Below are 72,089 nucleotides of genomic sequence, written 5' to 3'. Positions count from 1 at the left end.
TCGCCAAATCACCACCTCGGGCACCCAACACCACATGCTCAATCCCTATAAACTTGAGACCACTAGGGTCCGAATGTTGACATACCATAAAATGCCTAGAGACTGTATGCAGGTCTGACTTGCTTTTAATAGCCCTCACATGCTCCTGAATACGTAGCTTTAAAGCTCTCTTCGTCTTACCTATATAAAACTTTCCACAAGGGCATTCTAATAAGTAAATGACTGACGTCCTAAGGCAGTCAATACGATCACGAATCTTATATTCTCTCAAATGTGATGAATCATAGATTTACATACATTGCAGGTATTGCATTTAAAAGAACCTTTGCCTAATTGATCCAAGAATGTCACCTTATTATCCGTCACACCCTTCAGTAAGCTAGGTGCTAGCAGAGATTTTAGTTTTTTAGTTTTCTTAAAAACAATATCTGGTTTGGGCGGGACCACAGGGCCCAAAACTGGGTCCATACGGATTAATGTCCAATGTTTATTAAGGATAGATTTTACTTTCCTATCATCTTTACTAAATTCAGTAATAAATGGAACTACCTCCTTCCGCTCCTCCTTATTTTTATTCTTATATACCAGCATATCTTTTCTATCCACATTATTTGTTTTCACCAATGCATCTGACATCCGGATAGCCTCTTTCCTTAAATCTTTCTGCAAAGATAAGAGATTGTTCCCTGTATGTATTTTCATCTGAGCAGTTTCGTTTTAAACGGTTAAATTGTGACCTAGGGATATTATCTTTCCACTTCATAAGGTGACAGCTGTCATAATGCAAATAGCTGTTTATATCTACTTCTTTAATAAACGTTTTGGTTTGTATCTGAGTATCTTTACTTTCAAGAACCAGATCTAGATATTCTATAGTGGTGTCATTAATCTTATAGGTGAATTTCAGATTAAAATCATTTGTATTCAGATAGCATAAAAACTCTTCCAAAGGTTGAAGGGGACCATCCCAAATCAGAATAATATCGTCTATATATCGACGATGAAAGACAATATGCATAGAAAAACAATTATTTTCCCCATAGATGAACTCAGATTCCCATCTTCCCATCTAGGCTGTGGGCTGCCTATGGTGCCTTATAGCTATATATATATATATATATATATATATATATATATATATATATATATATAAAGGCACCTTAGACAGCTTACAGCTTGAAATGCTTGCCATCTTTATTACATAAAAAAGATACCCTTTTAACATTATCAAACTCTAAGACATGTCCCAAACAGCCATAGAGAAATTGAGGTGCTGGTGCTGCTCGTAGTGGAGATGCTGTACAACAGCTGCCCAAAGCAGCTAATGGGTGATGCCAGATTCACTGTCACAGAGATCAAGAAGAGGTGTGTAACTCAATTTATACTATATTTCATTGACTGTGTTTATCTGTCTGATATGTTTTCTAAGTTTTGTGTAAAAGGACCTGTGGTTGCGCCTTACCTGTGAACGCTATCCTCTTATTCTGTTCTCAGATACACTCGTTATAAAACTCACACTATGCACTTTTCCTTACACAATGTTGCCTTACTCAGTCTTTTGACCATACTAAATAACACTTAAGCTTCACCAAATTATTTATCCAATAACTACTGTATCTCAGCAGTACTTCACAGTATGTATTCGTTATAAATAACCAATACTCACAACATATGTATGTATTTAAATCAAAGTATTTTACTGTTAACACAGAAAAGCTTCCATTCACAGTTCACACATATATCATAACGTTGTTCAGCATAACATAGTATATCAATATACAATTAACCTTAGGTTCACCACTGTTATTTCTTACACTATCCTTGCTTTACATATGTATCCTTAATAAGAATCAGTATTTATAATATTGATTTAACTACCACAGATATCAGACAATAGCCTCATTTCGTTGAGTAGAAATATATAAGCTGCATAGTGAAATGTGTATTGAGTCCATCAACTATTATTTTTAGTAATGTTTGTAAAACAAGTTTAAGAAATCCTTTATAAACATATAGCAGTCACATTTTCATGCAGCATGTATATAAAAAGTTGTAAAAGTTTAATTCCAAATTAAATTGATTTAGATCATCAATTATAATATTTTTAGTACCACGGTTAAAACAGGACTATATGGTAGATTTATCAAACCTTCTAAAAAAGGAAAAGTGAAGCTGTTGCCGATAGCAAACAATCAGATTCTAGCTATTGTTTCTCTATTAAATTCTAGAAAATGCTAGCTAGAATCTGATTGGCTGCTATAGGCAATACCTCCACTTTTCCTTTTTAAAAGGGTTGTGAAATCTACTCCTATATGCATTATTTCTGTTTAATACTGATTTTAGATTGCAATTACAACTGAAGTATTGTTAAATCCTATAATCTTGCACACAGCATCCAATTCATACAGAAGGGCTCCACCAGACCAGACCAGTCAAGTCAATGAATAGTTTCAGAAGTCCAAAAGTTTGTTTAATGATCGCCCTGGTGGAAGCATGTGCGGAATTGTATGTGATCTGTTGCTCTATGGCTACATTTAATATAGACAGGAGGACCCTAAGTCAGAAAGGGAGTTCACTGTCTCTTAAAAGTAGAAGAAACACACTTTAAACAAATCAACCAACCTATGTGTGTGTATGAATGTTCTGTTAATACAGACACTTAGGACTAGATTTACTAAGCTGCAGGTTTGAAAAAGTGGGATGTTGCCTATAGCAACCAATCAGATTCTAGCTGTCATTTTGTAGAAAGGACTAAATAAATGAAAGCTGGAATCTGATTGGTTGCTATAGACAACATCCCCACTTTTTCAAACCCGCAGCTTAGTAAATCTAGCCCTTAGTCTCAGAAAAGTGGAGAATTACAGATGGTACAAATTATGTACAATATATTGGAAAAATACCATGATTCTCTAATGTTTAGCTGCATAATGAAAATGATCTTAAAAGACATGGGGGGTATATTTACTAAATGGTTTGAAAAAGTGGATATGTTGCCTATAGCAGTCAATCAGATTATAGCTGTAATTTTGTAGAATGTAACATAGTAACATAGTAACATAGTTGATGAGGTTGAAAAAAGACACCAGTCCATCAAGTTCAACCTATTTTGGATCTCCTGCGATCCTGCACTTATATTTGAAATTAATCCAGAGTAGGCAACCGCCCATCGGTTTCAATTTTGAAAATCCCCCCAGACTCAATATTGCAATCCAATTTTTACCCTATATCCACTACTATCCTTTATTTTAAATTAACGGTCGTATCCCTGGATACACCTTTCCGCTAAAAATTTGTCTAACCCTTTCTTAAACATATCTATTGAATCTGCCATCACAACCTTCCCTGGCAATGAATTCCATATCTTGACTGCCCTTACTGTAAAGAACCCCTTCCTTTGCTGGTTGTGGAATTTCCTCTCCTCTAACCTTAGGGGATGACCACGTGTCCTGTGTATGGTCCTTGGGGTAAAAAGTTCCCATGAAAGCTCTCTGTATTGACCCCTAATGTATTTGTACATAGTAATCATATCTCCCCTTAGACGCCTCTTTTCTAAAGTAAACATGCCTAAACTGGCTAACCTTTCCTCATAACTTAATGACTCCATACCCTTTATCAATTTTGTCGCCCTTCTCTGAACCCTTTCTAGTTACAAATTATCTTTTTTATAGAGTGGTGCCCAGAACTGTACTGCATATTCAAGATGAGGTCTTACCAACGATTTATACAGTGGCAAAATTACACTGTCTTCCCTTGCATCTATGCCCCTTTTTATGCATACCAATACTTTGTTTGCCCTTGCAGCTGCTGCTTGACATTGAGCACTATTGCTAAGTCTACTGTCTACGAGCACTCCCAAATCCTTTTCCATTATAGATTCTCCCAAATTAATTCCATTTAATTTATAGATTGAGTTGTTTTTGATCCCTGAATGCATAACCTTACATTTATCTGTGTTAAACCTCATATTCCATTTAGCCGCCCAATCCTCCAGTTTATTTAAGTCCCTCTGTAGAGAAGCTACATCTTGCTCTGATTTTATTACCGTACAGAGTTTAGTGTCATCTGCAAAAATAGAAACTTTACTCTCTAAACCATCACCAAGGTCATTAATAAATATATTAAAAAGGAGTGGTCCCAGCACGGAACCTTGAGGTACTCCACTTAAGACCTTTGACAAATTAGAAAATGTTCCATTTATCACAACACTCTGTTCCCTATTCTCTAACCAGTTTTCGATCCAAGTACAAATTTTGATTTCTAGACCCAGTTCCCTTATTTTGTAAACCAACCTCTTGTGTGGCACTGTATCAAAGGCCTTGTAGTAAATGTAGTAAATAATGATTGCGGAATCAGCTATATAACTGATATTACTTCCATTCTTGATCATGGCTTCATTACATGATTGAGTGAATGCTTGTTTGTGGGAGTTTGTGCTCACACAGAGCTTCTGTAGAGGTATGTAAATATTATTTCTTTTTTCTGTCTGTCTCTCTAGCAAGGTGAAAGATTATTACCAGCAGTAATGCTTCCACATTATTATAATAGCCTTGGGTATATTTTATCTTGCTGATGACATACCTACTTATTTTGTTTTTAATGTTTTAGCTAACATTATGCTGTTTTTTTCATTTCTTTTTAACCCCTTCGTGGATGATTTTCACTTTTTGGGTTGGTCACATTCCAACATCAATATCACTAATTTATTTGTGAAGTAGACACAAATATTATACATTATTATTTTAAGAAGACTTTGAGTTATAGGAAAATACCATTAGTTTTATTATACCTCCTGTAACTGCAAAAAAGTATTTTTTCTAAACACCACCGATAAATACTTTGTAGTATTTGCTTTGGCATCAATCTACCTTTCCAAAAAAGGGCAGCATTCTACACATAGTTTTTAGTTGTACTGTACTTAGCCTACATCAGACCATCCCTTCCTTCCCCTTTCTGCCTCTCTGGGCATAATCGCAAGTGCCATGTGTGCTTCTACCTTCTCCAATCCTTCGACTTCTGCTTCGTTCACCAATATTCTTCCTTCTCTAATCCCTTGCTTTTGGCTTCATCCATCTCTATTCTACCTTATACAATCCTTTGACTTCAGCTCGTATCTTATAACCAGTCATCTCAGGACTAAGTGGCTTGGCCGGATGTTGTGTGTCTCTGATAGCTACCCCAGCCAAGTGGTTCTTTCCTTGGAGCTACTCGCACCATTTCAATATGGTGTACTTTAGAATATTTGATAGCCAATGAAGTTTCATTGAGGAGAATATTTTGGTTGAATGGCAATCACTGCAATCAAAATATTCATCTTTTTCCAACTTTAGTAGAATCTTTAAAAATCTGGAACCAGATGAAATGTGTCTTTAACCTTAAAGAAATTTGAAACTGCCTGTGATGATACCAGGATGTTAGGGTAGGAACCCAGAAGAAAGTCCTGGTATCAAGGGGTTCAGGATCACACAGGCAAAGAAAAGGTGTGGATACAACGGTATCTTTATTACAGCTAACTGCAAACAATAGCTTATATATATATCAAACCATAATTCAAACAACACCCAGTGTTCACCAAACTTCAACCATCACCCAGTAACACCCCAGTGTTCAATAACCCCAAATTGTTTATAACGAAAATAGGTTTTCTTTACCAGTCCAAGTTATAGGGGAAGGATGATGTCCGTGATTAATAGAATAAGCCAGGCAGAGCAGACAAGTCTGCAAGTCCAGGAAAAGCTTGTAATCCAATAGCCACAATACTTCCAGGTAAATTCCTCCTCAGCACACGGGCAGCAGTCAAAACTCCAACGCCAGTAGCTTCTAGAAGCAAAAATCCCACACACAGAAATCTCTCCTGCAGGCCTTCTTAAAGGGACAACATTTCCCATGTGTGGAATCCCTCCCTGCAGGGTTATCCACAGGTCACAGATACTGGGATTGGCTGGCAGGTATTAGGGGGGTGGAGATGGGAGTGGAGAGCTGTCCTTCCCTCATGGCTTTCCCTCCTGCTGTTTTGGAGACTAGGAGTCTGAAACAGATCCAGGGGAAACAATAGCTGCTCCAACCAGTTGCTGATTGACTTATTCCTGGTTAAGTAAGAGAGCCTCCCTGTTTTAACCCCTTCCAGTCATTTGTGATGTCAGAGGGGCTCCAGCTAATCTCAGCTTCCTGTCTGTAAGAGGGGGGGGGGATGCCTTAGTCAGGAAACAGTACATCCACCATGTTGTAATCCGATATAATGTTCAGATGAATACATGTAACCCACCTGGCTTTATTTAAGAATAATATGGTCAACTTAAGTCCATCTCATAGGTTTTTATACACACTTAGATTATGTAACAAATGAGGTTAATAAATTAATGCAACCCAATGTTCACCTAAGCACAAGCAACTTTCATTCTAAGTGTTTAAAATGACAGATGGGGAAAATGATGGCTGTCAGACCCATCGCGTCACATATACCTCCCCCTTCTTAAATCGGGGCAGAGGGACTGGTCTCTTTAGCGGGACCAGGAGGGATGCCTCGGCCAGGTGGGTTTTGGGGTGCCTCTGTCCATTGTCCATTTTGACCAATCTCCTGGGGTGGACATATCCCTGGATCTGGTGGGCGTTTATTTAACAATCCACAATCTCTCAAAGTTCTCGCACTCTCCCATAATTTTAGTTCAGTCTTCCTCCCTGGGTGATGCAATCTCCCACCCACATAGAATAGGCAGAATATTAAAGCATCCAAATAAGTTTGATAATACCACTTGGAGTTTACCGCTTTATTCCCATCCAGCTGCATGTATCCATCTTTTTGCAAAGTTCCCCCCTCCCCCACATCAATCTCCACAGTGGGCACTAACACCTTCGCCTCTGGAACATCAGGGTAGTGAGTATCTCCCTCCTCCCCCACTTCCATAAGTGAAAGCTGCAAAAGCGTAGGTTCAGTTTGAGGATCCACGATATCCAATGAAGATGTTGGATCTGTAACTGCATCCTTGTTATCCCAGGTACTTCCAGCAAACTCCTGTATTGGGTCACTGGAGTCATTTTCCATGATTGGGTTGCACAGGGGTAATAACCTGGAGTGTCCAGCTAAATTGACTTGTAACAGCTGGGATCCCCACTTCTTTTTCCTGCTTCCTTTCTGTTTACTGGACAAAGGACAGGATAAGCAGGTTTTAACAGAACTTTTCCTGGGTGGCTTTTTGCCACTTTTATTTTTAGCCTGTGACATTCTGATCTCCTGCGAGTCTGTAGTTTGGAGATTAATAGGGCTCAATTGATGTTTCAGAAGTACTAAGCCAAGCATATTACTGTTTTCTCCATTTACCTCTTCAGCCTTCCCTTGTATGTCAGCAGTGTTAATTATCTTTGAAGAAGTACTTACAGTTCTGTTAATGTGCTTTCCTGGAGAAGGAAAATCTCCTGGGTGGTAATCCAGGAGTCCAGTTCCCTGATCATGTTCAGACACCTTTTGCACAGTTCCTGTAAGGACACCCCATTCTGTTCCACTCAGGGTACTTTTCAGAACTGTGAGGTCTTCTAAAGGAGAGGAATGTGACTCTCCAGAATCCTTAACAGGGCCACTTCCAATTATCACTTCTATTTCCTTCCCATTGTCCTTTGTTGTAGGGACTAACTGATTGTCACTCTTTGTGTTCTCCCTTTTGACCCCTGGCATAACAATTCCTTTTTCCTCTCCTTTTAATTCTGTCATATAATCTGTAATAATGATTTCTGCTGAGATCATATGTTGAGCAGGCTTATCTTTCTTTTCTGTTAGACACGGGTACAGCTGCACATCATTTGCATTGGAGAGCACACATGTGCTATCCTGCATTACTTCAATGGGTAACACGTTTTCAGACACAACAGGGGTGAATAACTGGCCTTTTCTGCAATTCTGGGCTGACTCATACACAGTCTCAGGTGCCAGTAGCTCTGGCAGATTATCACAAGATGCTACATGGTACTGGTACTTACATGGTAGTTCTTTTCCATCCAAGTCACCAAATAGGAGGATCTCTCCTAGTCCTTTCTGATTACTCAGAGGTACAACATCCTCACCAAACAGTTCTTCTCCAGCCTCCCCCAAGATGGTAGCTTGGGCAGCTGTGTATAATCCGGTGGGATTGACCTCCCCCTGTTGGTTACGGTGGTCAGCGGGAGCAGAAGAGCAGTTGTAGGTTATGATACTCTTCCTTAAACTGGAGGGCAAAAACATTTCTCGATAAGTGCTTGTCCCAAGGGTGCTGTCTTGGGAGTACCATTGATCACGCAGCATAAAATCACTGTCCTCTAAATCAGCAAAAGGAAACAGGTAGCACAAATTCTCGTGTGGCTTTGGACTAATACCCCTCAATGTTTCTGTTCTTTGGTTGGCCTCCCCCTGATTACCAGACTGAGAAACACCTTTTTTAGTATGTGACAAAAGAGATTGTAATTGGCGTTTCTCAGTATTTATTCGATAACACTGATCCTGCCACATTTCAGTGTCAGTGAGTCCTTGTAGCAATACCTGGTCCTCTGCTTCTTCAAAACTCTGTTGCAGACATTGCATTTGTTCCCAAAGGGGTATGTGCGGACCTAAAGTCAGTATCCATTTCCTATAGACACTAAAGGCATTGCTGGGATTCTCCTGATCCTTTAAAAGACGTTGGAGGATATCCTTATGCGTGCAGTACAGGTACGGTACACCTCTAATCTGACATTCTACAATCAATTCCTCCATGCTCATTGTTTCCAGTGGGTCTGTGTAATCCTCTAATGGGGATGATTCAAGGATTAAATTTGTGGGGGGCTCCTCAAACATCTCTCTAGGTTCCAGCAGCCTATTTTGGTCCTTGCTTCCATCTATCTTGGTTGCCAAGCACATATCATACAGGTACTGCTGATTATGGTTGTAACTAGGTTTTCCCCTGGCCAGATCCTGCATAGTACAAATAACTTCATTTGTAAAATCATCCCATCCTGGTTCATCCCGAAATTTCCAAGCACTTGCTTCCTCTTTCAACATTAGGAACAAATCCAACAGGTTCTCCAATTTCTCCTGTAGACTGGCTCCTTTCCATGTAATAATCTTTGGGCACTCCTCATCCCAATAATCAAAAATGTGCTGCATTGTGGTGGGGTGGTGCAACACATCCATATCCCCATCCTGCAGACACTCCCACAGTCCTTCATCCCAGTACACCTTTCTCCTGGTTGTACTGGACTGTATCATCCCTTCCTTTGGGAACTTTTGCAACAATGGGCTGTGATCTGCTCTCCTCTTTCCAGAGCTCACATCCATTTTACTTCCAGGGGTCACCTCACTGTGATTTCCCCTCCTTGAGACACGGTTCCATCTTCCGTTCTCCACTGGCGGGGTGCGCTTCCCCTTATCAAATTGGCACTTAGGCAGCATCTTCCCTTGCCTCTTGCTTTTGGCACTTGCAACTGTCTTTGGCAATCTGGACATTATAGCAACTGGTTAACTACTGAGTTATAAATTGAAGGTGGTGTTGGTAAGCTATTGCACCTTTACTTTGCAGAGCCTTGGGTGTATCACGATACAACCCCCTGCACTCTACCTGAACATCAGGACTGTGTGATCCCACTGCTTGCCACCATTTGTGATGATACCAGGATGTTAGGGTAGGAACCCAGAAGAAAGTCCTGGTATCAAGGGGTTCAGGATCACACAGGCAAAGAAAAGGTGTGGATACAACGGTATCTTTATTACAGCTAACTGCAAACAATAGCTTATATATATATCAAACCATAATTCAAACAACACCCAGTGTTCACCAAACTTCAACCATCACCCAGTAACACCCCAGTGTTCAATAACCCCAAATTGTTTATAACGAAAATAGGTTTTCTTTACCAGTCCAAGTTATAGGGGAAGGATGATGTTCGTGATTAATAGAATAAGCCAGGCAGAGCAGACAAGTCTGCAAGTCCAGGAAAAGCTTGTAATCCAATAGCCACAATACTTCCAGGTAAATTCCTCCTCAGCACACGGGCAGCAGTCAAAACTCCAACGCCAGTAGCTTCTAGAAGCAAAAATCCCACACACAGAAATCTCTCCTGCAGGCCTTCTTAAAGGGACAACATTTCCCATGTGTGGAATCCCTCCCTGCAGGGTTATCCACAGGTCACAGATACTGGGATTGGCTGGCAGGTATTAGGGGGGTGGAGATGGGAGTGGAGAGCTGTCCTTCCCTCATGGCTTTCCCTCCTGCTGTTTTGGAGACTAGGAGTCTGAAACAGATCCAGGGGAAACAATAGCTGCTCCAACCAGTTGCTGATTGACTTATTCCTGGTTAAGTAAGAGAGCCTCCCTGTTTTAACCCCTTCCAGTCATTTGTGATGTCAGAGGGGCTCCAGCTAATCTCAGCTTCCTGTCTGTAAGAGGGGGGGGATGCCTTAGTCAGGAAACAGTACATCCACCATGTTGTAATCCGATATAATGTTCAGATGAATACATGTAACCCACCTGGCTTTATTTAAGAATAATATGGTCAACTTAAGTCCATCTCATAGGTTTTTATACACACTTAGATTATGTAACAAATGAGGTTAATAAATTAATGCAACCCAATGTTCACCTAAGCACAAGCAACTTTCATTCTAAGTGTTTAAAATGACAGATGGGGAAAATGATGGCTGTCAGACCCATCGCGTCACACTGCCTATCACCATTATGGATTAATCCTACTATAAGTCATACATTTGCACTATCAATTACTACATTTTGGAGATCCAAGGGTGTCAACTGTGTTGAGGACCTCATTGAGAATGTCAGGTGATTATTTGGGAGAAGATGGTATGCCTTGTTGAGCTCCCAATATTATTTTATGAATTTCATTGATGGCACATTTGAATCCCTGGAAATCTGAACACTGATGTACAAACATGTCTCAGATAGTAATTTCCAAGGATGTCTATATAGAGGAGGTATAGGTCACATTTGGTGGTTGTATCCCATAAAACATTTGAATTCAGGTGATCAATATTTTAAAAGTTGTTCTCAATGGCGTTACTCCAGACTTTACATTGAATAAGGGAATATATTCGTTACGGTGGATGATCCCATTGTTAGACAAAAATACCACAAGATTAAGTAACATAAATTGTATGACTTTACAACAAATAGTTTCACATTGGAGACAACCTATTATATAAGTTGGAAGGCAGTTTTAATCAAATTGAAGTACATTTACAGTATTGAAAGACTAATTTTGATCGATTAATGTTCATATAATCAGTTTAATATGATTTTACCCTCTGGGAAATTAGTCACTTTGGTTCACACATTAACAATATATCTGATATTATTGGACAATATGAGATTTGTCCCTCTTCCTCTTTCCTATAACTTTTCTTAATTATTTGTAAAATAACTTCACCAAGTTTTATTGTCAGTTAAATGTTATTATTATTATTAAATATTATTATTATTATTATCCTTTATTTGTTAGGTGCCACAAGAGTTCTGCAGTGCCGTACACAACACAAACAGTAGACTAAACAAGGTGAAACATTACACACAGTAAACAAAAAATACTAAAACTTCAGAGACTCCAGGCAGGCTAATGCAGTAAAGATGGAGCAGAAGAACAGATATGGAGAAAAAAAGGGAAGAGGGCCCTGCTCAAATGAGCTTACATCCTAAGGGAGGGTAGACAGAACTCAGGCACAGTGAGCAAGCTGAAGTAAGGGGGAGAGAACAGGGGGGCTAGGAGGAGAGAGGGGGAGAACATGAGAGAACATGGGAGAAATGTTATCATAGGATATAAAGAGTATTGTTGATACATTGTTGCCATTTCTTTCATTGGTGATTTCAATAAAACAATTAAAGTATAGCAGTGCCAATGCACACTATTGAGTCAATGTATATCACCATATAATATCTTAATGTTAGTTAAAAATGTTCTCTTTCTGTAAGATGGTTTTCTTTTGGCACACTGCTTAGTTGTCAAAAACAATAATGTGTATTACCATATACAACTTGGTTATTTCTACAATGATATGGTATAAAAAGCCTGAGGATGGGAGGGGGAGACAGAATTTCCTTACTGTCATATTTCATTTCAGTACGTATCTCCCACTGATGGATATCCATCTTGTTAAGAATAAAGACATTTTCTGATTTAGCACCTAAAATTTCCTCCCGTTTGATATTTCCATGACAACCTAGACCTTCGAATTTTCTTCATGTACATGTTTTCATAATATACATGTAAATAAACGAAGGAAAGGAAAAATACATAATAGATACATAAAATACAGAAGTAGAATATTATCATCAGTTATAGTTTTTACTGTCAATGTCATACATCCAGAAAAGTTACCACTATTAGTAAGTAGAATTTAAATTGTTTTTTAAATCATCATTAGTAAAAATTGCTAGTAGAGAAAAAAATTATTTGTCTGGGTATGGGGAGGACTTTTTCATTGACTCAGGAAGATGAATGAAGGACCTAGGCTACATCTTTGGGGGCTTATTTGTTTTTAAAAAATTTTCCCAAATGCCCTCAATCTCCCAGTGGTAACTCCCCACTTCTAGCTCAGTCACTGTGGATGCAGTAGTAGTATGAATAGACTATAAGTATATAAGTAACTGCTGGATACAACAGAGAGGTAAGAGCTGTGCAGTACAGAACTGAGCTGATTTGGTGATTATTGTGCAATGTTGGATATTTTCTTTTACGCTTAGCAAGATATTGTAAATTATGTTATATTTTCAATGTATGCGTGTACGGCATGAATGCATGTGTTTATACTGTGTATATGTATATACACACACTTAAAAGGTAAAGTTGGCTTTTTGCAGTATCTATAGATATTTTTTAGCTCTTAGTCTCTGACTGGCCACCCCTGGCTTGGTGGTAAAGACAGTACATTTCCTACAATAGACATTTGTATATATCACAGTAATTTTAGTGACATTAGCATGGTATGTATTAGTTTTACTACTAATGCTTCATTAAACAAAATCAGGACATGCTTTCGATACAAATCTTGCTCAGACCTTAAAAGCCTCTCTTGCTAATCTTTAGTAGCAAATATTATAAAACACTTACAAAAATCTAATCCATCAAGCCATCAGTCTTTTGAGAGTCATATTTCAAAACTAATTGAATGAAAGACTTTTGGTAGCAAGGAATGGGATTGTCATGTGAAAATCAGGACAGATGGGAGCCCTGGCTGTGATGCTTGTCTGCTTTTCACATATTGGAATTCTTATATTTCAAGCCAGACTTTTAGACTAATTCACATGGGCACTAAGCATCTTCTTACTTTCCATAGTACATGTGCGTGCCCATTCCATCATGAAAATGGGAGAAGCCGTATTTACTTTCACTGATCTCTGACTTTCACCTTTGCTAATCCGTCAGAAAATGAGAACTTGTGGTCACATGCACATGTATGGCAAAATCAGTGGAAGTCACATAAGTGCAGATTTCTAAGTAGAATATGCCTCGCTGTTCCTTTATCCTGGATCTAGATGGAACTTTCCCACATAAAATTTGATTTATTTGATGCAATGGTGAGAAATTCTGTACATGAGTGTTACTAATTTAACTCATAACATGGCAGTGACAGACAGGAGGTGCAAATCTATGTGATCTAATGTGAGAAATGTTTTTTCTTTTTTTCTTTCCTAAACAATATTTATTGTGAATGGTTATAGTTCAACAATACAATAAAAATCAGTCTCTGGAATCACTCTCTGCTGCACATACATTTTAATGGACAAGTATTACTAAACTGAAAATAAAATATATTTATTGCACGGCTTAGAGTTTTTTTTCCTTTATTTCTTTGTTCGTTTCTATTGCTCTATAATTTAAGCAATATTTATTTATTGTGAATGGTTATAGTTCAACAATTCAAATGAATCAGCATCTGCAATCACACTCTCTGCTGTACATGCAATTTAATGTATTACTAAACTGAAAATAAAATATGATACTTGTTGCACCGTTTATAGTTTATTTCCTTTTTAATATCAATGGGCCTGATTCATTAAGGAAAGTACTTATTTATTTTACTTAAGTTTTCTCCTGGACAAAACCATGTTACAATGCAAGGGGTGCAATAAAAAGTATTTAACTTATGTGCAAAATAAAAACCTCATTTGCACACCTTGAATTGCAACATGGTTTTATACAGAAAACTGAAGTAAGAAAACTTACTCAATTTCTTGCTTAACTTCCTTAATGAATCAGGCCCAATATTCTTTAATTTTGAGGGATTGTAACATCATTTCTATTCTGAAAAAATATTTTAATATATATTTTCTGTGCTGTACAATTTTTTTTAACCAGCACGGTCACAGTTTAATTACCCCCCCCCCCCCCCACTTTAGCATAAAATTAACAAAAAACAAAACATTATCAGCCATTATAGGTCTTGCTATGATAACTAGCAGATAGTAGCCCTATGTTTTCCGATAGCTGGTCATAAGTGGTCAGAGAGAAGCTTTGAGATGGCATCAACATTACGCCTGGCTGTGACTCTCCTGTGTATTAATAATGCCAAAGGCATAAATGACTTAGACACTTGGCTGTGATGTAAGAGCAATGACTAAGTGGTAAACAGGACACATATAGAGGTGAGCCATGTTGCTGTGAAATTTTGCATTAATTGAGCCTGAGTCATTAAGGCACATATCTGGCTGTTTTATGAGTATCGTCTGGAACATCACTCTGCGCATGCTCACAACCGGACAATAAGTAACAGAATGCAACCACATCCAAGTCAGCTTCGAGCGCAAACAAAATTTACTACAAGCTATGATTTAGGGGCGTGAACGGGATGGAGAATGGGTGGATTTATTTAGACAATATACAGTAAGGGCATTCCCGTGCAGCCGCATCCAAGTCAAGCTCGAGCGAACACAGAAATACGTTGGTTTTCTGACGCATCTCTTGCACCAGCTATAGGGCTAGTCTAGGTCCTGTGTACTAGTGATGTCAGTATCATATGCATAGTATAAGATGTGTTTGCAATCAGGAGCAACTGTAAAAATGTCTGCTATGTACAGTAGACATTAAGTACACCCTAATAAATGTTTTTCAAAAAAAAAATTCTATGTATCATTATCATCATCATCACCATTTATTTATATAGCGTAACTAATTCCGCAGCGCTGTACAGAGAACTCATTCACATCAGTCCCGCGCAGGAAGGAGTTGCTGCTGCTGGATGTAAAAAGCTAAGTGTCTAATAGTCTGTCTGTGCGGCTGTGTGGCTAATAGTGTGACTGTGTGGCAAATAGTCTGTGGGGCTTATAGTGTGTCTGTGTGGAAAATAGTGTGTGTGGCTAATAGTGTGTCTGTGTGGCAAATAGTGTGTGTGGCTAATAGTGTGTCTGTGTGGAAAACAGTGTGCGTATGTGTTTGGCCATGTTCATATAGAGTGAGTGTGTGTGCGTGCATGCAGTATTTTAAATATAACGTGTGTGTGTGTGTGTGGGCATGCAGCATTTTAATATAATATGTGAGGGAAGGGAGGATCTTAATATAGTGTGGGAGGTAGGCTATTTAATGGTGGAGTGTAGGTGGGGGATAATTATTTAAGGTGAGGTGAAGGAACCTTTAATTTAATGCTGGGGTGGTTTAGGGCTATCAATTGAATATGGGGCTAATTTTGGGGAGGAGGGCTATTTATTAAATGTGAATATGAATTATTTATTGTTGGGGATGGTTGTGGAAATGGCTATATTTATTAAACTTTAGTGCTATTTAATTTATTGCTGGGACTTTTTGGAGGGAGGGAAATATGTTTTGAGTAAATTGGTATACTGTTAATTTAATGATGGGGCTTGTTGGAAATAGGTCTACTTATTAAATGTGAATATTATTATTGTGGGGACTGGAGGGAGGCCTAATTATAAAACGTGAGTGCTATTGTTTAACACCGGGGCTGGTTGGAGTTTTCTAAAGCTCATGTACCCATTTTTTTTTCAAAATAGGGCATCCATTATTCCAGGATCAAGACAAGAATGAACTGATCTAAAGAAACCAGCTTCTACAAGTGGTGAAAGTGGCCAAGACAGGTAAGAGAGAGCAGCATATTCTGCCAATTGTCCTGAATCTGGTGGGGCAGTCCTGAATTTGGGTGACTGTCTCCCTTAGTCAGGATTTGGTGCGACTGCAAGGACAGTTGGGAGGTATGTCCTGCTTCACAACGTACTGCTTTTGAAGACAGAGCTGTGTGCTAACAGTAGTGCCTGTGTATTTGTCTAAAATGATAACCAAGTTAGGGGCCCTGTAATCTTAAATACCTTGGGTCTTAATCCACCTCTGGTTAGGGGAAGGGAACTAATCGCTGCTCCCAGTTCCTGGACAGGATACAGACTGCAGAGCAAGCCTAGGAGCTCTAAGTAGCACAAGATTTGGTAATCTCGTCAGACAAAGAGCTTCCCTGCTCACTCTACAAGAAGTTTCCATCCTTATGGATGTCAGCAGCACCAGAAGCATAGATAAGTACAATGTGCTTGAGGTGTCATAATGTGCCTGGGGGGATGGCGTGATGTGGCTGGGAGGGCGTGATAAATGTAATGTATTATTATAATGTATGTATCAATGCCCCATGTTGGCCACACCCACAGCACAATGAGGTCACGCCATGTTTGGCACCGCGCTGCGTGGTGGCACATATTTTCTTTCCTGCTGGAACTGGGGTGGGCTTGTGTACTTTAAATGCAAGGGCTGATTTTTAGTCCCAGTCCGACCCTGTACGTATCCTGCAGTGTCTGGTCTAGTAGAGCAGAGTAAACCTACATCTATAGTCATCACAACATGTATCTTGAGAATCGTTCCTTGTTGACTTTGGGAGCATGTAGAGCCCCAGCTGAGCTCAGTATACGAGCCTTAATGACTCACTACCATTGAGTTTGCTGCAGAACCAGCTGTTTCATACAGGTTTGCGGTATTCGAGTTCTGCTTTTGTCACACTGTTCTGTGGAATGCCATTCCGCTCTCTATTTGTAAATTTATATTACGCACAATTTAAAGTCTATGAATAGAGCTGGGATTATTTTTTTTCTGCTGTGTAGTGTGATTGGGGTACGACTCCGAATGCTTAATGCCAAAATCCTCCTGCAAAAACTGTAAATAATTATGGTCAAATGCATAACGAAACAAATATTTCTTGGAAGAGTATGGAAAATTTAGCTCCTCTCTAAAAAAATACTTAAAACTTTTTTCCTCAGCGCTAGCAACAAAAAAATAATTCAATATCAGTTGTATAAACTCAGACTTAAAAGTCACAGTCAGTGCAGTATTACACTAACTTTGTAGCATATATAATTACCAGAAGTAGTTTTGTTTTGTTTTTTTAAATCCAACATAAATAACACAATCAGTGTTGGTTATAAAACAGAACATTCCAATGTCATTGATGATGATGAAAAAAATTGTTTTACTCCTCTCTGTGTTTGAGCAGAAGGGTTAATTAATCAGTTACACAGTGAACCTTGAATTAGCTTCAAATCCCTATTTGACACATGAACAGTGCAGGTCAATAATATAAATTGTACTCACAGTGGAAAAATGCAATGGGACCACCAGTTTCCTTTATGCTTTAGCATTCATGCTGCATTTAGTGAGAGACTGAAACATAGGGTGATAACTGCTAATTAGCATTTTATAGCCTTGGTTAAGAGATAATTTAAAGTCATCCCCTGTAGTTATTAATTTAGGTAGAGTGTAGTACCACATTAGCCAGTAGATTAGATCCAGGATCAGTTTTTAAACAGAAACTAATAAATATTGATATAAATGATTGTATTTAATGGTTAATTAGTTCCATAAATTCTGCAAGAATTCAAGACAAAACCACCTCTTCTTCAGGAAAAACCCTAACCCACATCACATAGGTATTAAACATATATGGGCAGCACAGTGGCTTAGTAGTTAGCACTAAGCCACTGTGGTGGTTAGCACTGCCTAAAGGAACAGGGGTGCTGTGAGGCAGAAGAGTTCAATTCTCCACTATGGCCTTATCTGTGTGGAGTTTGAATGCTCTCCTTGTGTTTGCGTGGGTTTCCTCCCACAATCCAAAAGCAATCTAGTAGGTTAATTGGCTGCTATCAAATTGACTCTAGTCTGTATGTGTGTGTATGTTAGGGAATTTAGACTGTAAGATCCAATGGAGCAGGAACTGATGTGACCGTGTTCTCTGTACAGAGCTGCAGAATTAATGGCGCTATATAAATGATGATGACGATGATGATAAATATATAAAGCTATAAATCATACTATTATTAACACTGAAAGTAGTAATGATCCAATATATGTGTTCTGAATTGTGTAATATGGTTGTGGGGTTTTTTCTAATGTAAAAGTTATTTGTGATTCAACTGTTTTGCTCTAGTAAAGGCTGCAAAACCATAATCTGAAATGAGAGGGAGACTAAAATTTAGCCATAAAGGTAATAACTGCACAGGCTTGTTGCTGAGCAGACGTTGTAGTTTTTTTTTTTATAGTTTAATGATTTAAAATGCATTTAAAATATATTTTTTAAAAATAAAGTTTCTTCCTACTTCACAGCTTCCCTCAATCTCACTTGATGTGCTTAGTCTCTAACTATAGTTACTAAACTAATCCCTCTTATTACACTACAATGCAGCATTGGTCCATGGATCTCATGTACTAACCTGACCATTGCTCAGCATAGACTGCCCCTGCCCCTACTGTGGAGTTCTGGATTCAGTCTGAAGCTGCATCACACAAAAATATTTAATAATGTAGCTGGAGGTAACCTCATTATGGACCTCATTTACCGTCGGACGCAAAGTCCGTGTAAGAAGTGTAGGAGTGGGAGTGTGGCGCAGCTTGGTAGGGTATTACGAGTGGCAAGCAACCCCAGTTGCATCACACTCTTAATACCCTATGGAGCTGCGAGCAGTTCCTGCAGCTAGCTAACGCTTGCGCCACCTAATTCCTGCCTCACAGCTTTAGCCCTGTTTTGACGTGTGTTGCGTCTGCACCTCCCTGCATGTATTTACATGGTCACGCCTTCACAAGTCCGTGTTCCTCACATTCTCTCGTAGTGAGTCGCAAGCTGTCGCAAGATGCAGGCGGATTTGGTGCTTTCTGTACATGCGTGATAGTGGTTTTTTGTTGGATGCACCTAAAACGGACTTTGCGTCCAACTCTAAATGAGGTCCTATGTCTTCTAAACCCTGCCTACTAATTGTAATACTTGCACCCCCAACTCTCAACACTACCAATTGGAAAATGTTGTCATCCTGAGTAGATTACAAAACATGATTTTTTTTATTTTGAAAAAATAGAGAAAAAGAATGCTGAAATATGGATGGTGTATGAAAAAGAGGGATTATCAATAAAACAAACCTCCCTGACCTGACACCTTATTACCTATAAAAATGTAATTAGAAGGTAGGGTGGAATTGGTGAGTACCCCATTGAGAATTGCTCCATTTTTCCCCTGCATTTCTTAGAGGTCTCCTAGGCCAGTGAGAAACCAAGTTATTTTTGAATAAAACCATTGCTTCACGCTCAATGGGATTCATGTAGATTTGGACACAATTTCCATCTAAAACATGGGTATTGGGCAGCATGGTGGCTTAGTGGTTAGCACTTTTGCCTTACAGCACTGTGGTCATGAGTTCAATTTCCGACCATGGCCTTATCTGTGTGGAGTTTGTATGTTCTACCCGTGTTTGCGTGGGTTTCCTCCGGGTGCTCCGGTTTCCTCCCACACTCCAAATACATACTGGTAGGTAATTGACTGCTAACAAATTGACCCTAGACTGTGTGTCTGTCTGTCTGTGTGTGTTAGGGAATTTAGACTGTAAGCCCCAATGGGGCAGGGACTGTGGAATTAGTGGCGCTATATAAATAAATGAATATGATGATATGTTGAGCCAGACGCGTCTAAGCTGAAAATCAACATTATCAGTTTGTGACTTACACCAGTGATCGAGCATCTGCAAGTTTCACATCTCCTAACAGACACATGTGAGTCTGAGCCTTAGGGCTAGATTTACTAAGCTGCGGGTTTGAAAAAGTGGGGATGTTGCCTATAGCAACCAATCAGATTCTAGCTATCATTTTGTAGAAGGTACTAAATAAATGAAAGCTAAAATCTGATTGGTTGCTATAGGAAACATCCCCACATTTTCAAACCCGCAGCTTAGTAAATCTAGCCCTATGTATGATTGATGTTAGATTCAACATTTCTAATCATTTTTAGTAGGGATGTGCACCGGCCACTTTTGGTGTCTCGTGTTTTGTGTTTTGGATTCGGATTTGCTTGAGGTTTTGGGTTCGGATTTGTTTCGCAAAACACCTGACGAAAGGTTTTGGTTCGGATTTAAGGTTTTGGATTCGGATTTATTTTGAAAAAAACATAAAAAGTGCTAAAAACCAGTTTTGTGGGGTTTTTTTTCACTCCTACGCTATTATTAACCTCAATAACATTCAATAACAATCATTTCCACTAATTTCCAGTCTATTCTGAACACCTCACAATATTGTTTTTAGGCCAAAAGGTTGCACAGAGGTAGCTTGAGCACATAATGCCAAAAAAAGAGGTACAAGATGGAATTGTTCTGGGCCCTCCCTCCCACCCCTCGCGAGATTCGACGCGAGACTTGGACGAAAGAGCCTCGTTTTCAATTTTTTGCCCGCCGGAAATATCCGAACAGTGCCCGGATCCCGTTCGGATCCGCACTGTTCGGGTGGGCTCGGATTAGCGGAATGTTATTAGTGTTATTTTATATAAACAAAATTGTATTTTAATTATAGTTTTCATTAAGAAGAGATGGAGACCTCCAGCTGAAATATTTATCATGTTAGGGGGGACTCAGCAGCAAAAGAGGCATCCCTGGTCCAATATATGATGGATGTGAGCAGATCAAGAAACACTTGCATGTAATTTTGTGACACCGTCTTTAACCAGGTATATTGTGCTACTGGCATGTTCATTGACCAATCATAAAAACTATTTCAATGCAGAGTTTCCATAAATTTTAATAACTTCAATCTTGGTGGTATCTTTGTTGAAAGAATAAGGACCAACACACTTTATTGCTTCTAACACTGGTCTGTTGCCTTGGAAAGGTCTTCGAAGGAAGAAGAACTGCACAGAAGTTCCTTCCAAAATGATAACATATATCCAATGTCTGAAGGACTGCTCCTATGAACAAAGGTTACTCAAACCTACTAAGTTCCTATGCAGTGACCCCCTGCACAGTCACTTCTCATTAATGAGGTGCAAACAATTCATCTATTTTGTGAACACTGTAAGTGGTTGTTGGTCAATGAATCTGTTTTGCAACTGATTTCATAGACTGGACATCCATAAGGGTAAATGAAATCTACACAGCCACATTGCTAGGAGTCCCATAACATATATTATAGGATACTGTTATTCTACAAGTCTAATAGAGTCGAAAGCAACCTGATACACCTAATGGTAGAATGGGTGACACTCTAACCTTCAAAAGGGCAGCATATTACCCTTTATCTCAGTAATAAGTTGAAACAATAAATTTAGGGACTTATTTATGATAACTTAGCAATATAAACAGGTTTCCAATGCTGCTTATCCATGAGATAGAAAACTTCCTATCCCTGCATTTTATCAAGAATAGTTTGTTGGGCAGCTGAGTGATGAGTTTTGAGTGATGCTCACCTCTCCAGCCAGACTGCCAGTGGAACTTAGCATGCCAGCCAAGGGTTCCCCTGTGCATGTGTGATCCAGCATTGCCCGGACTTGGACTTCCAGTGCCACTTTCGAATATTAAAAAAAAATTAGAAAAAGCAGTAAAAAAAAAAAAAAAGGGAAACCAGGTACTTAAAAAAAATAGGAAAAATACTTTATTATTATAATAAAGTATTTTTTTCTTGACTGACCAATCGTCATCCTGAGATTTGCCTGCTTTGCATGGCTAAGCCTTCCCTATAGGGACCCAGCGATAGCCACACTATGACAAAAGCTTTTCCCCAGTTAATAAATAGGCACCTTAATTAAAGAAAGAGACACCTATCTGCGATCAGAAGCTAAGGGGCCCAGTACTAATTAAACTGACAGGGCTCCTCCCTCCTCCCAGTGCCGTACATGTACCCCTCCCCCCATCGCTGTACATGCCCCCCTCCCCCATCACTGTAAATGTCCCCCTCACCTCATCACAGTACATGTCCCCCTCCCACCCCTCATCACAGTACATGCCCCCCTCCCACCCCTCATCACAGTACATGATTCCACTCCATCACAGGACATGTCCTCCTCCCTTATCATAGTACATGCCTCCCTCACCTCATCACAGTACATGCCCCCCTCCCACCCCTCATCACAGTACATGATTCCACTCCATCACAGTACATGTCCTCCTCCCTTATCAGAGTACATGCCTCCCTCACCTCATCACAGTACATGCCCCCCTCCCACCCCTCATCACAGTACATGATCCCACCCCATCACAGTACATGTCCTCCCTTATCAAAGTACATACTTCCCCCCTCCCTCATAACAGTACACCCTCCCTCATAAAAGTACATGCTCTGGGCCCCCTCTTCCCCATATAATTGCTCTAATTCATTTTACTTGCCTCCATTCAGTGATGACATTACCGCGCAGTGCACTCCCGGCCTATCAGTGTCTGGGAGTCGCCGAGATGCCTGACAGAAGACATGCGGCTGGACTAGGGAGCCCAGACAGAACAGGGGGTCCGGACAGACAAAGGGATCTGTTCAGGCTCCTCACAGCCGTACAGGCCGTGCCCCCCTGATGGCAGCTCTGCCTATCTGTAATATCATATCAGTAGGCATTTTAAAGTGTCACAGGCTATAACAAACAAATCTGACATAAAGCTAGACTGAGCTGGGGGCTGCAGATGAAGGATCAGAGAGTCGCATGAACTCCCAGGGCCACCTGTTTCCCTACCACTGGTCTAATACAAAGTATTCTGAGTAAAATAATTTGAGCAAGAAATGCCTGGCTAAAAAAACTGGAATAGATAGGAGCCCTAAACAATGCAGGGTCCTATGGCTCTGTGATAGGGAGCATGGAACTCAGTACTGGCAGAAGAGTAGAGGTTCACAGGTCCTTGGGGATAAAGAGAAAAAGGGATTTAAAACTAGTATTGTTAAAATCCAGTAAAATGGGAAAAAATATTTGACAAATCTAGACTGCGGCTGGGATCCTGGATATGAAAACAACATCATATTATTTCAAATGCTCAGTCTAGTTCAGTCACACCACAGTCCACTAGTTAACGGCTGTGCGAACAATGCCATTTAAAAATGCATTTATACAAATGTTAAGCTATTCCATTTGCCCCATGGAGTTTTAGTTATACAACAGCAATAATTAGAGTGTTTTGACAGGACTGATGATTTTTTATTAGATATTGGCCTTGAATTGTGTTTATTTGCTTTTAGTAACAAAGGATAAATGTGAAGATCTCAATGAAACAGATGTACGATAATTCTAGAATCATGTTTAAAATACAAGATTTAGTATTTTATTGAACTGTGATGAAAATAAAAACATGTTCAACTCTCAGAGAAGGAGACACTGCAAACAGTGTTTTGTAGAACATGTGTTTTAACCACGCTGGGTACTGCGTGGAAAAGGATTTTAATAAAATGGATAATTCTGTTCATAAGACTTTGTTCTTGGCAGTTTAATCCTCCCGGCAATTTGATTGCAGATGGGCACATAATCTGCCCACTGTAAATAAACGATTGGATTTCTTTATATATATATATATATATATATATATATAAAACATATATACATATATATATATATATAATTTTGAACTTATATGTGTATTGTAGAGAGAGAAATGCATTGATTTAAAGATGAACAGATAATACATTATTAATTAGAGGATAGACTGAATGTGGTAAAGTGAAAATGGATATATGCGGTATTGTAATTTATGTAGAGGCAAATGAGTGCAGACACATTTATCATAATTTGGTTTAACACAATGTATGGATCTCTTTCTTCCGGAACCTGATAACAAATGTACAGTACAGTAAATCATTTGGGTAATGCAATATTCAGTCTGCCTTTATGACTTAATAAATGGAACTTTGTTGAATGTCTTTTAACAAAGGATGCCAGATGTATACTTATAAACTCCAAGCTTTTGTATTTTTTTTATAATTAGAGGAAAATAATGACTCTATCTATCTATCTTATGTAAGTAGGGTTAAATGTACATTTCCCTTGGTAGCTGCAGTGTCTTGCTATGTACACGAGGCTTGTGTACAATCAATGGGATGTAACACAGCTTAGTAATTGGCCAGGTAAGACACTAGAGTCAGCACAAGCTATAAATATATTGAGTCATTTAGGTTTTGGCATTAAAATTATAAATGAAAATGTAAAATTGTAACTGTTCTAACAAACGCTTGTTATTTCTTGATATAATGTGTATCAGCTTACCCATGCTTTAAATAATATATTCAGGCATGGAAAACGACGTAGCAAAGCATTGGAACGTCATTGATTGAACTTTAATGAAGACCTCTGGATTATAGATGTTAACGTTGCAGAGCACTCCAGAAGGTACAGCACCCCCTGCGGTGCCCTCGGGCACTATATAAGGTGGTGCTGGTAACTGCTCATATGCCCACTTAATGTCAGTGCGCTCTCTCCTCACCTTACACAGGGCTGTGCAGTCAGGGACTTGTGGGAGGAGAGTGCCTGTCAAAATCAGCCCGAGCATTGACTGCCTCCTTTTACTGCGTCCCTGACTCGCAAGGACTTTAATTAGCAGCTTTTAGTGCAGGGATACAGATCAGCGCTGACTAGAGAAGACAGTCTGCTCTCTGCTGCTGGGAGCTCTCACTGCTCTCTTCCCTGTGACACAAGCGCGCATCTTCACGGTCTATATATCAACGTAATGCATCTTATCGCTGGGCTGACACATCCAGGAGGATGCGGACGTTGACCTGCACAGACTCACGGCAACGTATTATCTGACTTGGAAAAGCATAAAGGGAAAGACTGAAAAGAAACTTTTATTTCCAGTTCTACATAAGAGAAAAGAGAGCCGACTTTGTAAGTTTTATAGAGTCAATATTCTATGTTGTCCTAATTTACTGTAAGCTAGTTTATGGTTTAGCAAATGTCAGTCTAGCATCTTATTGTCAGCAGCAACGTACCAGATTTTAAACAGGGTTAGTGTGGGCTGCACCCATCTGTCTATACTAGCAGCTCTTTTGTAGGTTTTCCTAAATTGGGTCACCATTATTTTTTCATTACATAGACATAGAGTATTCATTTATGGATACTATTCTTTCACTATAGTCACTGCTGAGTAGTGTTGAAAATCAATGTTGCAATGTGAGAGCCATGCAGATAAATATGGCAAAATGTAAACTTATATTGATTGCTAGCCATTAGTTGTCTCTATTGAAGAGCTCTCTCTTTCTCTATTTTGTTAGATCTCTTCAAATCTTTATAATTTTAGATCTGTTAAAGCTAAACATTTAGTAATCTTATATTTTGGTTTTACATTGTAATAAAATGTACAATGCATTACAATTTTCACTGTCCATCACAATAATTCTTCATGACATGCAAATTAACAATGTACAGAAAATATTAGTTGTGCTATCAGTAATTTGCTGACAGTGTACTCAATCCCTAATGCTTCTTTAATGAGTTGTATCAAGTAAGTTCTGTTTAAACTGCCACAACACACATCATTTATTTTGCTGGCATATATAAATTTGTGAGAACATATGAATGGGAAATATCAATTTATTATGTTAGTGTGTCTTGCAAAATTAAACAGGATGTCATTAAACTGTGTAATTTATGTTTGTTAAAGAAAAATCCTAACTTTGCATACATGTATTGTCTTGTTATAATGTTTGTTGTACTCATTAGAACAGTGTTTCTCAAACCCAGTCCTCAGGACCACTAACTGTGCTTGGTTTCCAGGTGACAAATAGTGACAATTATTATACCACCTGTGGATCTGTTACAATGTATCAGTCAGTAATGAATACACCTGTGCTAAAGCAAGGAGATTAGGAAAACATGCACTGTTAGGGGTCCTGAGGACTAGGGTTAAGAAACCCTGCATTAGAATCTGTACTAATATGTAAAGCCTGCATTTGTCACTGTTACTATTCTGGTTTAGAAAGTGGTTGAATAGTCAACTAAAAGCTCTCCATAGAGAGCAATAGATACCTGTAAAATGTAAGAAAGTGTTGCAGATTTTTAAATAATTTATCAATCCAGGCTATCTGGCTATGCTCATAGAATACCAACTCTTTCAGTCTATTAGCTGTAACAATGGACTCACCATAAGTGAAAAGTGTTTCCAAGTTATAATAGTATTTTTATTATTTCTTAGCCCCTAGTTAACTCTTCTGTTATGAAAAGTTTTGCACACAGACAGTTTCAACACATTTTCCGTCTGTTTAGAGAGGTACACTTTTTTGGAAACCGTAGAAGCAATGAGGGTGTGGCTCTATACAAATAAATGGAAGCGTGACCAATGCATGCTGCCATGCCAGATGAAACAGAGGGTTCCATAGACTTACCATTATATGTATTGTGTGTGTGCATTTTTGTTAAATTGATATGTACTCATCTTTGAGTTGCTGTGGCTAAATTGTACAAAGGCTGCTCCATTACTTTCACAATCTCTCTTAATCTTCACTGCATTTGCAAATTCAGTTTTGATTACAATCAGGGAAAATAGTGCCTGGCTTTGAATGTCGCACACACAAACTGGGCGACACTGAGATTTAGACTTGAGCTAGAATGCACCGCTTTCGCAACTTTTACGTAAAGCCCACCGTCAGCAGCTCAATATGATTGCCTTCGAACTGGATTTAAACTTTAAATGAGACCCAGTGAACTGATAGTTTTGTCCACAGCGCAGGGAGTGTGCTGCAGGAGAAATAACCGGATGAGACCTTTCAGATGTTCAAGACTCTTGTAGTAATCCAGTGGGACAGCACACAGATTTCTAGTCAATACAATTGAGACTAATACATGGAGTACTTGACGAGGACCCTTGGGCTTATTTACTGGCATTGCATACTGGTGCAAAATTTGCATTAAGCCGTAGCAACCAGGCACTTGTTACACTGTCAAACTTCAGTTGACAGATAAAAGCTAATTGCTGATTGGCTGCTGTGAGTGTAGTTTCTTCACTTAAATACAGTATGTGTGAATGATGTCTCCTACATGTAATGAGAACAAAACCCAAAGCTATATTTTTACACCATTTAAAGCTTCATGCACTGTATGATAAAGCTGGAAAGCTTACATTTTACTTGCCTTACATGTACATCCATTAAGTAGCACTAGACACTATTAGATATATAAATTGCATTACAATTCCATTAGATATTAGTTTATTAGGTTAACAATTAGGACATCAGCAACTGGTATATTCTCTCAGAACAGATTTTACAGAAAATACTTGTTTTAGGCTATTGTAAAAAGTGTTTATTGCTAAATAATGTGAACATTGTATTGTAAAAATACTGTACCAGTTAGTGAATTAACATTTTTATTCACATTTAATGGATTGTTAACCGTTCACATGGTTCTCTGCAAAGTATGAAAAATTAGACTATTCTCTCATTCGTAGTTCTGTAAGTAGGAATTTACGCAACAGTTAATGGACCTCATTTAGAGTCGGACGCAAAGACCGTTTTAGGCGCATCCAACAAAAAACACTATCGTGCACATGCAGAAAGCACCAAATCCGCCTGCATCTTGGACACTTGCGCCTAAAACAGACTTTGCGTCCGACTCTAAATGAGGTCCAATATGTTTTCTACAATTGTGCAAGGACACAATAAAACACATTATATGTGGATCAAAACCACTCATATTCACTTAGCATAATAATGTACATAGATAGAAGATGGATTGTAAAATATGTCTTTCCATGCCCATTGTCAAGCTATAAATCCTTGAAAAAACTGCTAAAATCATTTAATTGAAAAGGAAATGTACAATAAGTTATATGATTGGGTCTATGTCTTGGTACATCACCACCTAGAACACCTTAATCAATAGTTCTCAAGGTTTCTTACATTTCAACCTTTGTGTTAATCACTCTGTCCCACACACACACTCTAAACAGATAGAAAACATGTTTTAAAGAGATAAAGCAATGCGGCTTAATGGAAGCAGCTTAGAAACGAAGGTGATTGTTGTTATGGGGAGATGACAATATATATTGGAAAATGGATTTTTCTGCCATAAGTGTCCATGAACAATATTACATAGTGTTGTATGGGAAAATGCAGTTCTAGAGAAAATGTGCTTCAACAACTGGTTTACTACTTCACTATTGGCAACACAAAGTATCAATGTATTTCATATTTTCTTCCAGCTGTGCAGCCTCTTTAATAATTAAACCAATAAGAGGCACTGTGTCTATTTTATGTTCAAATTTGTGAGTTGAGAATTCAGTTGCTATATTAGAAGATAAAGATATGTTGTGTTATTTTAAACATGTACATAACATCAATGTTATTTATCACTCATTCCAAGAAGGCTGCAGTGCCAAAAGGAACTCAGATATTTTCTCTTAGGCTTTTAATCATATGACATAAACTGGGCTGGATTGACTTGGGTCTGAAAGAGTTGCAGCACAATAGGCTCCTTTATTTTTACGGAATGTCAAGGAAATGGAGGGACATAAAGATACAACAATTTAGGCAGGATATAAAAACGAGGGGTTTTGGAGTAAAAGTTGTACCCATGGAGGTGTTGATGGCAACATAACTAATTGAATTTAGAAAAGGATTGAATGCCAGCAGGGTACTGTTTTGGGATTTTTGAAGTAACTGGTTCATGATTCATGTTTCTGCTGTGTCTTCTTGTTCCAACTGTGCCGTACCACCGGTAGCTGCACAGAAATGCCATTTGGCAATTGACTGCTAACAATAGCCACCCGCACTGTCCCCGCCAGGTGTGTTCTGCTACCCCCTGTATCATGTGTTCTCCACACCTTTTAGATTGTAGCCTCATTTGGGCATGTCCATCTTTACCTTCTCTTTTATGTAATTATATGCATTTTGTGCCATGTCATGATTCCCTCAATGTACACCGCTGTATAATGTGTTGGCGCTTTATAACTAAAAATAATAATGATGCCTTTCTTGTGAGATATTTGTAGATAATTAGCAAATCTGTGGAAGAGGGTGGTTTCCTTAAGGTGTAAGTTTTCGCCAGCTCATGTGTGTTGGAGGAAAATAACAATTCTTCCTTAGCCAATAATGTCAACCTGACTAAGGCGGGGTTTCCCAAATCCAGTCCTCAGAGCCCTAACAGTGCATGTTTTCCATATCTCTTTGCTGGAGCACAGGTGTATTCATTACTGACTGACACATTTTAAAAGGTCCACAGGTGGTCCTAATTATTCCACTTGTGAAAACCTGCACTGTTAAGAGCGCCTGAGGGCTGGATTTCAGAAACCCTGGACTAACCACGCAAACACAGGGCAAACATGTAAAATCCACACAGCTAGGGCCCTGGCTCGAAATTAACCCATGACCGAGGGGCGCACGCAGGATTTTTAGGGGGGCTTTCCCTCCACCCAAAAAACAAAACAAAAAAAACCCAGAGAGAGCTGCGCATGCGCAGAAGCTCCGTTTCGGCAGCACTGTACTATACAGAAGCCGCAGCTTCGGTGTTGCTATGTGGGGCACTTCGTTAGCGGAGGGGAGGGCTTTCTGAGACCCTGAAACCCCACCTGCGTGCGCCCCTGTGACCCCACCGCTGTGAGGCTCCAATGCTATCCCTTTTGCCACCTTGCTGCCCAAATTGGCTTTTCAAGATTTTCAAAACCAAGCCCATGTGGCCTGGACAGAACCTGATGCCTTGTTAAAACATGTAAAAATCTTACATATGTAGAAGTTTTCCTTGAGACTCTGAGTAAAAGTATTCTTTTGGGACTCTATAATAAAATACTGACAGTTAAAATGGAACAAATTTGTTCTGTATGTTAGCTAAATATGGCAAAGAATGGAACTAAATGAATAATGATATAGGTGAAAACAGAAGTTACCATGTGGTACATAGTAATTAGAGATGGGCGGGTCCGGTTCTCCGAGAACCGAACCCACCCGAACTTTGGGTATCCGAGTACCGAGCTGAGCAGCTCGGTACTCTCCCGCCCATTCCGAATCCAAATCGAGGCCGAACGTCATTGTGACGTCGTCGGATCTCGGGACTCGGTTCTCGCGATACTTCAACTTTATAAATACACGCCTCCACAGCAATCCATCGCCATTTGACAGAGGGAGAGAGCAGGGTGTAGTCATAGGCTAATTAGAGCAGGGACAGAGAATACCATATTGTTCTTGCAATTGCTCTAACCAAAATCGCTAGTGCAGAGAGGAGGATAGAGGTTTATTATTTTTTCTTCATATTTGGCACTCCCCAGCGCTTTTGGGGTGTCCCCCATAATTGTGCATTAATATTTCTGGCTGTCAAAAGTCATATCTGTCAGCAGTATCTACTAAATAATTTGTAGCACACCTCAGTGTTTTTGGGGTGTCCTCCCTAATTGTGCATTAATATTTCTGGCTGTCAAAAGTCATATCTGTCAGCAGTATCTACTCAATAATTTTTAGCACTCCTCAGTGTTTTTGGGGTGTCCTCCCTAATTGTGCATTAATATTTCTGGCTGTCAAAAGTCATATCTGTCAGCAGTATCTACTAAATAATTTGTAGCACACCTCAGTGTTTTTGGGGTGTCCTCCCTAATTGTGCATTAATATTTCTGGCTGTCAAAAGTCATATCTGTCAGCAGTATCTACTCAATAATTTTTAGCACTCCTCAGTGTTTTTGGGGTGTCCTCCCTAATTGTGCATTAATATTTCTGGCTGTCAAAAGTCATATCTGTCAGCAGTATCTACTCAATAATTTTTAGCACTCCTCAGTGTTTTTGGGGTGTCCTCCCTAATTGTGCATTAATATTTCTGGCTGTCAAAAGTCATATCTGTCAGCAGTATCTACTCAATAATTTTTAGCACTCCTCAGTGTTTTTGGGGTGTCCTCCCTAATTGTGCATTAATATTTCTGGCTGTCAAAAGTCATATCTGTCAGCAGTATCTACTCAATAATTTTTAGCACTCCTCAGTGTTTTTGGGGTGTCCTCCCTAATTGTGCATTAATATTTCTGGCTGTCAAAAGTCATATCTGTCAGCAGTATCTACTCAATAATTTTTAGCACTCCTCAGTGTTTTTGGGGTGTCCTCCCTAATTGTGCATTAATATTTCTGGCTGTCAAAAGTCATATCTGTCAGCAGTATCTACTCAATAATTTTTAGCACTCCCCAGTGGTTTGCGCTCAGAATGGATTCAAAGCAGTCCACATATGATCTAAATGAGCAACCAGGTTCTGTCACCAGTCCTGATGTTAGTGTTCCCAGTACGTCATCTGGCCAAGGCGATGTCAAACAACAGAGTGTTTTCAAATTAGTGCAAAAAACAAAAACCAAAAAAAAATTTACTGTATTGAAGCGAAAAAGAAGTGTAACTGAGCAAAAGTTAAGTGACGATAAAAAAAAAATTGCAAGCATGCCATTCTACACACGCAGTGGCAAAGAGAGAATGAGGCCTTCACCTTTGGCTATTAGTGGCAGATCCCAAAAAGTTACCCAGGCTACAATTGGTGCACAACTACTGTTACGCGTCAAAGCTGAGCTGCAAGATACCAGTGAGGCATTACAGGAGAATATTTGCTCTGATTCACAAATGACGACAATCCCTGTGGAGAGTCCATCCAACAGTGGGATGTCTAATCGTGAGCATTCTGCTGATGTGTGCCTTAATAGCCCGAGTGTAGCCGGTGATACCCAAATTGAGGATGCCACTTTGGAATTAGAAGAGGATGAGGGGGAGATTTGTGTAGGCGACGAGGGCGCTAATGAGGATGTTGATGAGGATGAGGTTGTTTGTGTAAGTCCTGCACCAGTGGCAGCAGTTCTGGCACGTGACAAGAAAAAGGCCATTGTCATGCCTGGGCATAAAACAAAAAAATCCACTTCTTATGTGTGGAATTATTTCTACCCAAATCCAGACAACAATTGTATAGCCATTTGTAGTGTATGTGAAGCCACAGTCAGTCGAGGGAGGGACCTTAACCATCTTGGAACCTCGTCTATGTTACGCCATTTAACGAGAGTTCATGGCAAAGTGTTGGGAAAAGCTGAAAGTTCTTCCCAAAAGAATACAAGCACTCCCTCATCAGCTAAGACCCTCCGCTCACCGACATACCGACGGCTACAAAATACACCCACCACACCATCCTCATCAATATCCTCAGTAGCGCTCGGAGTTAGCCCGGCATCCCACTTAAGGCTGGATGACTCCGGCACTATTATTGATTCCTCTGAAGAAAGCGTTAGTCCTGCTGCTGCTGTTGCTGCTGCTGGGGGTGAATCGTCATCCCAGAGGCAGGTGAATAAAATGAGCAGTCCTACATTTCAGCAATTAACTGTGAAACAATCATTTGCGAGGGGAAGCAAATATGACAGCAGTCACCCAGTCGCCAAGCGAATCACAGACGCCATGGCTGCAATGTTAGTGTTAGATCTGCGTCCAATCTCCACAATAAACGCAGCTGGTTTTTCACAGTTAATTGAGGTTTTGTGTCCGCGTTACAGAATTCCATCGCGACACCATTTCTCCCGTAAAGCTATTCCACAACTATACCAAAAAGTGTGTAAAAATGTAGAGATTGCGCTGAAAAATGCCATTCTGCCCACTGTTCACTTAACCACAGATATGTGGACAAGTGGAAGTGGCCAAACCAAAGACTATATGACTGTGACAGCCCACTGGGTTGGTCATTCACCTTCACCAGCAGGAACAGCAGCAGCATGTACACCACTACGTAACATTTGTCACAGGCAGGCCACTCTTTGTATCACCGGCTTCACTAACAGGCATACGGCTGACAATTTGTTACGCAAACTGAGAGATGTGATTGATGCATGGCTTATACCACTCGGACTCTCCCCAGGGTATGTCATTTCAGATAACGCCAACAATATAGTGCGAGCATTACAGCTGGGTGATTTCCAACATATTCCCTGTTTTGCTCACACCATCAACTTGGTGGTGCAGAGCTTCCTACGAAATAACCGTGAGGTGCAGGAGATGCTTTCGGTGGCCCGTAAAATTTCAGGCCATTTCAGGCATTCAGCCACAGCATGTAGGAGATTACAGCAGCTCCAAGAGCAGTTTAACTTGCCCTGCCACCAACTTAAGCAAGAGGTGGTAACTCGGTGGAATTCCACCCTGTACATGCTTCAGAGGATGGAGGAACAGCGCAAAGCCATCCAAGCATATTGCACAAGTCATGACATTGGGAAAGGAGGGGGGATGTATTTCACTCTTGCACAGTGGGGAATCCTTTCAGTGCTGTGCAAGGTGCTGAAACCATTTGAAGTTGTGACATGTGAGGTCAGTGCAGACTCTGCTAGTTTGAGCCAAGTCATTCCTTTAATTAGACTATTGGAAAAGCAGCTTGAGAAAATGAAGGAGGAGCTGAAAGCAAGCAATTCAGCAAAGTATGTTGGCCTTGTCGATCAAGTACTTAATTCGCTTCACAATGATCCTCGAGTTATTAAGATCTTGAACTCGGATCAGTACGTTTTGGCCACTGTGCTTGATCCAAGGTTTAAAACCTACATTGAGTCTTTACTTGTAAATGAGCGAGATGTGAACTTTTGCAAGGAGCTATTGCTCAGCAAGTTGGCCGCTGAACTGGGCCTCGGCTTGACGACGTGTCCTCCTTCACTTTCTCAAGCTGTTGCTCGTAAAAAATTAAATTTCCAAAAAAGAAGCAGGGAAGACACAGGGGGCAGACGAGAACAATTTAACATCTGGGCTGGTTTGAAGGATTTTTCAAAAAAATGTGTCACTTTGCCCATAACTCCATCCAATATGAGTATAAACATGCAAAGGATGGTGGAGGATTACTTTCAAGAGGTAGTTGATATGGAAATGTCAGACAGTCCCTTTCCTTACTGGGAAGAAAAGCATGCCATTTGGAAACCCATGTACAAACTTGCTTTGCAATACCTAAGCTGCCCACCCTCCAGTGTGTACTCTGAACGAGTGTTCAGCACAGCAGGGAACTTAGTCAGTGATCGCCGTAGAAGGTTACTTCCCAAAAATGTGGAGAAAATGATGTTTATAAAAATGAACTACATCTTCCACGAGGAAGGCCTTCACCATCCAAGACATCCAAGCACTGACTGTTCTCTAATGGCGGATTCAAGCGGCGATGAATTGATAGTCTGTGATGATGACGTACACACTGATGAGGGTGAGGATGAAGCTGAAGATGATGCCGATAACATCTTTTTAAAACTTTCTATGTAAGTGTAGGGTGCAATCTACCCCCAAAGAGGAAAGGGACTTGTGGCATTTCCATATCACATACCATCTTGAAAGGCTGCTGTTAGGGCAATTTATCCTTAAGGGTAGGGTGTCATAGACAGAGTGACCCTAAACTGGCTTTGTCCATTTTTCATAATATTGTACAGTCTATAATGGCTGAATTTTTTAGTATTTTATACAAGTGGAGGGGGGCCTAGAGAGACAGAAACCAAACTGGCTTTCTCCATGTCAATTAATATTGTACAGTCTATAATGGCTGAATTTTTTGGTATTTTATACAAGTGGAGGGGGGCCTAGAGAGACAGAGTGACCCCAAACTGTCTTTCTCCATGTCAATTAATATTGTACAGTCTATAATGGCTGAATTTTTTAGTATTTTATACAAGTGGAGGGGGGCCTAGAGAGACAGAGTGACCCCAAACTGTCTTTCTCCATGTCAATTAATATTGTACAGTCTATAATGGCTGAATTTTTTAGTATTTTATACAAGTGGAGGGGGGCCTAGAGAGACAGAAACCAAACTGGCTTTCTCCATGTCAATTAATATTGTACAGTCTATAATGGCTGAATATTTTGGTATTTTATACAAGTGGAGGGGGGCCTTGAGAGACAGAAACCAAACTGGCTTTTTCCATTTCTTTACATATTTAACTATAAGTGTAGGGTGTAATATACATTCAAAGACGATGGCTGCATTGCCAATATGCATAGATGGAGAGGAAGACAATCTGTTTTGTGTGTAGAATAGGCCTACCAACGAAGAATTAAACTGTTTTTTTGGATGATTTATTACCTCAACAATTAGATTACTTGTCTCTAAAACAGTTGGAGCACTAAATTGGGTTAATTTAGGCCCAAAAACATGGATTTTCCCAAAAAATAGCAAAACAAAACCAAACAAAACCAAAACCAAAACACGCAATGGCGGTTTTGCAAAACCAAAACCAAAACCAAAACACGACGGTAATCCAGATCCAAAACCGAATCCAAAACCAAAACACGGGGGTCAGTGACCATCTCTAATAGTAATACAATCAATAGAGCATTGGCTTGGTATGTGATGCCAAAGACATTCACTTAGACTGTCTTCAGCCCTAAACACCACTATGTCTTGGATCAGAATTATTGTACCTTCTTACTGTAATGTAATGTAATTATAGGACTAAAGACTTCTTCGTGATTGCATGAGAGGCTAGAGTGCAATGTGAATGGGCTCATTATAATTTTATCATGTCCAACTGTATTATTGACTGCAAGAAAATAACTCCTGGCTATTGAAGAAGGTGCTATGTGAGCACCAAAACAGATGTTGGGTATTACGGCACGCATGTCTTGATAAGTATTGCTGCTTCACTACTTCTACAATCTCTTCTGAGTAGAGAAAGTGTTTTTACCTGGTTTTTCTACCATAAGAACTAGGTTATATTGGTATTTTGTACATTGATTATTACTAGTAACATTAAAATGGAAGTAGTGCCTCCAGTAGATATCAAGCTTTAAAATAAGAGCTTGTCCTTATATTAATCATGCACAAAATGCACATTGCAGACTTAGGGGTTAATGTATCAAGCTGCGAGTTTCTTGCGGGTTTAAAAAGACGAGATGTTGCCTATAGCAGCCAATCAGATTCTAGCTATCATTTGTACATTCTACAAAATGAATCTGGTTGGTTGCTATAGGCAACATATCCAATATTCAAACCCATTGGAAACTCGCAGCTTGATAAATTTACCTCTTAGAGTTAATGGTTCACTCAGAGGACTAGAGTCTCTTCTTAAGTTAATTTGTTCCCACCATGCTGCCAGTGCATTAACATTGGTAGAGGGCAGGCTTTTGCTGAGCTGACATTTATGAATATTGACAAGATCTGGTGTCAGTAAGTTGCAGAATGTGACTCCAATGACAGCCTCATGTTACAGTGATGTGACAATGACCGTTGCTTTTGGTTGCCTGATAATGATCCTACTGGTACATAATGATGTTGGGGGGCACACGCGCAGAATGTGAGGCCAGGATTACAGTGGACTGCATGTTATACTGAACTGCTAAAACAAATGCTGACAGTAAGTTAGACTTAAGACAAGGTGCCGATTTCAATTAAAATCAATAAATAAATATCGCCTTTATTTCCTATGTCCTACAACTGCATCATACCTTTGGCAGTGTAGATATACTTGGTTCATCTACACATATATGTATATATACACACATATGTATGTGTATATATATAATATATATATATATATATATATATATATATATATATATATATATATATATATATTAGTGATGAGCGCACTCGGATTTCCTGAATCTGAGCCCACCCGAACGTTGCCGATCTGAGTCGGATCCGAGACAGATCCGGGTATTGGCGCCAAATGAAAACTTGAAAGCGAGGCTCCGAGTCATAATCCCGTTGTCGGATCTCGCGATACTCGGAACCTATAAATTCTCCGCTCGTTGCCGCCATCTTCACTCGGGCATTGATCAGGGTAGAGGAAGGGTGTGTTAGGTGGTCCTCTGTTCTGGTAGATCTCGTGCTGTGCTGTGCTGTGTTCTGTTCTACAGTATCAGTCCAGTCGTGCTGTGTCCTGTGGTCTGTGCATCTAAGGGCATAGTTATTTCCCCATTATTCCCCAGTGTTTAAAAAAAAGTTATAAAAAAAATACAAAAAACTAATTACATTTTTTTTTAATTACAACAAAATTTGCCAAACCAATCCTGCAGTATAAGCCCATTGGTACTGCAATATTACCAAGGTCACACATTCTGCAGTATCTTGTGCTACATATAACGGAGAGCAAAAATTTGGAGGATAAAGTAGGGAAAGATCAAGACCCACTTCCTCCTAATGCTGAAGCTGCTGCCAGTAGTCATGACATAGACGATGAAATGCCATCAACGTCGTCTTCCAAGCCCGATGCCCAATCTCCTAGTACAGGGCATGTAAAATCCAAAAAGCCCAAGTTCTCAAAAAAAAGCAAAAAGAGAAACTTAAAATCATCTGAGGAGAAACGTAAAGTTGGCAATATGCCATTTACGACACGTAGTGGCAAGGAACGGCTTAGGCCCTGGCCCGTGTTCATGACTAGTGGTCCATCTTAGCCCTCCTCCTCCTACCCCCCCTACAAAAAATTGAAGAGAGTTATGCTGTCAGCAACAAAACAGCAAACAACTCTGCCTTCTAAAGAGAAATTATCACAAATCCCCAAGGCGAGTCCAAGAGTGTTGGTGGTTGTCAAGCCTGACCTTCCCATCACTGTACGGGAAGAGGTGGCTCGGGAGGAGGCTATTGATGATGTAGCTGGCGCTGTGGAGGAACTTGATGATGAGGATGGTGATGTGGTTATTGTAAATGAGGCACCAGGTGGGGGAAACAGCTGATGTCCATGGGATGAAAAAGCCCATCGTCATGCCTGGTCAGAAGACCAAAAAATGCACCTCTTCGGTCTGGAGTTATTTTTATCCAAATCCGGACAACCAATGTATGGCCATATGTAGCTTATGCAGGGGTAAGGATCTTGCCCACCTAGGTACATCCTCCCTTATACGTCACCTGAATAACCTTCATAGTTCAGTGGTTAGTTGAGGAACTGGGGCTAGGACAGTCATCGGTACAGGGACACCTAAATCCCGTGGTCCAGTTGGATACACACCAGCAACACCCTCCTCGTCAACTTCCTCCACGATCTCCATCAGATTGAGTCCTGCAGCCCAAGTCAGCAGCCAGACTGAGTCCTCTCCAATACGGGATTCATCTGAGGAATCCTGCAGCGGTACGCCTACTACTGCCACTGCTGCTGTTGCTGCTGTTAGTCGGTCATCTTCCCAGAGGGGAAGTTGTAAGACCGCTATGTCTTTCACAAAATAATTGAGCGTCCAACAGTCGTTTGCCATGACCACAAAATACGATAGTAGTCACCCTATTGCAAAGCATATAACTGCGGCTGTAACTGCAATGTTGGTGTTAGACGTGCGCCCGGTGTCCGCCATCAGTGGAGTGGGATTTAGAGGGTTGATGGAGGTATTGTGGCCCCGGTAACAAATTTAGTACTGGGGCCACCCCACTACACAGTCTAGAATTTTTTTTTTGGAAATTCAGAGCCGTGGAGGGTTTTTTATTAATTATATTGTGACCACTCCTCTATGCAGTCCAGGTACATTTTTTGGTGCGATTAAGACCAGTTGATGGTTTTCTTATTATATTGTGGGGACCACTCCACTATGCAGTCCAGAAAGATACCTCGTTGCAACGTTTTGGACTAATAACTAAATTGTGAGGTGTTCAGAATACACTGTAAATTAGTGGAAATGCTTGTTAATGAATGTTATTGAGGTTAATAATAGCGAAGGAGTGAAAATAAGCCCAAAAACTTGATTTTTGAACTTTTTATGCTTTTTTCAAAAAAAATCCAAAACTTTAAATCCGAACCAAAACCTTTCGGCAGGTGTTTTGCCAAACAAATCCGAACCCAAAACATCGCGAAAATCCGAATCCAAAACACGAGACACCAAAAGTCGCCCACCCACACAAACCCAAAACATCGCGAAAATCCGAATCCAAAACACGAGACACCAAAAGTCGCACACCCACACACTTGTATAAAGTAGCGATTCCTCTCTTTCAAGTGAGCGTTTGTGGTCCTAATATATCCTTAGACAAAAAAAAAGATAACAAGGAAATATTTTTCTCCTGGTCTCCTCAGTAAGTCTTATTCACGTTTTAATTTGGATATTGCTGCCCCTTTTATCTTGTTGTAAGTCGATATGTGGGCACATTAATGTGATATTTTCCCTGGGTCAGCTGGTAAGTGTAAGGAGCACTAACTGGCTCCAACCCTGTATAGCTTTCTTTCTTAACAAATACATACCACTAATCCATGTTTACATAATGAATGCCTGTTTCTGCTTGTGTAGCCATACTTAACCATACTTAAATAATAACATTCAAACTAGGGTTTCAGCAAATCTTTCAGAGTGGATAAGACTCATTACTAACCATACTTGCCTACTTTCGGTAGACGACGTCCGGGAGAGGGGCGTGACTAATGGGCGGAAGGGGTCGGGGCGCCTCGAATCGCGTCACAATGACGTGATTTTCTGTGAATCACGTCATTTTAACAAGGTAATTTCGGGATGCGGGAGAAATGCCAGCTCTCCTGGGAGTCTGGGAGACCGACCCAAATTTCGGGAGTCTCCCGGACTTTCCGGGAGAGTTGGCACGTATGTTACTAATGTGGCATTTAGGTGAAACATTTACACTGAATCACATCAATCATCCACTAGCTTGTTTCTGTCTACCACAAGTTAGAGACGTAGGGGCTCATACAAAGTTGGCCACACATCCATTTACTTAGTGTAAAATACTCGAATAGTGCACATGCACAAAAAAAAGTGTACGCCTATGACTGTAAACAGATTTGGTACTTGCGCCCCTTACACTTGAAAAGAGGAACAGGTGAGGGTAGGGTCATGCAAACCGTGAATGAGCACAGCAATGGTGTGTTTACATAATTTAGAACTGAGACAGACCCACACAGAAAAACGGGTGATTATCTGAGGACTGGTGCAAATAGGCCCTGATGATAACAACAGTCACCAGCACAAACAAACAAACAGAAAAGAACAGTAATTCTATTGGGAAAGTCAAAGAGGATAAAACTTAATAATCTTGATTTGAAAATTTTAAAATGTTATTTGCAAATTCAATTTATGTAATATAAAAATAAAATAGTGTAGAAAGAAACACAAAAATAAAAGTTGTTTGTGATATTAAATGTTAGATGTCCAGACTTTTGGTATCAATAAGGTCAACTATTAAACAGCAATTATTTTAACTAGAGAAACCAGGCAGTAACTGCCTTAAATTAAACTGAAGTGTATTGACTAAATTACTTTATTAACAGAATTCAATAACTTTTTTATAAATTACATGTAGTAGTTTTAACAACGCAGTATAATGAATAAATAACTATATTATCAATCCCTATATTAAAGGAACTAAAGCATTTCTTTATGCACTACAATATATGTATAACTTCTTCCATTGAAGTTACATTGCTGGGCATGGTCCCCGCAAGACGCGCTGATATATGTGACTGCAAATAACTGTCATAGTTTCCGGACCACCCAGCTGTTGGCATGTTCCAGGTCACCCAGCAGGTGCAAAGGGAGAGTTCACTAACTCAGTTTCAAGGGCAGCCAGCAGGTGCACAGGTGTATTGCCAACTGTCACATTTTCCAGAGGACAATGGTAATGCATAGTTGTAAATGGTGGGAGGACGTTATGCGAAATAACTCTGAAACGATGCAACGGATGACAGCATCAATATTTTTCTGCAAATCTACAGACCAAGACCTTTAATTTAGCATATGTGCCCTGCTCATACAATGGCATCATATAAATAAATCACTCATAAAATTTATAATTATGCTATTCATATACAGATTTCAAAAGTAATAGTAGCCAGATAGGGAGAGGTGACCAAGGTATCTGCATGTGACTGATGATATAGATAGTAATTTATTCATTGTTTTATGCATTATGAAACATAGCATTAGATTGATAAAGTGATCTAAGACTGTATTTAATAAGTGTAGGTGAATTAATAAAATCAATTTGCAGCATTGTTTAGCCATTTCAAACTTAGCCACTTATTTTTATCTGTGTTAACTTTACCTTTGGAACTTAGTTTATATTTTCTAAATTATCCTTATATAGTAACTACTGTCTCCATAATTTTTTTTTTTCAAATACAAAATTGTGCTTGGATAGTCTTCTAAACCATTAGATAGAATCTCCAAGTAACTTTTGTTTACATTAATTTAAAGAAGGTATACATTTCATTTTTCTACTTTACTTTATGGGAAAAAAATCCAGCACTCTGTTATACAGTATGCATCAAAAATAAACATGATTGATTTAGAGTGGCTAACCTCCATGGATTTTTAATAAAGTATTTTGTGCACTGTGTTTGTGTGTTTATTTTAATGTATTTTTCTACAGACATGCTACAGGTCCCAGTAAGTCCTGGATGCCAGGGCATTATGGTGTTTTTCGTTTTTCAAGTGCCGGCATGCTCTGGCAACCATGGGTAGGGTGGCATTGGAGATTCTACAAGTGCCACCCTACCATGGGTAGTGTAGGCCAGTGTTTGGTTGGACTTGTAGTGCTCCAGCAAAAAAAAACAATACAGATGTAACCATTTAAACTTTATTACCCCATACTTGCCACTCTGGGGGTGCTTGGGATGAGCCCTTGGGCTTTCTGCACATGGCTGTTTTCTTCTAGATAAAGCACATTTTTTTATTTATTTTTCAGAATTTTTGCAGCATGGGGCTGAATTCTACAGTATCATGACATTAAGACAGGGGGACGCAGTGCATGTTACCTTGTTATATTTTCACCAGCCCAGCCTGTCAAAGCCTAGTGCTGGTAGCATTTTGTCAGGGGGCCACATGCTGTACACCCCTCCCTCCATCCCCAAAGTTGCTACTACCAGCCTAGTCTATGAGCACTAGTGCTGGTAGAACTTTTTGGGCAGGGCAGACTGTTTTTAATTATTAATTTATTATTTTATTTTTCAACATTAAAATGGCAGTCCTCATCGTTTTGATGTTGATGGCTGGTATCACTACCATATAATTATACACTTAGAATATGATGCACTCAAAGCATTTTATACGCTTTAGACATATCTTCATGCAGCATTTAATGTTGTATGCATTTCTGTATACACATGGAAATGCATCTTTGTTTTGTACGCATTTTTCATATGCGTTATTTTACATGAAATGCGTCCAGTTGTACATTAGTGGCCACAAAGATGTTAGGATTCAAACCAACCAGCAATCTAAAGTTATGTACATTAATAAATTACGGACAGCTTTAGAATTGGCACATTACTGAAACATGAATCTTTAATGATATACAAATAGAGCAGGTTTAATTGGCGAAGTGGTATTCTCCAACACCATTCACATGGCATGTTCAGTGAGCCGCCTCCATTCCGTTGCGTCAAGCTTACTTACAGTATGTATGTACAAGGATGGAACTAGTTATTCTCAAACCAGTACATATTCTTCAGAGCAAGTAATAGAAAAAAAAAAAGTCTGTTTGTGGTATGTTAAGAAAATACATGTTTGGTCAAGCCAAGCAAGTCTTCTGCCATTTCACAGAATAATTTGGTTACAAAGAGCAGTGTTTCACTGAAGACACCAAATCATTGTAATATATGCAGATAAACTGGGGCTCCTGCCCATCTATATTGCTCAACACTTCATCATCATCCTCACCATTTATTTATATAGCGCCACTGATTCCGCTGTACAGAGAACTCATTCACATCAGTCCCTACCCCATTGGAGCTTAGTCTAAATTCCCTAACATGCACACACAGACAGAGAGAAAGACTAGGGTCAATTTTGATAGCAGCTAATTAACCTACTAGTATGTTTTTGGAGTGTGGGAGGAAACCGGAGTACCCGGAGGGTAACCCACACACACGAGGAGAACATACAAACTCCACACAGATAAGGCCATGGTTGGGAATTGAACTCATGACCACAGCGCTGTGAGGCAGAAGTGCTAACCGCTAGGCCACCGTGCTGCCCATACACTTGTAGAAATACAATGTACAATGTAAATAAACTGAACTTACAGGAATTATTTTCATTTTAAATACCTAGTTTTATGCATATCTCTGGTTGATCTCCTTGAGGATTTGAGGTTGAGGATTTTTATCACCCATACTAATTATGACATAGATGCAATGACATTTTGTATCTTGAGATATATGTAATGCATAATTGCGCAAAGGTGGGATCTTAGGATTGTCTTTCTATAACATTTAAAATAATTTTATCCTTGAGACTATATATTGAGACTATATATAAATCTCTGTGAGGGAATGTGCTCACTGGTGTGTGAGAAATACAAGCTTTGTCAATAATGGAGTTGAGAAACTCTCTCGTGCCAAGCACTTATCTATCTATGTTTATTACTGAAAGAATTGTTCAGTGTCTCTCAGGGTGGACTAGTAGGTAAGGACAATAAAGAGAGAACCTATGCTGTAGTCTTTTTATATATTTAGTCACTTGTAGGTTAGTGCGAAAATCCTGTCTGTTGTTCACAGGCTAGCCAACAAGCAGTGATGTATATACAATATTCCACATTAAGCTGGACACACATGTGTGATTCCATTAATTAATTTTCTTATTTAAACCATTTTGCCTTGAAATGAATGTGAAGAGCTCCACTAACCTTCATATATCGCAGAGTACAGTCATGGCCAAAAGTTTTGAGAATGACACAAGTATTGGTTTTCACAAAGTTTGCTGTTTCAGTGTTTTTAGACCTGTTTGTCAGATGTTGCTATGGTATACTGAAGTACAATTACAAGCATTTCATAAGTGTCAAAGGCTTTTATTGACAATTACATAAAGGTTATGCAAAGAGTCAATATTTACAGTGTTGATCCTTCTTTTTGAAGACCTCTGCAATTCGCCCTGACATGCTGTCAATCAACTTCTAGGCCACATACTGACTGATGGCTGCCCATTCTTGACTAATCAATGCTTGGAGTTTGTCAGAATTTGTGGGTTTTTGTTTGTCCACCCACCTCTTGAGGATTGACCACAAGTTCTCAATGGGATTAAGGTCTGGGGAGTTTCCTGACCATGGACCCAAAATTTCAATGTTTTGATCTCATAGCTACTTATCACTTTTGTCTTGCAAGGTGCTCCATCATGCTGGAAAAGGCATTGTTCGTCACCAAACTCATATTGGATGTTTGAGAGAAGTTGCTCTTGGAGGATGTTTTGGTACCATTCTTTATTAATTTCTGCGTTCTTAGGCAAAATTGTGAGTGAGCCCAATCCCTTGGCTGAGAAGCAATCCCATACATGAATGGTCTCCGGATGCTTTACTGTTGGCATGACACAGGACTGATGGTAGTGCTCACCTTTCCTTCTCCGGACAAGTGTTTTTTCCAGATGCCCCAAACAATCTGAAAGGAAAATGACAGAGAAAATGACTTTACTCCAGCCCTCAGCAGTTCAATCCCTGTACCTTTTGCAGAATATCAGTCTGTCCCTGATGTTTTTTCTGGAGAGAAGTGGTTTCTTTGCTGGTCTTCTTGACACCAGGCCATCCTCCAAAAGTCTTCACCTCACTGTGCGTGCAGATGCACTCACACTTGACTGCTGCCATTCCTGTGCAAGCTCTGCACTGGTGGTGCCCCGATCCCACAGCTGAATCAACTTTAGGAGACGATCCTGGCAGTTGCTGAACGTTTTTGGGCGCCCTGAAGCCTTCATCACAATTATTGGACCTATCTCCATGAAGTTCTTGATGATCCGATAAATGGTTGATTTAGGTGCAATCTTACTAGCAGCAATATTCTTGCATGTGAAGCCCTTTTTGTGCAAAGCAATGATGACTGAATGTGTTTCCTTGTAGTTAACTATGGTTAACAGAGGAAGAACAATTATTTCAAGCACCACCCTCCTTTAAAGCTTCCAGTCTGTTATTCTAACTCAATCAGTATGACAGAGTGATCTCCAGCCATGTCCTCATCAACACTCTCACCTGTGTTAATGAGAGAATCACTGAGCTGATGTCAGCTGGTCCAATTGTGGCAAGGCTGAAATGCAGTGGAAATGTTGTTTTTGGGATAAAGTTCATTGTCATGGCAAATAGGTACTTTAAAATTAATTGAAATTCATTTGGTCACTCTTCATGACATTCTGGAGTATATGCAAATTGCCATCATAAAATCTGAAGCAGCAGACTTTGTGAAAAATAATATTTGTGTCATTCTCAAAACTTTTGGCCTTGACTGCATATCTACAACCAAAAGGAAAATGAACTAAGTTTTTCTTAAAAACAAATCTCCTATAGGGGTATTTTTACTTTTGGAGAAGGTGTTTTGTGCTTCTTAATTCTTTTTCTTTTTAGTGCGAACATATTACAGATTGATACACAACAATTTTTGCTAGGTAGCAGCACTGATCCTACCCCAGGTATAAAATTGGTGGTTACTTTTATTTGAATTTCTCTTTAATCATTTTAATATTTTCAATTGTGTTTTAATTACTTCTGTAAGACTAGTTGGCACCCATAGATATCCTTCTATTGGGTATATTTTCAGTATATCTACAACTCACTTGGATTGTAATTGTTTTCCTCTGAAAATGAAGTTTGCCAATTACTTTGGTTTCAATGTTTTAGAACAGGGGTGGCCAACCAGTCAGAAACCAAGAGCCAAAAATGATATATAGGTACTGCAAAGAGCCAAGTTTACCTATTATGTGTGTGCTTCTAAATATAGTATTTTCTACAAAGATAGTGCAGCCTGCAAAGTTCCTATAATACCCTATTCATACTGCACAAAATCCCGGGTTTTTGCCAGGGCGAGCTCAAACGACCCAGGTCTTGGTGCAGTATAAATGGTACAAGTCAAAAATCCCGGGTCTAAAAACCCGGGTCTTCAACCCGGGATTTATCGAGGGGTAATTCCCGGGTCGGACCCGGGTTGCCTGCACTATGAATGGTGCAACACAGGTTTTTCAACACGGGTTGCACAGAAAACAAGCTGATTGGCTGTCTGCCTGTCTCTGGAGGATGATGTCATCGGTGGGAGCCCGTGGAAGTTTCGAGAAGGAGTTTAGGTGAAATGGTGGATTGTGAACCAGTCACCTTTCAATGACATCACCATTTTTCAGCCAATGAAAACTGCTCTGGTGATGACTCCCACAAATTGCCAGGGCACAGACTTGTGCAGTATGAATGGGGTCAACCCGGGAAATTCCCAGGTCCGAGGTGCAGTATGAATGGTGTTTCTGAGCTGGGACGCTCCGAGCCCAGGCAAAAACCCGGCTTGAAAAACCCGGGATATTGCCGGGGCGGCAGTATGAAAGTGGTATAAGTTATCTATGTAAGTATTTATCTAAATATGAATGCAGTTATGGTTTGTGGGCTCTGATTGGAGGAGAACTGGACATATTTAGCTAAGCCTCACATAAAAGTGCTACTGATGAATTTTAAATGCAGGAAGCGTCTGGCCCCGTTAATCTACAGCTGTGTATACACTACAGAAAGTTACTGCAGATGCTATTTCTGTAACGGTTTTACCAGCGACTGAACGTCCTGAGGAGCATGCAGATTTATGTGTACACACCTGCACAATTTACCTTCAGATCTGAGCTCTTCATCTGTTATAACCATCGGCTGAAAAGATCATGCACACTCTTTAGAGATCTGCCTACACTGCTGGTCGTGACTGCGTACACACTTCAGAATTTGCCCAACCTCTATTAAAGTAATTCTATCGTTTTAAAATAAGCATTGCCCAATCAATTGTATGTGTGTCCAAAGCACAAAGTGATTTATTTTAGCAGATGTAAATAGTCAACAAATCAATACATTATTATATCATGATAAAGTACAGCACAGCCGATACCAAAAGATAATACATACCAAATGCAATTGCTTGCGCACGCTGCGCACCCACGGGACCCGATGGACAATATTCTGTTTAGAATATTGTGTCAGAGTTGACTGAGGCCCCAGTGAGATGCAGCTAATATATATACAGTCAGTGTTTCATTGTGAACAATAGAGATGACGTAGATTGTTTCTATAGGTCCAGACGTTGGGTGGGTCCAGACAGGTAATAGGTTGATTCAATCTAAGGAATCCATAGGTGGGGGTCTTCTCTCCAGGGGGGTCTGCTCCTTTTCATAGCCAGTATCATACAAAGGTTTACTCTCTAATATCAATAACTAAAGTATGCAATGTGCGATCTCTTCGCCGACTGCACCGGACAGCTGCTGATGATTAGGGCTTCAATATGATATCAGGCATGACACCTTTCCTATTACCTAAACCTTTAATAACACTACAATGTACATATATTCACTATATATATATATATATATATATTGTCACTCACCAGACTGTGAGTGCTTCTTCCCGTGTGTTTAGGAACCGTGGCCGTCCACCATCCTGAGGGTCTGCGCATGCGCAGCCCTTTCAAAACCTTCAGTACCTGTCCCTTTAGTTAATTGGCTGATCAGGCAACACTCCCTATTTATAGCACCTGAGTTCCATACCTCGTTGCCTGATCTTGGAGTCTCATTCCCCATGAGCATCTGAAGGTGTTCCTGTGTTTCCTCGTGTATTCAGCGCTGCTGATTCCTGTGGTTTCCAGACCACTTCTACTCCTGTGGTTTCCAGACCACTTCAACTCTCCTGTGTTTTATCGTGACTGTTAGCTGATTCCTATCCGCTGCCTCCGTGCACTACAGTCCTCAGACCACTTCAACTCTCCTGTGTTTCATCGTGACTGTTAGCTGATTCCTATCCGCTGCCTCCGTGCACTACAGTCCTCAGACCACTTCAACTCTCCTGTGTTTCATCGTGACTGTTAGCTGATTCCTATCCGCTGCCTCCGTGCACTACAGTCTTCAGACCACTTCAACTCTCCTGTGTTTCATAGTGACTGTTAGCTGATTCCTATCCGCTGCCTCCGTGCACTACAGTCCTCAGACCACTTCAACTCTCCTGTGTTTCATCGTGACTGTTAGCTGATTCCTATCCGCTGCCTCCGTGCGCTACAGTCTTCAGCTCATCTCAACTCTCCTGTGTTTCCTCGAGACTGCTACAACTGATTCCTATCCGCTGCCTCCGTGCTCAACAGTTCCAGCTCAGCTCTACTCTCCCGTGTTTCATCGTGGCTGCACCTGCTGGTTGCTATCCGCTACCTCCGTGTACCTGCAGAGTCCTGCTGGCTGCTACTCCTCAGTTCTACTCGTGTCTGCAGCAGCTGATCCGCTCTCCGTGCTTCTCAGTGTTCCTGCTGGTGTCTACTCGCCAGTCTGCATCGGATCTGCGCCTCACTGCTTTCATCTCGTCTAGACCATCGCTACTCTTCAGGGTCCTCCAGGAGTCCAGTTCTACATACTACTGCTTCCTGAGTATTTGTTCCCCTGCTGGTCTACCTACCTGTGCGCTGCACCTACTTGATTACCGCTTCACCCTCCAGGGACTTCGCATCCTGCCGGCCTCCAGCCATTCAGGTATCTCTGCACTCCTGTCTGACAGCCTGCTCCTGAACCACGGTATGCATACTTCTCATTGACTGTGCTGGTGTATTGCATATCTTGCTGGACTGAGTTGTTCTCCTCTGGAGCTTACTATCCGCTGAGACTTTTGCCATCATTGACTGTTATCTTTTGCCCGGATAGTTTCTATGACTTTGTATTATTGCAGTGCTGTTCAGTCATTACTATATTGTGCATGTCATCTCTATCATCTGCTGTCTCCTGTTCCGTGATCACCCCGCTACCAGAGTACCATATTACCACCTATACTGCTCTGGTAAGCTTATCACCTGGTGATCCCTGGGTAAAGACTCCTAGTGCCCGTGACATATATATATATATATATATATATATATATATTATATACTAATAATAAACCGAATACTATCTGCTCCTGAATTACAGTGTAACAGAACCAATATGAATTGTATAAATAACTAAATGTTGTAATGCGAGAGTGTACGTGTGTATTTTACCGTGCGATCGCATCACGCCACGTGTTACGTGGCGTACGCTTCGCAATATGCACGGCAAACCAATATTAAACCAATATACTTTCGTTCATCCAATTATACGACTTTGACACCTCGTTCCATCGTTGATAGTGATTTTTTTTCTAGTCCGTTTATAAAATCAAATCAAATGATACAATGTGCTTTGGTACGATAAAACATGATTGTGGGAGCGTACACACTAATGCGGTATCGGACCTCCGTCATTTATCATGTAATTGGCACGATAATTGCCTGAAAAAAATTGCAATTTGTAGTGTAGAAAGACATACAGTATTAGTTTCCTTTATACAAAGCAGGTTAAGAAATTTGTGTTGAGCATCAGAGGATGTCAAGGGCTTTGGATGGAGAAGTGCTTTCCTTTCTAGGATAAATTGTTACTTGATGAAATGTAAATGATATGTTGAACACCAATTCTGAGCTACAATTAGGTATTTTTATTAGTCTAATTTGGTTCTGAGCAGGGGCGGACCCAGACATTTGCCCTACCCGGGGTAATTTTAGGTGGGGGCGATTTAGGCCCTGTCCCCTTTCTGTGTTCTAAGGCTGCCGGCGGCTGCACAGTATGTGCAGGTCCGTTCAGTTGTGTTTAAAACACAACCAGAGCAGCCGGGCAGCACACTGTCACTGCTGAACGGACCTGCACAGTGTGCAGCTGTCGGCAGCAAGCCCCTGGTAGGGGGGGCGATCGCCTTTCCCCCCCCCCCCCCCCCTGGATCCGCCACTGGTTCTGAGTATGAAATTAGTTTATAAATTACAGTTACCCTGTCTATTAGTTGCAGAAAGGAGTTGTCATTCTTTTATTTACTACCACAAGTTAAAGCAGGGAGACAATGAAAGCTCCAGATCTCACTATTCCCACAAGTAATTGTAAAGTCAAACCAATTACGAGATGTAGATGGTATTTGAGAAGTCAGAGATTCATGTTTTAGCAATATCATTTTTCTCCTGTTCAAATACTGAAAATACTTTGTGGAAGAAGCACTTTTTGCACCCTTTCACATCTGACTAACAGAGTGCCTTTTACTCCAGCACCACAGGATGGCTTGATAAATATATAGATTGGCAGCACATTATGATTTTTATTAAGATTGTAAAAATGGTTATTTAAAGAAAAAAAAAAATGATCTCTAAAAAAAAAATTCTAAACAGAAAAGCACTTTGTTTTACACATTATCCCCATTTTTAATATTTATACATGAGTTCGCACTAAGGTGCCTTACAAATCTATGATAATAATAATAATAATAATAAAATTTCATGTGGCTATTGTCTAATTGACAGAAGTGGGGTTAATAAAAAAAGAGTATTTAGATAAATCATGTTCATGTTGATTTCAAACTTTTCTTCCAACAAATTCATTTTTATTATTATTATCGTTGATTTGTAAGGCGTCACAATGTGTCGTAGAGCTGGAAAACAGGACATACATAAACCTGATTCATGATTTTTTTTATTAGATCAGGGGCAAACGCAGGATTTGTAGAGGGGGGTTTCACACCATACCACCAGTGGGCGTGACCAGCTGACCAGCATGCATGGGGGCGTGGCTATAATATTAGTGCTTTGCTGCTCTCCAACTCTTCCTATCCCTATAATATAGATAGGTAATGTGGCATGCACTACTGTTAGGTGCACACAGCTCTCCCTTTTCAAGCAGAGCCATGTGAAGCGGGGTCAGGGTCCAGCCACCTCAATTATACAGTGCCCCAGGCTTGGAGGGGGGTTTCCAGTCACTAGGAAACCCCCCTTGGTTTGCCTATGTAGATTGTCAATTTAACTGTAGTTAGAAACTATTTAAGGTATGATTTTGGCAGTGGAAACACCTCTTTAATTTTGACCTATAATCTTTCTAACATTTGGATGCATGATATCGCTGAAGGTGCTGTAATTCATCAGGAATTAAGTTGGTATAATTATTTAACATGATGTACCTAGTAAACCACACATGCTAGGCTGCTCACATTATATACCTATATTGATCCACTTTTCTGTAGTAAAAATGATATTATATTTAGTACATTTAATTTAATGTACACTAATGCTAATTGGTCACTTTTGCATCAAAGCTATTTAAGTAGCCTGTGAGTAATTGTTGTTGTTTTTCTAAGGATCGTTACCATTTATATATGTGATATTTTCATTTCACCTTTAGCTAAGACGTACCATTCTGGAATAGTGCTTGACACTGCTACTGTAAAACATCTGTTCCCAACTTACAGTTTTTTTTCATTTTACTCTCCATTTTTATGCAAGGAAACTTGTTTCTAGTGTCTCCAGCTCAAATATTAATAATATCAATGCCCACCCACTCTCTTCAATTTCACCATTTATATTTCTGTTCAGCCTACTTATAGTATAGTCAGCATTTATGCAAGAATATATTTCTTTTTCTTTAACAGTATACTGTGTGCTTACAATTAAATATCTAAAGATCAGTAGTTTCTTTTAACCTGCACTATCATCAGTTATTTCTATAGCGCCACTAATTCCGCAGCGCTGTACAGAGAACTCATTCTCATCACTCCTTGCCCCATTGGAGCTTACAGTCTAAATTCCCTACAATATATATATATATATATATATATATATATATATATATATATATATATATATATACATACACACACACACACACACACACACACACACACACACACACACACACACACACACACACACACACACACACACACACACACACACAGTCTAGGGTCAATTTTGTTAGCAGCCAAATAACCTACTAGTATGTTTTTGGAGTGTGGGAGGAAACCGGAGTACCTGGAGGAAACCCACGCAAACACGGGGAGAACATACAAACTCCATACAGATAAGGCCATGGTCGGGAATTGAACTCATGACCCCAGTGCTGTGAGGCAGAAGTGCTAACCACCTAGCCATTTAGCAGATTAAAAAACCTACTGAAATTATCTCTTAATTTGCTGCAAAAACAATTGAGCCTATCACATGCACACAGCGACTAGCTATTTAAGTATCCAATAAGCGTTTTTTTATCTGATAAGAAAAATACTCAAGAAACTCTCGTGAAAATGCTGCAAAAAAATTTGGAGCTTTTTTATAATGGAAGAGGAAAGGTGTCAGGTCTGCTATTTACGCAAGAAAACAAAATCACAGCGCTAGAAATACATAATAGGTGTAGCAATGAAAAAGTTCAAAGACCAAGGCAGAAATAAAACACCAACAGTTTAATCACAAACATATAATTGGATCCAATATAAAATGAGGAGTTATTACTCTTAAAAATAAAAAATGACTCATGTATCAGATGGGACCAATCATAGAGACAAATTAGCACGGAATATCGCACTAACTCTTCATAATAAGTGTCCACAGTAACAAATGTATCCGGGAACAAAAAATGGAGGTTATAAGCACTGAAGGTATCCGGATAGAATTAGCCTAGTATAAAGTCCAGCATTGCTTGGAAAGAGTATATAGACCAACAGTACTCACGGTCCTCTTCTATGCTGTTAAAATCACGGCTCTCCGGAATGGATTCTCCTACAGCTATCCGCTGCTAGTGATGGCAGTGCCCCACAAGTGAATCCTCCTAGCGGTGTTTATCCGCAGCTCTCCCGTGATTCAATAGCCGCCAGCATGTGAAGGTGAAAGCTGTGCGCTCAGAAAAACTGCCCGGGCAGAATTGAAGAGTAGTGTGAAACGGTTCCTCAAATCATAGGTCCGTAGTACCTGTTTGCTGTGAATTTGCCATCATTTTATTCATAGTCTGAATAAGACTGATCTTCCTCTCTCACCGCTCCACATCTGCTGCACCAGCTCCCTGTGTCCTGCGCCTTGTCTTGTATCTGGTAACTACCTCTCACTGCCGCCTACAAGACTTCTCCTGTGCTGCTCCCCAACCACCTGCTATTTACAGACTAGTCATACAATAGCATAACGATCAGCATATACCACTAAACGTAAAGTAATACCAACAGGTTCCACAATTATATTGCAAAAGCCCAATCAGTGTCAGCATTTTCTCAGTGTATCTAACTAACCTCATTCCAAATATGTGTCAGGACATTATATTCTGCACAATCACTTCAGTGCTAGTTATAGAGTTTGTATTATCCATTTGATCAATGAAGTCTGAGAGGGGGAGGTATTCTATAATAGTGAAGGCAAAAAGTCTTGGTGGTAAATTAACTCTTATATTATATAAGAAATATTGTGACTTTTACTTCCAGTTAATAGAAAAGTGGTGGTATTGCTTTTATAAAATATGCAATTATTCTGCTTCCTCCAGTGTTGTAGGATTGACCATTAAGGCCCTTTTTTATGTAAAAATCTTCTTTACACTAGGAAAGTATAACAATTTATCCCCGCTTGTTGCTTAGTGACTAATGCAGCTCAGCGACACTCATCTGCCCTAGTGATACTGGCCTTTCACTGCCATAAGGTAAAGCTAGCCGTTAAATAAAAAGCGTTTTTATAATGGTCGATACCATAAATAAGTTATTATATTCTCTAGAAAATATTTATGTTCTTCTGTTAAACTTATGACAAGTACCTTTTATTATTCTTCATTTATAAACCAGACACACTACACAGCGCTGTACATTAATGGCATCACTATTACTGACACATTACATACAGTGTAATGAAACAGAAGTTGAAGATGTCCTTGCCCAAATCAGCTTCTAATCTAAGCAGAGTGGGGAATATTTGATACATAATTGAAGTATAAGGTAGCGGATTATGGGGAGACAGTGGAATTTGGAAACATGAAAGCTATGTGCTGCATGGGCGCTCCTATGGCTATCTACAGTACAGAGTAGCGGTTTGCCCAGTATATTTGATTGGCGTCATGCTCACTGATGGACAAAGAGCAATAAAACTTGTCCCCCACGTTGGCTGAAGTTGTGGAAGCAGCTACAGTCTGTTGAGGGGGAATAGTAATGGCAACAGCAATGATGGGTGAGCTCTCTGGGTCCAGCAGCTGAACTGAAACTGTATTTCTGTAGCTCTTCAAAACAACCCCAATCTTGGTGTGATGACACCAGGCCTCCCAACTATCCCTATTTTGGCGGGACATACTGATTTGCAAGTCACAAAGGGGGTGGTGTTAACAGAAAAATGGGTGGAGTTTTACCCAGGTTTGCCCGCTTGTGAGCGAAACGGGGGTGGGCTTATTTTGTCCCGCTTTTTGGATTCTAAATGTTGGGAGGTATGTGGCACTGTAATTTCCTCTGCTACCTTTATAAAATGTTTAACTGTATATGAGAGGTAGGGCACAGAGCTGATCTAAATTGCAGCCATCTCTACCTGTTTTGTGCTTGCCAATAGGCTCCTCATGCTTAATGCTACTGATAATGGGATTATCGCTGTAATAGCCCCCTTAATATACAGGGCAATGCAAAAAAAATCCCTATGGTTGCCAAAAACACCCATTCTCACCACCAATAGGGCTACTTGACCTTTGATAAATTGGCCCCTACGTGTCCTTGCTCTTTTTGCCTTTGTTGGATTATTAGTATGTTTTCATTATTAACCTGACTGACGTTATACCTTCATACACATTCTGAATTTCACAATTATGAAACACGTGGTTTACACCCATAGGGCCTGAGTCATTAAGGAAAGTAAGGCAAAAAAAAGGAGTAAATGTTCTTTGGGACAAACCATGTTACAAAGTAAGGGGTGCAAATTAGTTTATTATTCTGCACATAAGTTAAATACTGGCTATTTTTTTCATGTAGCACACAGACACTTGATAGTTTTATTTTTACACTGAAATTTAAATCTGATCTAGGACATGCTCTACCACAACTATAAAGCTGTCGCTACATTTTAAATTGACCTCCCCCTCCAATGCAACATGGTTTTGCCCAGTTGCAAAGTTACTCCTTTTTTATGGTTTGCTCTCCTTAATGACTCAGGCCCATAATCATTAACTGCATTTTTACCCCAGTACATTTTAGAAAGTTTGCAGATTTGAGGTTTCTTACTTTAGCAAATTAACATTTTTTATTATTATACAGGAAAAACTGACTAAAAATAAGATAAAACAATTTTTTTTCTTTGAGTACACCTATAACATTTTATTTAATAATTAGTGCTATTGCATAAATATATTCACAAAAATACTCTCCTATTTATCCTGATTACCGGGAAAAAAAATCCATTTATATTTATGCTTGCGCAGGAGAGCAATGGGCCCAGCTTGCTACAATGTTATTAATACATGAAAGCACTCCTTTAGAATAGTAGACACATATACTGTATTCATTTATGAATAATTTGAAAATCTAGAGCTACAGTACTGTTTTTGTACAATTTAATTGTAAAATTATATAAAACAAAACGTAAATATTTTATTTACTATGGCTGTATGTTTCTTTTATGATTTATTCCACTGCGGAAGTATGCCCCAAGATGTATTCTACTACAAGGTGCTGGTTTTGAATTATTTTAGGCCCTGTGCGGTAGCGAATATATGGAGCACCTGAGCCAGCCAGCACCCTTCATCCCTCCCATTGTTAGATGGACGATGCCTCTTAACCACCACATAATATTAAATGCCCCAAATTTATATTAAAATGCAACTTTGCTGTGATTGCAGAGACCCTGAAGTCCCAGAGCATTTACTTCATCTAGAAAATGAGTCTCCTTTTCCCTCCAGGTACTCATCTAAACCTTTTTTATTTGTGTTCAATAGAATTACGTACCAAAAAATAAGAAATTGCATTTGCTTCATTTCATCTGTATTTTCAGCAAAAAAAATGAAAAAATCGCTCTGTAGTCCAAGGCCATCAAAAGATGGGCCACTCGGTGGCAAAGTGGTTAGCATTTCTGCCTTACAGCACTGGGGTCATGAGTTTGATTTCCAACCAGGCCCTTACATGTTCTCCCCATTTCTGCATGGGTTTCCTCCAGGTGCTCCAATTTACTCCCACACTAAACAGACATACTGGTAGGTTATTTGGCATCCAACATAAATGGACCATAGCAGGGGCAGGCGTGCCTGGTGGGCAGGGGGGCATCTGTCCCCCCCCCCTCCCCCCCCCGGGACGGTCCCATAATGGGCTGCTGAGTCAAATCTTGTCCCCCCGAGCTAAAATTTGCCAGCCCTCCTCTGGACCCTAATATGTGTAGTGGGGAACTTAGAAGGTGACAGGAACAGATGTGATCAGCAAATATTCTCTGTACAGCACTGCGCATTTGGTGGCACTATATAAGCAAGTAAATAGATATCTGAGAATGAAGTGCTGACCAGCTGGCCTTTTGTACATGTCCAACATCCCTACTGCTACAGTGTGGCAGTAGGGATCCTGCAAAATCCCCCTGCATCATTCCCATGACTAAGCCGTTATAGGCGAAACGTACATCGGGTCAGACGTCACATCATGTGACGTCAGACCCGGAAGTGGTAGAGACCGATCGCGGAGTATGACCGTTAGCTAGTGATTGTTATTGCTTCCTTAGATATATTTAGTGCAGTTATGTCTCTTATGTATACCCTATAGACGAGTGAATGTGGATAGCTATAGATGTGTGCTTGGTGCAACTGTCTAATATTTAGCCGCTAACCTGCATGCTATTGTCCTTCCAGCATAGGGGGGCGGCAAGTGACAGAACATTAGCAATATAGCTATGCATTACTGATCTTTACTGGATTACATAGATAACCAATGTCGACAAAGGACCAAATACTTGATTTGGAAGATATGTATGGTGTCAATAAGGGATAACGAAGAAATAAATAACACTTTATACACCAATTGGGAATACTATGTCGCTATATGTAACCCTAAATATGTAGAACATAACTGAGGAACTGAAATAAGAGAGAATTTAATATCAAATATGAGATATTACATCTAATACACAATATTTGCTTTCGACCTAACAAACTGGGACATCCTTGTGGCTCATAAATATAAAAAATATAAATATCAAAAAATATAAAAAAACAGACAATAAAAAATAAAACAAAAGTGTATGTATATGTGTGTGTGTGTATGTGTGTATATATATATATATATATAATGGGTGTCATATGTGACAACTATAGTTCGGATGATATCCGTACATCCCCTGATATGAATGCGAGCCCTAGTAGGATGCAATAATATGATTATGTATAGCTATTGAAACAATAGTAATTATACAATGAGAATATTCTAATTGATCAAAGCAATGTGAGATCTAAGATTTGGGGCATAACATGTTTGTAATCAGTCCCACCACAGGGTTCATCTAATTATTTTAACCACTTTTTTTCCCTACTTTATCACTATATTTTTATATATATTCGCCTATATTTTTCTTGTCTACTATGGTATTTTAATATTACTTAATAAAGTTATGATTTTAATTATTGCAGTGACTGTCCAATACTGGAGTGCTTCAAAATTCAACTCTTGTCTTTCTTTCTTTTCTATGTGATAACATTCCCCTGCAACAAGGATCAATATCCACTCCTATATGAACAGTAGAGGGGTATTAAGAGAATAATGTTTTAAATATAATAAAAACAATTATTATTATGCTTCATTTACTTGGAAAGCAGTGCAAATATAGTAACGGTGATAAAACATACATGAAAATATTGGGGGATGGAGATATTTAAAAAAGGTGGAATCAAAGATAAATTAAAGTGCATAAGGGTTGACATAATTGTAGGAGGCTGGTAGCATGAGTTGATGGAATATTTTGTGATTTAATACATATATGTATGAAACAGCCATGAGTGAGGATTGTAGGGTTAGGACTTCCTATTGTGTATGTTTAGATACATACCAAGTGCTCATCCCTCGTAATTAGAGTTCATATTTTTGGGGAAATAAACAGGGACAACCCTTTGACTTTACATGTATAACCTAATAGTATTATACAATGTGCTGCGATAGCCACTGTCATTAAATACTGTTCTGTTATGTCATATGTTGCCTTCTACTTATGAAGGTAATGAATAATTAGTACAGACAGAAATAAAACAGATGACATTCTGGACCAACTCTAGATACCAATCACTTGACTAACCTAATCCTCACTAGCTTCTAGTTATTTTGCTAGTTTTTCAAATTTTCACTTTCAAATGTGTCCCCATGAATGTTCACATCTCACTAGTTCTTCTGATATGTTCTTCCAACTGATTTTTATTATTTAATTCTGTTACTCATCCTATCGTTCCCTTAACTTTTTATACTCTGTAAAATGTGCACCACCAACAAATAAGTAAAAATATGTTTGCTAATACTGATTATCAACTGATTTTCCATTCGTAGTTTGCAAATCCTTTCTAAATATATTGTTGTTATTCTCTATTAGACTCTTGCACACTGACTGCTAAAATAAGTATCTAAACATAGACAATGTGTTTTGTTTAAAAGCGCACATAAATCAGCTCTTTATACTCCTGAATTCAACAAGGAATAGATCTCAAGATTTGTGTGATGATGAATTTGGGTGCAGGTCTGCTATGCTCTACCACACATGACACTGCAGGATACCAATACCTGATGGGCTTTGTCTTTAATAAAAGTGCCATTTTAAAAGATGACCTCAAAGCGCCGGGAATCGGTGCTTCTACGGAACTGCCGCACAGTAAACATACCCCTAAGAGTGCCTTTTTTAAATTTATTTTCATGATGGTTGATCTTCAAGTAATGACTGCAAAGTTCTCCAGAAGTGATTCACACCTCACTGTGAGGATGATTCACAGCACAGGCAGACTGTGAAAGAAATGTTAAAAAACATTGGGCCTGATTCATTAGTGATCTTATCTTGTGCAAAAGTTAAGATGCTTATTTTTAAGAAGAAATGGGGAGATAAGAGTGAAGTTAAGATGGATTTTCATCTTAACTTAAGAAATTCTTCACTTACGCAGTGGATTTTGCTTCTTATCTCCCTTTTCCGAGCATGCACAGAGTGGATTTGCTTAAGATAAGCAAAAAACGGCAGATAAGATCACTAATGAATCAGTCCCATTGTCTCTGGCAACAGGGCTTTGCCCTATAAATTAAGGGATCACCCCTGCCGAGATTTGCAGCATCTAGTTGGCAACAGCTTTTCCAAAACCATAGAGGATCATGACCGTAAAAGTAACTCCACAATACTTGTTCCGTTATCGCCATTTCAGCCATGTCACCATGTATATGGTATTGATGGATTGGAGGACGGGTACCCAAACTGGTATCTTGCTTAGGGCCCCATGGGATCTTAATCTGGCTCAGCCTGACTGTGTGCATCTGGACATGTGGATCACTGTGGAACCTCGCATGCAGCAATATCAGGCTGGTTTGTTGATAATAGTGCATGATATTGTTGTATGTGTACCCAGCATAATTCTCCCAGGGTACGATTTCCAACCTGCTACTGGAAGTATTCTAATAAGAAATAGTACTGCTCTACCGAGGGCGTTGTTTGGAAATGACCAACATACACCACAGCAGTGAAGGCCTCTCAGAGTTAGAAGCAAATCCAACTGGAAGGCTCAATTTTACAGCTTTCAAAAACATTTTGTAATGTAAGAGGAATAAATGCATTTTATATATTTATTTTTTGCATTCTGGGAAAATAGTGACAGCTTTGAATGTAGCACACAAATACTGGCTAGCTTTATTTTACTGCAATTTAGAGTGGAGCTAGTACATGTCTCCCTTCCACTAAATTTGTTTCCACATTTCAAATTTGCTCCCCTACAGTGCAACATGATTTTGCAAATGGACAAAATTCATTTACTCGTAAACTCTAAATAAAGCCCTTAATCTTTTTCGATAAGCAGATATGGATTTTAAGAATGCCCAAGAACCTGAAGTAAACTCTTTGAAATTAAAAATAGATGAACACTAGTACTTTCACATAATACATTGACAAATAAAGGGCACACAAGAAATGTTTTTTATGTAGACTACATTAAGAGGGAGGTCATTGGTGAAGCAGAGATGGTATTTTGGGACATACTGTATATAAACGTGTTTAGGCGATTTTCTCTTTTATCACCTATTAGAGACGGGGAGTTGTTTCTCCTGTGTTTTATAGAGTTTTTGTTTCAAGTTTTATTGATGCTTAACAAATGATTATAAACATGGATGTGAGTGTATGTGATGTGTGCCCACAATGGCAGTTTTTTTTTAGTGAATGCAGTTTGCGGCCACGATTTAGGGCGCAATTGCAGCTACTCAGCATTGGCCCCAATGTGTTACATTGCTGTATAATACATAAATGATGTTAATATGTAGGTAACAATGAATAATGTATTTATAACACTGAGTTCCGATGTTTGCATTGATAGCAGGGTATATACAGAGATATTTATACACAGAACAAGTCAAGAGAAAATTATTCTCAGTTTGCCATAATCTTTGGTTTTTAAGTCCTGGAGGTGACACGAGTGTTAATGTGTTCAGATGCCTGGTGTTCCACCTTGTAGTAAATGTATCCCTTTACAAAAGCTGTTTAGTTTAGCAGACAGGTAAAATAATGTGCTCAGCATCACCAAATCCATTACTCAGCACCACATAAGTAGTTAAATAATACTTTATAGACCTACTGTCATGTGACCTAATCATATTGACTCAGCAATACTAAAGTACTAAGTAAAGGATGATAAAAATAGGGGGAAATGTAAATCAAAATAACATAAAATTATTTTTATGTTTTTATGCTGCTTCCTGGCATATGCCTAGTTAGACTGTATAGTAAATACAGCCTTCATGTATAGTTAATAATAATAACAAAAGCAATAAAAACATCATTAAAGTACTAGGCTAGAATTGAAGTCCCTAACATTTCTTTCATTTTCTCTCTGCCCTTTTCACATAAAATACCTCATGTATCAAATTTCTACGCTTATATTTTGTAATTATTTTTGCACTTTGTTTATATGATTCCATCAGCTATTTTCCTCTTATGCTTTCCCCAGTAAGCTCCATTACCACGACATGCGGGGGCTCTGGTATGAGAGAACACAGGAGAATACCACTGGGTCACATGATGTCTGAAGCCACTAGGGACTCAGTGTAAGTTATTTCAAGATGTCTCATTACTTTCTTCCATTACTGTCTATCCAAGTCTACATAATAAGAAATATGTTCCATTTGGAATCTAGTCACATAAATTACAGAAATTACCTTATTGTAAGCAAATGTGTAATTGAGCATTAATATATATTTGACAGTTTACCATTACAAAGCCCTAACTAATACAATTTACACTGGGTCCCATTCATACTCTCATATATGATGTAAATACAATTATATAGACATTAATTTGGTCTCAGCTGTCCAGTGTGCATTTCTGTTCTCGGCAATCTCAAAATCTCTGCATTCCAACCTGCATATATTTATAGAATCTATAGGAAATTATAGTCCTCTGCTATAAATGGGCAGCTTCCTGTGTAGTGAGCTTTCATTACATTGAGATATTTTAGAACTGTTGATAGCCAAGATTAATTATGCCCTTTGTTCCCGTCAAGGTGTTTTGAGAATTTTAATTATCTAGTTGTCAATAATTTGAACAGGGATTAGAATTTGAATTCTACATTCTGAACTGAAGAAAATGCATTTAAAACATGACTTTTAGCCTTATTGTAATTATACCCTTGTGTTTTTAAAGGACTTTCCATTTATGCAGTGAAGAAAATTGCACAATGAAAATCGGAATGATTACATCAGGAAAAGAAGAAAATAGCACAGAGGATATTAAAATGGAAATGGAAACATGGCTGTATGGTCCTGGGTTAACCACACCTTATAACGAGATGGCCCCCAAGACAGAACTGATTGACATTACAAAGCTAATAGGTGTCCAGGTGATTCTTATCTTGGCTTACAGTTCCATTATTTTGCTGGGGGTGATGGGCAATAGCCTTGTAATTTATGTTGTCATCAAGTTTAAAACCATGCGCACTGTCACCAACTATTTCATCGTGAATTTGGCCGTGTCTGACTTAATGGTGAACACACTCTGCCTCCCATTCACATTGGTTTACACTCTTCTGGATGAGTGGAAGTTTGGAACAGTGTTGTGCCATTTGGTGACCTATGCGCAAGGTCTGGCAGTGCATGTGTCCACAGTTACACTCATGGTAATTGCCCTTGATAGGCACCGATGCATCGTATACCATCTTGAGAGCAAAATATCTACAAAGATTTGCTTTGTGATTATAGGCATCACATGGGTTTGTAGTGCCGCACTTGCCAGCCCATTGGCAATCTTCAAGGAGTACTCACTCATTGTTATATCATCAGATTTTAAAATTCAAGTTTGTGCAGAAAAGTGGCCAGGAGAACATCTTAATTACAGCACCATTTACAGCATATCCATGTTGTTGATTCAATATATTTTACCTCTAGCCATAATATCATATGCTTATATACGAATATGGACCAAACTGAAAAACCATGTCAGTCCTGGTGGAGGAAACGATCACTATCACCAAAGGCGGCGTAAGACAACCAAGATGTTGGTAGCGGTAGTGGTGGTGTTTGCCGTAAGCTGGCTGCCTTTCCATGCCTTTCAACTTGCAAGTGACATTGACAGCAAAGTTTTGGACCTGAACGAATATAAACTCATTTATACTATATTTCATGTTATTGCGATGTGTTCTACATTTGCCAACCCAATCCTTTATGGGTGGATGAACAACAATTACAGAACAGCATTTCTCACTGCTTTTAAATGTGAACAGAGGATGGATTCTATACACCCTGAAGTTTCTGTAGCCTTCCAAGCCAAAAAGAAACAGTTACAAGTCAAAGAGATTAATGGCCCAGTTGACAACTGTCAAAACACATGCACGCAGCCTACCAATGTGTAACGCTAGAAAACACTTGTATCAGAAGAGAAACTCTATTTCAGAAAGAATGTTTAACGGTTCTTCAAGAGGAACTGCCCCAAGTCAGTGACATTAATGTAGTCACAAAAGAAAGAACACATACTAAATAAATAAGGTGATAGGATCCTGAGATTTTTATAAAAAATAGCAGAAACATGTTTGACATAATACCATAGGTAAAGCCATTTAAAAACAAGCATTGGCTGTTTTATGTATAAATACTTTTTGTAAAACCAGTTTAAATAACCATATTGGACTTATTTATCAAAATTACCCTGTATTGTGGCAGAAATAGATATTCATTTTCCAAATGGCTCATTGCTTATCACAGCTGTGCCCGCTTAATAAACTACAAGGGGTATATTTAATTAGGTCCCGGGATCGCGGTAACGCGCTGGAACGTGGAGCAAAGGTAATCCGCTGCACCGTAATGAGGCTAATTATCCTTCGCACCCCAAAGGGTTGCAAACGAAAATCCGTGTTATTACGGTATCATATTACTTTCGGTAGTGTGCACTCCATGCGTTACCACAATCCCGGACCTAATTGAATATGCCCCCTAGTGTTGTAGGCTTTGTGCTGACATTAGCCATTGCTAAAGTGCAGGGAAATAATCTTGCACTTTATACCCCCATCATAGAAAAGAAGGAAACTGATCAAGAGAAGCATTGCTCTATGAATGTTTATTCTAACGAAGGAGAGCAATCTGGGTCAGCCACAGTCTCCATGACTTGTAGTTAGTTGGGATTGTTTCCAGGTTATGTGTTATCAAATCTTGCTTGATAAGTGTACTGTTATACGCATTTTGTACCCATGATGCTGAGTAATGGAGTTTCTGAATTATTTAATCAACTGTGTATCGGTAATTGAGATTCTGTGCAGCAACCCCACCAGTAATGGTAAATAATCACAAAGATGTTTTTCAGTATTTTCCTTCAACAATGAGCAGTTTTAATATATATACATGTATATTTTGTATGTTATGATAGTATGCTTGTACAGCAGTACTATGTGGCATTATTGACATATGTTTATGAATGTCCTTTTTTCATGAACTTGCATATAGTGTAATAGTGATACATAGAACACATATATTTAGCTAGCATTTTTATAACATGAGATTTGTTTTTTTGTTATGGTAATGCTGTTAACTAGTACAGCATTTCTGCTCTCAGTTATGCTGCTAACACTTTTGCATGGATTGCCAAAATCAGTCAACTACAGTGCCAAAAACCTTTGCAGGATAGCTATGTCTTAGTGTATGCTATTTTATTCAACTATCATAGAGCATATACTTGACTGCAGACATTGATGTTTTGTACATGAGCTGTCAGGGTATCATGTTTGAATTATTCATTTGTACTAGACTTTAATTCCCAGTTGAGGTAAAATACACTTATACAGTACAGAGTGAAATGCCCTTGAATAGTTTTGCTGAATAGCAATATAACTCAGTATAAAATGTGGCTGCAATGTGATTTTCCAATTGTTTATAATAAAAAAAGGTATTCCTGATGGCGATGGGACATTTGTTAGTAGGTGAAATATTAATTATAATTAGTGATGCTTAAGAAATATGAATCATCATTAAATATTTATGTAAATGGATGACTCCCCTAAATATTATGTCTGTACCCACATACCTTTCAATTCTCCTTCGCTGCTCTTGCACCCAATCCTGCCATAACTTCTTCTTCACTCTCTTCATGTATTATTCATTCCTCATTCTGCTTTACACTTGTAGTATCAATTGATTTATCTATCTCACTCATGATGGTGCCAGCATTTTATTAGGGGGAAGTAGACAACGGAAGACTGCATGGGCGTTAGAGCAAAATCATTTGAGAGGGCCCGGCGTTGTGGTTCTTCCACTTGTGTCCCCCACTCCCAGCAGTGAAGCTCTGTTTCTGTTTCACTGTGCTTGTTCTATGATTTTTATAGATCACAGGCAGTGTTAGAACTACCGCTGGTGCATTCGCTCAGTTGCAGCAGCTCTGGGGGCCCGTCCTCTACAGGGCCCAGTAGCTACTGTGCTAGTTCCGTTGCTTGGAGGATGTGTTTTGTTTTTCTTTCATTTTGTTCTTATTATGCAGGCCTCATATTAACCTTGTGTGTCTTAATTTATTTTATTTCACCGTTAAAACCCATCACTCACATTTTTTGTATGAACCTTAACTCCCCTTTTCTTACTGATTTTCCTTCACTCATTAGGCCTCATTTATGAAGTGCAAAATAGCCAAAGTGCAGCTCAAAATCTTCTCCACAAGAAATACTTCATCTTTACACCAGCTCTGACCTTGTGGAGAGAGAGTATCATCCTTGGGTAGCATTTTCCATCTTTCAGTTGCAATTCTCAATTCTAGGTTTTCTTTGCTCAATGTTAAAAATAAAAAGCTTTAAATCATATGTGATGAAGGCAGCCCTCGTATCCTCTCACTTTTGTGAGTATTTAGGGCATAAATGAGGCTAAATTACACACTTTTAAGAGAAAAAAATGAAAAGCATTATTTAATGAACAATGGTTCTAAAATAGGAGGATGGAGTTTTTATCTGACTCTTTGATCTACACTGGGCAGTTTATCTAGGTGCATCGGTGCAAAACCAAGGTGTTGTGCGCTATATAAATGAGTTCCTTAACTCACTGAACCAGCCATGATAAAAACAAGAATAAAAATGCATATATAACACAAACAGCATATTTAGTTGCTCTGTCATTCAGAATACTGAAAGTGGGACAAAATAAGCCCCGCCCCATCAAAACTCCTCCCAGTTACATCCAAACTCCGGTCACAAATGGACATATTTGATTAAAATAAAAATATATTATTGGTATATCTGCGCAGACTTACTGAGAGCAGCCCTCTGTTCACACACACACACACACACACACACACACACACAATCCACATGCAATGTGTAAGAGCAAAGCTATATAAACAAAAGATGAAAATAGAGCTGGCGCTAACAGTTCTTAACGGTCAACAATGAAATGGTGTCTACGAAAAAAGAGGGATAGTTCCAACTTGATATATAGATCTCCGCGGATTCTGGTGGTTTATAAAAGCCAAAGTCTGTTTCCAGTTTCTGACGCTCCTCTCCACGTTTCAAATTACATAAAAAGTTAAGAAAGAGAATCACCTTATAGCGTACCATGAAATATACAATTCATCAGGAACCACCAAATACCCAAATATTCCAGTGTGGGTAAAATATTACAAAAATAACACCACGTAATGGGGGTTTCTTTCCCCCTGTTGGGTTTAAACGTACAAGATCTCAATCTTGAAGCAGCATGAATCAATACTAGTGCATAATTATCCTCATTGCAATTCGAGTCCCGTCCTCTTAAAAGATCTCCTTGTGGCAGGTACTCTAAAGAAAAGTGAGAACTGATAGTGCATTAGCTCATGTAACAGACTTTTGTTGCACTAAAAATCCACGGAGATATATATCAAGTTGGAACTATCCCTCTTTTTTCGTATACACCATTTCATTGTTGACTGTTTAGAGCTGTTAGCGTCATCTTCTGTTTATATATATTTGATTAAAAATCCACCCACATTCCCATTAAGCCCCACCCCTTTGTGGGTCACGAATTAGGGTAAGTTGGGAAATCTGTTTATACATTTATAGTATAATTTTGGCACTAAGCTTATCAAAAACGTATGATAAGCAAAAAGCATGGCCTCATGTTGCACTTAATATTAAAGGAAATGCTAGATAATGCACACTTTAATGAAGCTTCAGATCATTTTATTAGTGCATGACACTGTGAAATGTTTCCAGGTCATTGAAACTTAATGGACTGGAGCTAGTGAAACCATTTGAAGCATTGTTGCAGTGTACACATTCTATTCACTCCTGAAACATTCAGTGGAATAAACGTTAACCTGTTCTGACCATTTGGATCATGTGAGACCTGTCCAAATATGACTGCAGCTTATAAAATGACATTATGGGCTAGATTTACTAAATTTGAAAAAGTGGAGATGTTGCCTATAGCAACCAATCAAATTGTAGCTGTCATTTATTTAGTGCACTCTACAAAATGACAGCTAAAATCTGATTGGTTGCTATAGGCAACATCACTTTGTCAAACCCCCAGTTTAGTAAATATACCCCTATGTCTTTTATCTAAACTGCTTTAATGAAAGGATCATCTATAGAAAATATGACAGTCTGTCCTATTTTATTGCATCAATGAACAGTTGTGTTTATAAAAAAAAACAGTGCGCAAATGCTTTGTGCATTCAGTAGCTATTTATGAGGAACCTTATTTAAAACCTATGCATGCATAGTGGCAAATTATTATAAGGCCACTTGCAAAGGAAACCATTGACCCAAAGATGCATGGCCCACAGCTGCACTATTAACCTGAAGTAGTGGAGGACAATTACCACTGTAAGAGAAAAAATACTGAGAAGTCTGAGCAATGTAATCAGTACTGGTATCACTGTGACTGATAGCCGAGGTTTATGTAGAAGGTTATCTGTTGTGTGATTCAGCATAATATACCTATATTACAGCTTCTGTTGGTTCATCCAATCACAAAGCAGGATAATGAGAAGGTACCTGAGGTAGAAGAAGCATTGCTAGGGCTCAAGAGAGCTTTAATCTGCTTCTGTGTAATCAACTGAATGCAAAGAAACTTGCACAGATGGCAAATGTAACATAATAAAATACATTTTACCTAATATAGTTAAAGGGACTTAATGACGACTGTGTATTTTTTTGCACCTTTAGCGTTATCTATGTGACTAATATATTATTTATAGCACACTTGGGCCTTAGGTTTCCTTCCCAACAAAAATAAGTTAAAGACGGATAATTAACCCCTTAGCAAATTATGCCTGCACTGGAGAAAACAAGAATGACTTTCATTAATAGTAGAATAAGGTACTAACATCAATCAATCAAGTACATTATTCGATGACAGCCATAATGTTACACTGCTGTTGATTTCAAGTAATGTTAACCCACTATCTAAAATAGAGGGACCTATTTATTAACAGGCAATGGTAACAATGCATTTCTAATATGATTGGCACGTTAAATCAAATATATTATCTGTGCTCCTTTTCTTAGCAGATGTTGCAAATATATTTTTGCATTGTTTACATTTTTAGATTTTTTTTTTTGTTGACATAACTGTTCAACAGACAAAAAAAAATACATATTTGAGTCTTTTTAGCCTAGACTAAAGTTTGTGTCTAAATGTGTCCATACATGTAGCAGATTTAATGGAAATAAAAACAAAAGCAAAATGTCAAACAAAGCACCAAACTCTCCGCTAAAATCTGTATTGTTCTTAACCCTGTCATCTACTTTTGGAAGTTTTTTTAGTTGCTGAAGACCAAATAAACAAGTATTTTAAGCGTTGAAGGTCATGCTTCATGTCATTTTTTTTTTTTGTATCTGGAAAGTGTGCACACTAGCCAGAAACAGTGAGACAAGATCCTAATTAGGAATAAGCGTCTCCTAGCCACTTAAACAGCTACACTTTCCAGTTCTTCCTTTCCCCTCACATTAGAAAGGTGAACTTTGTGTGCAGATGCTATTTGAAATCTTTCCTTGTGTCATTTCAGTAGATCATTTGGTCATTTTAGACCACATTCATAGTGTGTGTGGGTGATTCTTGTTGTGCCCCCATTCAGTTAAACATCTTTTTGGAACAGAAGGGATTTTAGTAGCTGGGCAGTAAATCCTTTCACATAAAGTCTAGAGATGCTGGAATAATCCAGATGTGGCTGCTTCGAGCTACTGAAAGTTGCACGTGGTGCAATTCTGAACAATCTGTCCTATTTAGTTCTTTTTGAGTGTGACCAATTTGGAAAAAGATCAATTTGTTTGTGCTGAATGGATGGATCAATACTAGAGTGAAAAAATAACCTTTTCTTCACTGTCACAGACGCTTGTTGAATATACATTTTTTTTTTTTCATGCCCAAGTAGCGGTTACTTTTTAGCCCAACTGAGGATGTGCAATGAAGGGCGATGCTACCATACTAACCTGGCTGCAAGAAAAAGTGGAAGTGAGTATGGAGTCGTTAGAACCAATATGATCCATCCCTACATCCATTCACATGCTTTTACGGATGTTAGAAACACTAGTAAAATAATAACAATGGGTAACCAGGCTATTGGAGAATAACTTTTAAGGTACTTTGTTTACCCAATGGAATTTTATGTATTTTGTTTGGGTTAGATAGGAGTTTATTTTACTAGCACAAAAGGAATAAACATTTTTATTTTACTCAGGTTAATAGGGGCAAATGATCAGAAATAAGTAACAATTTACTTAATCATATCTCTGCCGTTTTTGTTCAGTCTTACGCAGCTACACCCACCCCCTGATTTTATTCTGATTATTATAGACACCCGATAGGTTTAGTTTGTTATTGTTTTAATGTGTCCGTGTAGGTCAGAATAAAAAATGAAATAAAAATGTACATGAGTGTTTGTTATTTTTCTTTTTGTTATTTGCTTATAAAAAAATAAAATACTTATTTCAACTCCACTTGTCATTATTATAAATATTATTTATTATCTGTTCAGATCAGGGGCGGATCCAGACTATTGCTATACCCCGGCCGATTTTAGGGGGGGCGATTTAGGCCCCGCCTCCTTTCTAATTTCTAAGGCTGCCGGCGGCTGCACAGTATATGCAGGTCCGCTTGGCAGTGACAGTGTGCTGCCCCGCTGCTCTGATTGTGTTTAAAACACAATCAGAGCAGCCGGGCAGCATACTGTCACTGCTGAACGGACCTGCACAGTGTGCAGCCGCCGGCAGCAAGCCCCTGCTAGGGGGGGCGATCGCCTCGATCGCCCCCCCTGGATCCGCCACTGGTTCAGATTCATAAACACAACCCGTGAGGTCACTGACATCTAAGCCTCAGGATAGTAATACATGCTGTAACATTAACATACCCTGGGTCTTATAGAAAGAAGGGGCTTTACCCCTTTATCGAGGGGCCTGCTAAAGACATCATCAGGTGTTATCCCTGCATAGAGTAATCTGTGTAGTGCACACAATACAGTGTTCTTTAGTGCCAGTCATGAAATGCCACAAGACCAACACTAGTGCAAAATCTACTTACTCTGCTGGGGGAGGAGGGAATACATTTATAATAGCAAATGTATTAAAGTCCTTTAGCAACCACATAATCTCCTTGCAGAAGACTTGTGAGATACTGTAGTCCAAATATATATATTAAAGTACCATCACCAGACCATCCACTGAAACATAAGGGGGGTTGAGTCTGGTCTAAAGCCGTGTTGTAATAGTGGAATCATACCAGCAGATTTACACTTTATAATATGCTTCCAATACTTGAACAAGTCTACAAAACCTCTCAAGAAATAAGAAAAATCTTGAGCAAAGATTATGGGGCTGAAGCAGTGTGGGATATACATCCCAAACTGATGCAGACAAGAACATAGACAACTATACGCCTGTCTACACCATATTTATTGCAGATGGTTAAGGGCAGGTTTAAATAGCGGATGATGGTACTAGCAGTTGCCAGCAATAACAAAATGCTTTTGATTGGCTGGTTGTGAATGCTCCGCTGATGCGTTTTTTTTTATTTTTTTTATTGCATTTGCATATAATATGATTTTTAGTTTGTGGGCTTAAGAAAAATGTTTTCATGCATGTGAAACAGGGAGCTGTGCCTCCTGTATTAGAAAGATGTCTGAGATTTAATTGATGCCTATATATTGATGACTTCTGTTAGAGAGAGACAAGTAGTTATGCAGTGTCGGGAAATACTGCACCAAGCAACATAATACATTACTACTGGACATTAGCAAGAAATGTGCAGGTGAAGTAAAAGAGCATTGTAAAGTAATAACATTTACTGAAGTGATGTGCTGGAGGCATTTGGGAGAAGTTGTGTTTGATCTGTGCTGGAAGAGTTTGGCGTTTATGTGTTCTATCAATTGCAACTGTTATGATATGTGCACCCAACACTTATTTAATGTAGTACCACTAAGTCTCCACTCCATGTTAATTGTGTTTAAATATCGGAGTATTCAGGGGACCCTCTGGTCGCGGATGCTGCACCCACGCTGCAGCCAGAGCACAAAAAGAGGTCAAGCATGTGAAGTACCAGATCACATCATGGTTCAAAAGTAAGTGCTTGCACACACACATGTCCAGCAGGGGTTTTACACTAATATTATTATTATTATTTATTTATAAGACGCCACAAGATTTCCGTAGCGCTGAACACAGTACAAACAATGGACAGTAGAGGGAATAACAGTACAGAACAATAAACAACTAATACCAAAACTTCAGAGGCTCCAGGCAAAGCAGATGTAATGGAGAAGGAGCAGAAGAGAAGGTAGAGAGACAGGAGGGAGAAGGGCCCTGCTCATAAGAGCTTACATCTTGAAGGGAGGGGAAACAGACAGCCGGCACAAAGGGAGTCCGAGGGGGGGGAACAAGCGTGCACCCCAACAGAGGAGGAGCAAGGGGATGGGAGCGAGCATGGAGAGAGGGTTAGGTGGAAGGCTGGTAGGCTTTAAGGAAGAGATGAGTTTTGAGTGCCCGTTTGAAGGAGCACAAGTTAGGGGACCTTTACATATCTTGCAGCTTTACAGATACCCCCGAATTTTCAGCTTTTTTAGTGAAAACCATTTGCGTGTGCAATTTGAGACACGATTGCTGCCAACTCTGCATCAGCCCCTATGTTTTTATCTCTTACATGTTCTTTGAGATCATGGGCAGGTTCAGCTAAACTGGAGAATACTAAGACACTCAAAGATGAGCCGCTGTAAGAAATGGTCAACATTTTTGAAGTCATATCACTGCCCATCTTTAGTAATTCTTGGAATATTTCATCATAATGCCATGGGTACAGTACAGATGTATCTAGTTATATGCATAAGTACACTATGCTTTTAGATGTACTTCGAGCTAAAATGTCAAAATGTAAATTTTACCCTTCTCGAAACATGTCCATATAGAATTAAACATGAGTGGTTTTACCCTTGTTGACATCAGAATGTAATACCTATTCATATATTAATTACTATTATTAATAAGTTCATCTGTTAGGTGACTCATCACATTTACGTGAACACATCACTTAAACTGCATATCTTGTCATTCAAGATGCACAAAATAGTTAGACAATTAAATATAAGTGTCCTCATTGAGGGAAGATTAAATCATTTCCTCGTCCCACGGTGTTCTTTTTCAAAATACTGCTGCTTAACATAGATCAATCTTACGCATTGTGCAATTTCGAATGACATTTGGTTAGACTGTTACTAAAATAGAATGTGTATGT

At 39.2% G+C, this 72,089-nt stretch overlaps 1 protein-coding gene across 1 annotated transcript; it reads left to right on the top strand.

Moving 5' to 3' along the window:
* Nucleotides 1–24,572: 24,572 nt before the first annotated feature.
* Nucleotides 24,573–64,317, top strand: NPY2R (neuropeptide Y receptor Y2). The gene is made up of 3 exons (XM_075198338.1): nt 24,573–25,029; nt 60,878–60,974; nt 61,570–64,317. Exons 2-3 carry the CDS (start codon nt 60,913–60,915, stop codon nt 62,771–62,773), a joined length of 1,266 nt encoding a protein of 421 aa, XP_075054439.1. The 5' UTR covers nt 24,573–25,029; nt 60,878–60,912; the 3' UTR covers nt 62,774–64,317.
* The last annotated feature ends 7,772 nt before the right edge of the window (nt 64,318–72,089 follow it).

Source organism: Mixophyes fleayi, chromosome 1 (genome assembly GCF_038048845.1).
Source record: "Mixophyes fleayi isolate aMixFle1 chromosome 1, aMixFle1.hap1, whole genome shotgun sequence".
Lineage (NCBI taxonomy): Eukaryota > Metazoa > Chordata > Amphibia > Anura > Limnodynastidae > Mixophyes > Mixophyes fleayi.
This window is presented reverse-complemented; position numbering and strand designations above follow the sequence as displayed.

Excerpts from the sequence above, each read along its gene's own strand:
- NPY2R (XM_075198338.1), top strand. The coding sequence starts at position 60,913 with ATGAGAGAACACAGGAGAATACCACTGGGTCACATGATGTCTGAAGCC. Across the intron at positions 60,975-61,569 it reads GAAGCCACTAGGGACTCAGT|GACTTTCCATTTATGCAGTG; the intron begins GTAAGTTATTTC and ends GTGTTTTTAAAG.